Genomic DNA, 72,089 nt, shown 5'->3' with positions numbered 1-72,089 from the left:
GATTTATTTTTCTACTGCCAGGCCTGAGAGGGGCATCGTGGAACCAAAGGAACCCTGAGACATTCCAGAATCCCACATGTGTTGGGTCTGTCTGAGCTGGAGTTCATTTTCTCACTGCAGGCGTCACCGGGTTGTGCTTTACATTGGGAGCTACAAAGGGGTTAATCACACCAGTGCTTTGGCAACTGCTGAGCAGGGCTGGTGCAGCATCTGCATTGTCAGCTTCGTCCCCTGAATCGGGGGCAAGATCATGGGAGGCGATACAGACAGGTCAGTTGAGCCAAATGGACCAAAGGGACATTGCAGAATATATGGCGTCAGCTCAGCTACAAGAGCTCAGGAAAGGAACAGGAAAGGGGGAAAATCCATTTTTTTACAATACATGCCTTCTGAGCGGCTTCTCTGTGTGGTGAAGCCCTGCTTCCCATGAAGTGACCAGGTATCGCTGCTGACAGGAAGTAGAGAGAAAATCTTTTTATTTTCCTCTTCACTTATGCATGCGCAAACTTTGGCTTTTGCTTTAGTAAAGTGCCTGATCTCAAGGTAGAAATAATTTTCCATCTTATTCTGTCTCTTCTGTCTGGATGGGAAGGGCAGCAATAGAGCAGCTTGGTGGGCACCTGGCATCCAGGTAAGGTCAACCCACTGCAACATTGCAGGGTCTCATGGAACCAAAGGACTGCTGGGAGACTGGGGGAACTCACGGAATCAAGTGGCCGTCGTGGCACTGCCCTGCGTCATAGAAGCATATGTTCCCTGGGAAACTACAGAAACCAGGGACTTAAGGGACATCATTGGGATGTGCGGGACCTCATGGAATTAAACAAACCGTGGGATATCTTTGGAACTTCATGGAATCAAAGGGATAAAACAAAAGAATTAAACCCCAGGACCAGAAACCATTGGATCGAACATTTCTTTAATATGCCAGCTGGGGATTCATGGGGGTACTCTGCCATGCATGAATCAAAGAATCAGTATAAATTTCGGAGTATAAATACAGTGATACTTGAAAGACCCTCCCCTTCACAAGCAGTCCAAAATTCTCTTCTGATTTTAGGGTCAAATAGCCTCTTGGATTTTATTCGTGGAGCAAGACTGCCATCTAGCGTCCATTTCTTCTGGGAGGGGTAGTCCTTTTCACAGAGTGGTCTTCTCCCTTAGCAGGCCTCGTAGCATCTCTGATTGATCTATCCGACCCCTAACCCCTAAACTAAATGCTTTAGGACCAGCTAAGCCGTGCCTTAGAGCTTCCCATTTGCTTAAACAATGTATAATTGACTTTCTTCTTAACAGAACAATCTCTTATTAAACAAGTTTTCTGAGGCCTGTAAGCTAATTTCTTGAAGATGGGCATATGATACACTCTCTATTAGTTTCCATGTATCATCTACATTCTCTCTCCTACAACTAACTGTAGTCTTAAAAGAAAAGAAAAGACTGCTACCATGCCAAGAAAGCAAACCCCTTTGTTGATTAGGATTTTTATCTAAGAAAAACTTGTGATTTACGAAGCCATTAAGGATGGAGATCCTCTCTCATTTCAGTGCCATTGTGACAATATGGGGCCTCATGTAACACATGGAACACAGAACACTGCACATTCCCAAGCAATCAAGGGGCCATTGTAACTCTCCAGGTCCTCATTGAAGACGGAGGCCCCGCAGAGAGACCTCAAATCAGAGGTTTGGGCAATCCTCAACCAGAGGAAATTCAACAAGGGGAAGTGCCAGATTCTGTCCCTGTGATGGGGCAACCCCGAATGTCCGGACAGACTGGGAATGATATTCTGCATAGCAGCGCTGGAAAATGGCCTCTGGGGTCCTGGTGGATGGCCAGTTGGCCAAGAGTCAGTGGTGCCCTGGCGGGGGCTCACTGCTCGGTCACAGGAGGGTTTTCAGACACACGAGTCCTTCGCTTGCACACAGACACAGACAGTTCATGGCAGCAGGGGCAGTATCTCCTGGGGTTCCTGCTGCCACGCCAGGAGCCTGGATGCACCTAAGCCCTTGTGGGGTGCCACCTGCTCTGCCACTATCTGAGATGCCCCACCGCCTGAGAGATGGAAACGCGGAGCTCTGTCCAAGAGAAGCACATCCCAGAGCTGCACGCATGGGCTTTGCCAGGATTTAGAACCGTAAATGCAATGTGACACCGAGACACTCTTTGTCCCACATGACTTCAAGGTCTCCCCAGGAGGTTGATGGCAATTGTTCTTGCTCAGGGTCATCTCCCCACAGCAACAGCAGGTGTGTGCTCAAGACTTGTCTGTGCAATGCAAACAGATACACGCTGTCTAGTTCTTCCGGTCTCTCCAAGGAAGGCAAAAGAATGTCTGTGTGCCGGGTGAGAAGCCAGTGCTGGAAGTTGTGGTTCTATTGTGAGTGCCAAGAGCGGATGGCAGGTCTGTGATGAATGCCCTGAGGAGATGACCTGGGTTTTCCAGTGCACATGGCAATAGATCACACCCTGCTTTGGTGGTCATTTATGTCCTACGGAGGTGACAGAGATGGGAAAGAGAATGAAAGTTTTGAATGTGCCTCTGAGTGCCCCTCAACCTGCTGCAAATATGCAGATTCCAGTACATCCAGTTCAGGTGTGAGAGGCTGTTCCCTGGTCCTCTGAGCAAGAAGAGCTGGACGAGCGACACAGCAGAACTCGCTTACTGAGACTGCATCTCCATGAATCCCAAAGCAAGTGCGAGGGGTTATGCCACGTCCGAGTTTTCTCAGGGGAAGGTGTTTCTCCCATGCACTGCCTTCCCGTGGTACTGGTGCCACAGCCCCCGACAAAACCACAAGTGGTCTTTGTCCCTAGCAAAAGTGCTCCTACTGCTAGCAGGGATATTCCACGGGAAAGGTCAGGAGAGGTTGAGCCCGGAGGGCACTGAACCCGGAGGGATGTTGTGCCTCTCGTGCCCCTCGACCATTCTCGCAAGCCCAGCCCGGCCCCGCCGGTTCCACGGTGCAGAGCACGGACCGCCACCGCGCTGCCGCCGCTGTCGCCTGGCCTCCGCCTCCAGCCAGCACCCGAGGAGAGCCCGAGAGGCTCCGGCGCCTGTCCCAGCCCCGGGGCAGATTTGTCGGAGGAGGACAGGGGAGGAGGGAGAGGAAGGCAGAGGAGGTGGAGAGGAGAGGGCCCACCAGGAACAGAGAGTCGGGGCTGGCGGGGGCAGCGAGGCGCCGGGAAGCGGATCGGCTGCTGCGGTGCTGTCGGGGAGCGGGGCTCATGGCGCTGGCCGCGGTTTTGATCTGTGCGCAGGGCTGGCGGCCGGAGACCGTAGGGGCCGGGGCAGCCCCCTGGGGTGGACGTGCATATTCCTCGAGGCTGCCCTCCTGTCTGGTAGGTTCTTCACAAAGCTCTTCTCCCGAACTATCTTCCCAGCCCTCCCTCCCTCTGGTCCATGAAGTATTCCCTGGGAACACTCATCGCTTTTTTCTTTGTCGAGCCGTTATTCTTTCCTTGCTTTCTTCTCTGTCCTTCAGTGAATTCGTGCAGTCCGTCCTTCCCCTTTCCTACTTTTCTTCCTCTCTTCGCTTGGCTTAATCCCACAGCTTTCCATTCTTCAGTGACTTCACCAATCCACTTCTCTTTTCCGCTCACCTCTCTCCAGCAAATATTAATGGACATTTCAACTACTACACTCCTTTATATCCTCTTAAAATTCTTCTCCGTATTGGTTTGACTGCTGCTGTGCCCTTTGTTTTGGGAAAAAACATCCAGTGCAAAAACACTTCCGACGGCTTTTCTTCATCTCCCTGCCAGTGTCTGCAGGTAGAGCCCAGGTGCAGCAGGACCCATTGGTAGAGACCACCGAGAGCAGTGAAATCACCAAGTGCTCACACGCCAACATACGAAACTGTGAATTTATCCATTCCTACCGGCAGCTCCCGGGTCACAGCCCCGAGCTCCTCGTACGCGCTGCTAAATGGTCCAGAGAGTTGCTAAATGGTCCAGAGATCTGCGGGCGCACACGGGGCGACTGTGGGTGACGGGTGATGGTCTTTCCACCATCCTCTGGCTCTCCGGGCACCCTCATGGACACGAGTTGGGTATTAGCTCTTCTATTAAAACAGGGTTTTCAGCCATACAAAGAGAACAGGCTTGAGTACCTGGGTGCCAAGTGACGTAAAAAAGACAGCGCAGCACAAAAGGCACCAGTGCTAGAACACTGAATTTACCCCTGGCCTATCAAATCCTCATCTCACTAAACTTACTAATGCATCAGATTCTGCTTGCAGGCTGCCTCTGGCACGACCTCCAGTTTTCTCCAGGCTGCCCAAATAGTTAGAGCTCTCTGTTTTCAGGCCAAGCATACATATTTCAGGTGTTCCCTAGTCTTCTGAGCAGGAGAAGTGACACAACTGGGATCTCATCACGGAGAATGTATCTCCATTGGTCCAAAGCGGGTGGGAGATGCCCTGCCGTGATTTCTCATGGGTAGGTGCTTCACCCATGCACTGCTTCGGCGTAGAACTGGTGCCACAGCCCAAGTCTAAAACTAAGGTGCTATTTGTCTCCAGCAGAAATGCTCCTGCTGACAGCTCCGCTCCCCAAAGACGTCGATCGGTCTCCCGGTGTATCGCAGCCCCCGTAAGCCATGGTCCCCTGCAAACAGAGAGATTTGAATATGTTGCCAGTCGGGGAAAACTATAAGTCGTGCCAGAGACAGCTTGCAGGCTGAAAGGGATGCATTAATAAAGTTAGTGAGATGAGAGTTTGATAGACCTGGAGCAGCTTTGGAATGATCTCCTGATTTTCTTTAGAAAAGGAGAAATGTGTGACTGCAGAGAGAGCCGAGATATCTTTTGGTGGCAGCATGTGGAGGAGAGGACAGACGGAGAGGGATAGTGAAGTTGAAGAGGTGAACAGAGAGAGAGAAGGAGACCTGAGCTTTCTCTTCTTTCCCTCTTTATTTCTTTAGAGAAGTAATATCGCCTGGAGTGAACACATGAAGGACAGCAAGTACATGATCTGCAGCGATGTTTCTCTATTCAGTTGTATTCCCCCACGGGGCCTGAAAAGGCAGTTGAATATTTCCTGGGAGGAAAAAGAATGCATTTATGAAAAGCTGGGATATAGAGAGGAGGTGTACCAGGCAGAAAGTGACGACGAGGTAGCCAAACTTCATGCTGAATCTCTTAGAGGGGGAGCAAAGGAAGCAGGAAGGCCGAGAAATGAACTGTACTTTCAGGACCTCAAATGCTCTCTTTGGGTTTCTCCCTCCCCAAGCAGCAACCCGTCTGGCTCCCCCAACCGATGGCATTCTGAGCATTGCCTGGCTCTGGGGTCTCACTCATGGGCAGAGATTGTTCCCGGTCAGCTCGCAGTGCAGTCCTCCCCTCCCCAGTTGCATCACCTGCTCTGCTGCACACACACTGATATGCTTTTGGGAGCTCCGGGCTTCTACCCTTCTGCACCTTTCACATCTTCCCGTGTTGTCCTCAGCTCTCTGGGCTGCTTGCAGCTTCCTCGTGGAACACGTGTCTCCTCCGCTTCTGTGGCTTTTCCCCTGTCCTTCTTCATCTGCCTGGGAAGAATGCCTCTCTCCCAGCTCCCCGGGAAAGGGAGATGAGTCCTGCTGGGCAGCAACCCAGTGTCTCTAGATTTGCCTTTCTCTTCTGCGAAAACGCAAAGTCTGAGAGGAACGTGGCAACAGCAGGGCTGCTGGATATCCCAGCTCCAGCGATGGCAAGGAGAGCATATGCCCTAGGGAATGTACTGAGGGATGAACAGGGAAAAGGATGAAGACCCGGACGCACATGCAGAGAGCACATAGGGCAACTGCCAGAGTGCTGCTTGCGAGTGGTGGGGCTAGGAGAGCCCTGGCCCACCCAGGGCAGTTGAAGGTCTGGGGGCTTGGCAGATGGAGACCCTTACACCCAGCCCCTTCCCTAAACCAAGTCCAGAGGGATCCCAGGCACCCATCACACCACAGGAAACAGAGGCTTTCACATGCTTCCCAGGTGGAAGAGCATTATCGAGTTCACCCTCCTTATGCCTGTGTGCTCCTGAAAATTTTCTACCATCTTAAGTATCAGAGGAGAGATAACACATTTAGAGGAAACTGAGAATTCTGCATTTTTACTGAGAGGCTAATGAAGGATGGTCCTGCAACCATCCTTCCTGAGGCCAGGGCCACATGGCTGGAGGTCTCTCCTTTCTTACTGCTTTGCTTTCCTCTCTCACCACCTCTAACGCTTGGTCTGGCTTGGTTGCACCTCACTCCTTCGCACTGTCTGCCTTCACAGCTTCTTCAGAACACGTCCGAGATGTAGTGTTCAGATCCTCGACGAGTGACACTCCAAGTCTTGCGGACCCTTACTCTCTGTCTTTTCCACACTCCAGACAGGGCAAGAACCCCTCCTCCTGTCCAAAGAGAAAGATCTTCATGAACCAGAGAATCGCGGTTCCTGCCTGGAGTGGATCAGAGTAAACAGGAGACGATGCCTCAAGAGAAGCTAGGGACATACATGGCAGCTGACTGCAGGATGCCCAGATTTGCGCTGCCCTGTGCTGTATAAATCACTTTGCACTCAGGCATTCTGTCGCAAGCCTGCGTTCTGTGTAGGAATGAAAAGCCATGTTTTCATAGGGGTGTTAATTTGCTCTGCTTAAAACCAATTAACCGAGTTTTGTTTCTAAGAGAATCCCCTGAAATCTCTGAAGACGACAGTGTCAATGAGTCCGGGTCCGCCAGGGCCCAGGAATACAGAGTCGTGTTCCCATGATGGGGTCCGGAGAGAGAGAGGACGGCGGAAAGACCGTCTCCCGTCACCAAGAGCCACTCCGTTGGCGCCCGCAGCTCTCTGGACCATTTAGCAGCGCGTACGAGGAGCTCGGGGCTGTGACCCTGGAGCTGCCGGTAGGAATGGATAAATTCACCGTTTCGTATGTTGGCGTGTGAGCACTTGGTGATTTCACTGCTCTCGGTGGTCTCTACCAATGGGTCCTGCTGCACCTGGGCTCTACCTGCAGACACTGGCAGGGAGATGAAGAAAAGCCGTCGGAAGTGTTTTTGCACTGGATGTTTTTTCCCAAAACAAAGGGCACAGCAGCAGTCAAACCAATACGGAGAAGAATTTTAAGAGGATATAAAGGAGTGTAGTAGTTGAAATGTCCATTAATATTTGCTGGAGAGAGGTGAGCGGAAAAGAGAAGTGGATTGGTGAAGTCACTGAAGAATGGAAAGCTGTGGGATTAAGCCAAGCGAAGAGAGGAAGAAAAGTAGGAAAGGGGAAGGACGGACTGCACGAATTCACTGAAGGACAGAGAAGAAAGCAAGGAAAGAATAACGGCTCGACAAAGAAAAAAGCGATGAGTGTTCCCAGGGAATACTTTATGGACCAGAGGGAGGGAGGGCTGGGAAGATAGTTCGGGAGAAGAGCTTTGTGAAGAACCTACCAGACAGGAGGGCAGCCTCGAGGAATATGCACGTCCACCCCAGGGGGCTGCCCCGGCCCCTACGGTCTCCGGCCGCCAGCCCTGCGCACAGATCAAAACCGCGGCCAGCGCCATGAGCCCCGCTCCCCGACAGCACCGCAGCCGCCGATCCGCTTCCCGGCGCCTCGCTGCCCCCGCCAGCCCCGACTCTCTGTTCCTGGTGGGCCCTCTCCTCTCCACCTCCTCTGCCTTCCTCTCCCTCCTCCCCTGTCCTCCTCCGACAAATCTGCCCCGGGGCTGGGACAGGCGCCGGAGCCTCTCGGGCTCTCCTCGGGTGCTGGCTGGAGGCGGAGGCCAGGCGACAGCGGCGGCAGCGCGGTGGCGGTCCGTGCTCTGCACCGTGGAACCGGCCGGGCCGGGCTGGGCTTGCGAGAATGGTCGAGGGGCACGAGAGGCACAACATCCCTCCGGGTTCAGTGCCCTCCGGGCTCAACCTCTCCTGACCTTTCCCGTGGAACATCCCTGCTAGCAGTAGGAGCACTTTTGCTAGGGACAAAGACCACTTGTGGTTTTGTCGGGGGCTGTGGCACCAGTACCACGGGAAGACAGTGCATGGGAGAAACACCTTCCCCTGAGAAAACTCGGACGTGGCATAACCCCTCGCACTTGCTTTGGGATTCATGGAGATGCAGTCTCAGTAAGCGAGTTCTGCTGTGTCGCTCGTCCAGCTCTTCTTGCTCAGAGGACCAGGGAACAGCCTCTCACACCTGAACTGGATGTACTGGAATCTGCATATTTGCAGCAGGTTGAGGGGCACTCAGAGGCACATTCAAAACTTTCATTCTCTTTCCCATCTCTGTCACCTCCGTAGGACATAAATGACCACCAAAGCAGGGTGTGATCTATTGCCATGTGCACTGGAAAACCCAGGTCATCTCCTCAGGGCATTCATCACAGACCTGCCATCCGCTCTTGGCACTCACAATAGAACCACAACTTCCAGCACTGGCTTCTCACCCGGCACACAGACATTCTTTTGCCTTCCTTGGAGAGACCGGAAGAACTAGACAGCGTGTATCTGTTTGCATTGCACAGACAAGTCTTGAGCACACACCTGCTGTTGCTGTGGGGAGATGACCCTGAGCAAGAACAATTGCCATCAACCTCCTGGGGAGACCTTGAAGTCATGTGGGACAAAGAGTGTCTCGGTGTCACATTGCATTTACGGTTCTAAATCCTGGCAAAGCCCATGCGTGCAGCTCTGGGATGTGCTTCTCTTGGACAGAGCTCCGCGTTTCCATCTCTCAGGCGGTGGGGCATCTCAGATAGTGGCAGAGCAGGTGGCACCCCACAAGGGCTTAGGTGCATCCAGGCTCCTGGCGTGGCAGCAGGAACCCCAGGAGATACTGCCCCTGCTGCCATGAACTGTCTGTGTCTGTGTGCAAGCGAAGGACTCGTGTGTCTGAAAACCCTCCTGTGACCGAGCAGTGAGCCCCCGCCAGGGCACCACTGACTCTTGGCCAACTGGCCATCCACCAGGACCCCAGAGGCCATTTTCCAGCGCTGCTATGCAGAATATCATTCCCAGTCTGTCCGGACATTCGGGGTTGCCCCATCACAGGGAGAGAATCTGGCACTTCCCCTTGTTGAATTTCCTCTGGTTGAGGATTGCCCAAACCTCTGATTTGAGGTCTCTCTGCGGGGCCTCCGTCTTCAATGAGGACCTGGAGAGTTACAATGGCCCCTTGATTGCTTGGGAATGTGCAGTGTTCTGTGTTCCATGTGTTACATGAGGCCCCATATTGTCACAATGGCACTGAAATGAGAGAGGATCTCCATCCTTAATGGCTTCGTAAATCAGAAGTTTTTCTTAGATAAAAATCCTAATCAACAAAGGGGTTTGCTTTCTTGGCATGGTAGCAGTCTTTTCTTTTAAGACTACAGTTAGTTGTAGGAGAGAGAATGTAGATGATACATGGAAACTAATAGAGAGTGTATCATATGCCCATCTTCAAGAAATTAGCTTACAGGCCTCAGAAAACTTGTTTAATAAGAGATTGTTCTGTTAAGAAGAAAGTCAATTATACATTGTTTAAGCAAATGGGAAGCTCTAAGGCACGGCTTAGCTGGTCCTAAAGCATTTAGTTTAGGGGTTAGGGGTCGGATAGATCAATCAGAGATGCTACGAGGCCTGCTAAGGGAGAAGACCACTCTGTGAAAAGGACTGCCCCTCCCAGAAGAAATGGACGCTAGATGGCAGTCTTGCTCCACGAATAAAATCCAAGAGGCTATTTGACCCTAAAATCAGAAGAGAATTTTGGACTGCTTGTGAAGGGGAGGGTCTTTCAAGTATCACTGTATTTATACTCCGAAATTTATACTGATTCTTTGATTCATGCATGGTAGAGTACCCCCATGAATCCCCAGCTGGCATATTAAAGAAATGTTCGATCCAATGGTTTCTGGTCCTGGGGTTTAATTCTTTTGTTTTATCCCTTTGATTCCATGAAGTTCCAAAGATATCCCACGGTTTGTTTAATTCCATGAGGTCCCGCACATCCCAATGATGTCCCTTAAGTCCCTGGTTTCTGTAGTTTCCCAGGGAACATATGCTTCTATGACGCAGGGCAGTGCCACGACGGCCACTTGATTCCGTGAGTTCCCCCAGTCTTCCAGCAGTCCTTTGGTTCCATGAGAGCCTGCAATGTTGCAGTGGGTTGACCTTACCTGGATGCCAGGTGCCCACCAAGCTGCTCTATTGCTGCCCTTCCCATCCAGACAGAAGAGACAGAATAAGATGGAAAATTATTTCTACCTTGAGGTCAGGCACTTTACTAAAGCAAAAGCCAAAGTTTGCGCATGCATAAGTGAAGAGGAAAATAAAAAGATTTTCTCTCTACTTCCTGTCAGCAGCGATACCTGGCCACTTCATGGGAAGCAGGGCTTCACCCCCCAGAGAAGCCACTCAGAAGGCATGTATTGGAAAAAAATGGATTTTCCCCCTTTCCTGTTCCTTTCCTGAGCTCTTGTAGCTCAGCTGACGCCATATATTCTGCAATGTCCCTTTGGTCCATTTGGCTCAACTGACCTGTCTGTATCGCCTCCCATGATCTTGCCCCCGATTCAGGGGACGAAGCCGACAATGCAGATGCTGCACCAGCCCTGCTCAGCAGTTGCCAAAGCACTGGTGTGATTAACCCCTTTGTAGCTCCCAATGCAAAGCACAACCCGGTGACGCCTGCAGTGAGAAAATGAACTCCAGCTCAGACAGACCCAACACATGTGGGATTCTGGAATGTCTCAGGGTTCCTTTGGTTCCACGATGCCCCTCTCAGGCCTGGCAGTAGAAAAATAAATCAAAAAATTGAGAAGAAATCATCTTAAAGTCATGCTAAGCCTGTCTTCTACAGTCCAGAATCTATATATGTGTGACTGCAGATACTTGGGATGAGGGTAGATGCTCAGAGGAATTCATGGCTTTTTGATCTAGGAAACCTGTCCCAAAGTTTTCACTGCCTTTTCCTCCTTGGACATTTCCTGATGCCCGGAGGAAGCTCATGTCCAAGAGCAGTTCCATCCCCCACTTCCTCCTCCTGGCTGCAGCTCTTGCACTTCTGCTTCTTCCTGGGCATCTCCCTGGCTGCCCTCCTGGGCAACGGCCTCATCCTCAGCGCCGTAGCCTGCCACCACCACCTGCACACCCCCCAGGGACTTCTTCCTGCTCCACCTCTCCCTCACACACCCGGGCTGCATCTGCACCACTCTCCCCAAAGCCATGGCCAATTCCCTCTGGAACACCAGGGGCATGTCCTACTCAGGATGAGCTGCACAGGTGTTTTTTACTTTTCTTCTTGATCACAGCGGAGCTTGCCCTTCTCACCATCATGTCCTATGACCGCTACGTGGCCATCTGCAAAGCCCTTCACTACAGGACCCTCCTGGGCAGCAGAGCTTGTGCCCACGTGGCAGCCGCTGCCTGGGCCACTGGGAAGCGGGTCTGGCCCTGGGGCTGCAGGAGCTGCCGCCTGAGCTGATGATCTCCTGAGCAGTCCAGACATGCAGTCACTGTCCCTGTCCTCTATTGCCTCCCTTTCTTGCTGCAGGACCAGAAACGACTGTGCTGCTCTGCTGGGCTGGGGCGGGGCAGGGAGATGGGGGGACCAGGGAGGGGCTGGTCTGGGCAGTTCCAGTGACTAGAAAACCCCAATGTTCATCTGAAGTGTAGGAGTGGGCAGGGTGGGAGCATTACAGGGCTGAGGTGGCTCCAGGCTCTGGGAGTGGTAGCAGGAGCCCAGGGAGACACTGCCCCTGCTGCAATGAACTGCCTGTGTGTGTGCCAGGGAAGGACTCGTGTCTCTGAATACCCCCGTGTGTGCATCAGTCCAGCTCAGGGTTGGACACCTCTCAGAGCCCTGACACATTTCTCTGTCACTGCTGGAAAGAAGTGTCACTGCTGGAAAGAAGTGTCCCTGAAGAGGTGAGAAGAGGGAACATCATTGTTTCCTTCAGTCTGTTCCACAGCAGGTTCCCCTGGAGCCCCAGGGACACCTGCGGGGAACCCAGAGGGGCAGAGAAAGGGCTGCCTTTGGCTCTTGCTGTGCTGCTCAGCTGGGCCGGGCTCCTGGCACACAGGGAAATCCTGGCAAGCGGGCAGCACTGCAGAGAGACAACTCTGCCCAGGAGCAGCTCCTCTGCACAGCCCAGCAGGGCCGAGGGCACTGCCTGTAGGCACGAGAGAAGAGAAGAAAGGCAAAGGGAGGTTAAAGGCAGCAGAAAGATGGGAGGTGTTCAGCTGAGACACAACTTGGGGACACAACTTCACACTCCTCTGCAGAGTGAGTCTACAGGTGCAGGGCAATGTCGCTTGTGTTCCTGGAGGAATCTCCTAAAGCTACCACATCCCACAGCCTTGCACATCTGTCAGGACTCTCCCAGTTTCTCTGTTGCGCTGGAGGAGGATGTTCTCCAGGGCAGGCCTTCCCTGCAGCACCGTCAGAGGGACAGCGCAGGTGGGCTCCTTCTCCCAGGGATGGCTGTGGGCTGGGAAGGTGGGGATGCAGCCAGGGATGCCCGGGGCTGTCCTGCAGAGCAGGGTCCCTGTGCTCCGGAGTTCTTTGTGCCAGGGCAGGGACTTTGCTGCCTGCTGGGGTCAGGTCTCATCCTGCCTGGGTAGTTGCCCACCCCTCGGCAGGGAGAAGCTGTCGGTGGGTGGTGAGAACCCCAGCAGGAGCCAGGCAGGTTCTTCCTGCCGTTGGATGAGGTGTGTGTGGTCAGGGCTGTGGGAGGTCAGGGCTGCTCCCAGATCCAGATCACACCAGCACATTTCCAAGAGCACTGTCAAATGGGAAGGACAAAGCACAATTATTAGGAAGGAATGGAGCTTTTCTCAGTCAGTGTTTTCAGTTTCCTACTCCTGAGGAATCTGGGGGTTGAGAAATGGAAAAGGAGCTTCCATGTTGGACAAGTCACTGAGACTCCTGAGCTGTAACTTGGAATGCACAAGTGCTTCTGTAAGCAACTTCCTAAAGTGCTTTCGGTCTCTGCTCTGCTTTTGACAGAAGCAGCATCACTTCTGCTGGACCCATCTGTTTTTTCTTTATCTGCCCTTTTCCACCTGCAAAAAGAAAAGTTGCCCAGTCAGTGCGCTGCAAACAGGCAGGTTTCTCTCAGGCCACAGTGAGTGCAACAACATTCGGATGGAGTGGTGACGGGGAAGTCATGAATGGATTTCTGATGTTGAGTCTACTGTTTTGAAATCAGAAAATGTGGTGTTGAAGTCATCGTTAGCCTTAGAGAGGGAAACAGGAGAAAAATCGGATAAATTTGTTGCTAAAAATGAGCTGCTTCAAACTGAGGTTGACCACCTTCAAAGTCTTGTTAAAATTTGGATGATTATGAAACAGTCAGCTCACGGATTACCCCCATCAATACTAGACAATGCCCGCAGTAGAAAGGCATAAAGCCCTCCCAGCCCCTCCAGGAACCCTCAAATCCCATCCCGGTCCCACAGGACACTCCCAACTTCCCCTTAAACCCTCCGAGGCCCCCAGACTGCCTCCCAGACCCACAAAAACCCACAAGATGCCCCCAAACCCCTCCCAGTTACCTCCAGCCCTCCCAGAACCTTTCAAACCCTCTCCTAGTTGCCCCCTTCCCCTTGAGTATGCCCCCAAACTCTCTCCCAGTTCCTTCCCACATCCCCGACGATTCCCCAAAACCCCTCACAGCTGCCCCAATCTCCCCAACCTCCCTCCCAAACCCCCAAACTCCCCCAAACACCTTCCCAGTTACCCCCACGACCTCCAAGCCCTTCTCAGCCTCCCCATTCCTTCCCAAAGCCCCTCCCAGTTGCCGGCCCGTCCCCCGGGCTCGGGTGAGGAGGTGCCCCAGGCTGACGGGCCCGCCCAGGCAGGGGCGGTTCCAGTAGCATGTCAGGAGCCACCCCCTGCCCCGAAAGCTCCCGCCCGCCCTGGAGCCACCTCAGTTGCCCCTGCAGGGGAGAAATCCAGGCCGGAGCAGAGCAGGGGGCAGGGCCGGGCTGGGACCTCGATGGACGGGGGCACTGGGAGAGCAGGGGAGAGACCGGGATGGGCTGAGAGGGCACTGGGGGAGAGGGGAGACACTGGGATGGGCTGAGGGGGCACTGGGGGAGAGGGGAGACACTGGGTTTCACGTGCGGCCCCTACGAGGCCATGGTGGTGTGGGGTGAGTTCAGGGGGTCCGGGGGCTCCTGGTGACCCCTCCGAATCTCCCCCAAGACTCTCGGGAACCGCCCAGATCCCCCCCAAGACTCCTGGGGACCCTCCGCCTTTCCCCCTCGTCCCCCAAATCTCCTGTGCATCCCCTTAACCCTTGAAAATCTCCTGGGACCACCTCAGACCCCCAGACTCCCTCCTGGGGACCCCAAACACTCTTCAGGACTCCGGGGCCCCTCCCGACCCCCTCCTAGAGTCTTTTGGGTGTCACCCACCCTTTACGGCGGATTCCTCCGTCCATTTTTCCACCCCGGACTGCTGGGGGTCCACCCCCCCCAGAAACTACTGGGAACTCCTCAGTGTCCCACCACGAGATTCCTGGGTCCCTCCCCCCCCCCAACCCCCTGTGGGTGCCCCCATCCTTTCTTCCCCTCGAAAATATTCTTGGGGGTCCCCCAATGTCTCCTCCAGCCCCCATCCTGCCAGGGATGGATTTGGGGGGATCTCCTTCCCCTTCCCTCTGGCCCGAAGGCAAATGCCCTCCCTGCCCTTCTTCCTTCACCCCCAGGCAGAAAAGAGAAGAGAAACAGCCAGTTGGCCCTGGCAGGTGTGGGTGTGTGCAGGCTGTGGTTGAGTGGTTGAGAAGGGAGAGGAGGGGGCTGGTGTTTGTACCAAGTCCAGCAGGTGATGTCTTTTGTGTCTGGCAGTCCTTGGTCGGCTCCATGACCATCCAGCTGTCAGTGTTCATGACATACCCATCAGTCCTTCTCTTCTTGGCTCCTACACTTGCGAACCCTAAGCTGCTCCTAAGTTCTCTTGCTATCAGTTCATAAAGAGGTCTTGTCAAGTGTTACTGATTTAGAAACTAAACCCTGACATCTTTGTCTTTGCCAAAGATGTGTGTGAAAGGGCAGTGCTGTTGCAAAGCAGTGTTGAGCTTCACATTGGGTGACTTGGCAGCTTCCTGTGCATCACCCATGCACCCTGGGTTTCTTTGAAAAGTACTTTTCACTCCAAATGTGACAGCACATTAGCCTGTAGGACATCCTGTCCCCAAATGGATAACTGTAAATATTAATAATTAAAAAGTGACCCCCTCCATTATTCAAGAAAAGCTTGTATCTCTGTCCTAAAAGCATCCAAGGGTCACGTCCCCCAGTTTTCTATCTGACAAGGGTTTGGAGGGGCTGCTTTGTGCAGGGAACCCTTTGGGGGCCCCTTGCAGATGGGTAGGGCTGCACTCTGGGGGTGTGGGGCTTTGGTTCTTTGGTTGCCAGGGACCACTGTGAGTCACTGAGCCGGGGTGGGGACAATGGGTAGGGCTGGCTGGGACAGGCTGTGGCACCTGTGACATGAAAGGGAAGTGTCCTCGTGGGGCAGCTCTGCAGGGCCCATCAGGGGATGCTGCCCAGTGCAGCCTGTGCTGTGGGGAGCACGCACACAGGGAGAAGCTGGGCCGGACGAGGGCCGGGGCAGCAAGGCCGCCCCAGGGAGTGGGTTCTGCCCCTGCCTGCAGGGCCCAGCCCCTGGTAGGAGCACCTTGGGCAGGGCCCGGTGCTGCTGCTGGGGCAGGGGGTGAGGCCTTGCCGCCTGCCAGCTGCCTGGGCCCCTGTCCTTGCTGCGCCACATCCCCGAGGCTCCATCCCCGCTCCCCCAGCGCCAGCTCCCTCCTTCCCAGCCCCAACCAAGCCCTTCTCTGTGTCCTCCTGCAGGCCATGGCTTTCACAACATTCCTTTTGGTGCTTGTGCAAAGCATCATCCAGTCCCTGCAGGTGGTCGGGGAGGGGCTGCACAAGACTCAGTGAGCTTGGAGGTCTTTTCCAAGCTGAAGGACTCTTGGATTCTGTGATTGTGTGCTGGATTCAGCTGGGTCCGTGTTAGCAGCATTAGTTTGCTCCCAAAGTTTCCTCGCTGTCAGCTCTTGTGGCCTAAGGTTTGAGCTCCTTTAACTCCTTGTGCTGAGCTACTGATGGGAAACGAGAGGCCTCTGCGAGCAGATTCCTGGTGTTCCCTGTAGAACAGTGAGGGAGAAGGTGTAGTCAAGTGGGAAGAGGAGTACTGTTTGTGTGTGGCCTCCTATGTGGCCTTGGCGCCTTTGAGGGGCTTGAAGGAGAAAAGAGCTTTGTTAAAGTGAGAAGTGAAATAGTGTGTTGGCTATGGGAATGGGAAGTGTAGCAGTGAGGCCCTTGTATAACAAGAAATGATGATACTCCTTGTGGGTGGTGTAGACAAAGAGAACTTTTATCAAAATTCCCACTCTTATATTCCTGTGTACCATGTGACTTCTTCAGCCAATAGAGTTATATGTGATTGCGCATGTTCTCTCGGGCCCATCGCCCTGGCACATCCCTTTTGCCTCCAGACACGCCTCCCACATATCCCCTCTGTCAAATATCTAAAGAAGTCACAAAAAACAGTGCAAAAAACAGTGCAAACAACCAGAACATTGTAAACTACCAAGCTTCGCAACGACCCAGCACATTGCTTTGCTCAGTTTCTTAACTCTAATGTAAACCTTTTAAAACCTTCTTATATTCCTATAGGGTAGTGCAACTTGGATAATTACTTTATTAACTTAGGGCCTCTAACCCAACTGTGTGTAAACTATAACTTTTATTAACCTGAGGGTTTTTTTAATAACTGGGGATTTTAAACTTTATTCAAGAAACAGGGTAAGCATATCAAAGCTCAATTCTTTCAAAGTGACCTTGTGGTGTAGGTAATGTGGTTTCGTGAGGTGTTCTGTGTTTTTATGTTTTCCAGTCACACAATCTTTTATTCATTCACTCATCTCACACACTGACAGCCGTCGTTCACGCACACACATACACACACCTATATTTGTAGATTGTTTGTCACCACATTGGTCATTAATATAAACTGAAACATGACATAACTCTTTTTAAACTCCTGCATTATCTGGTTCCTGCAGCTGTGATTGTGTATCCAAATAGGGCTTTACACACCTGGAGGGAATCCACTTCAGTTCTGTTCCTGTTGCCACACAAGAGTAACCTCTCCCCCAAGTCATAAGATCTAAAGGTCCTGTCCATTGTCCCGAGATCAAATCTTTTACCATGACTAATGGCCTGGGAGAGGCAAACGCCTGAGATTTGTGCTGCTTCTCATATCTGCTTCTTTCAGCACTGTCACAATTTAAAAAATTGATCACATATGTGGCTTTCCGCAAACGTTCATGCGGACTGTATAGCTTCTCCCCCCGTCTTTGTTTTATTAGCATCTCTTTCAGTGTGCGGTGTGCCCTTTCTACAATTGCTTGTCCCGTAGGTGAGTGTGGAATTCCTGTAATATGTGAAATTCCCCATTCTGATAGGAAATTCCTTACCTTTTCAGAGACATATGCTGGTCCATTATCACTCTTTATCTGTTTTGGAGTGCCAAGGGTAGCAAAACAGCTTAGCCAGTGTCTTATTACATCCTTGGCTTTCTCACCTGTGTGTGCTGTAGCAGTGATGTACTGTGAGTGTGTGTCTACAGTTACATGTACATATTTCAAGGGGCCAAATTCTGGGATGTGTGTAATATCTGTTTGCCATATCTGATTGGATACTAACCCTCTGGGGTTAACGCCTTCCTGAGATGGCATGGGGATGATTTTTTGACAGTCTGGACAAGTCAATATGATATCTCGAGCCTGATTAATTGTAATTTTGAATTGTCTCTTTAGAGAGCGTGCATTCTGGTGGAAAAATGAATGGGACAATTTTGCTTGCTCAAGGGTCCTGGGTACTGTGTTGAACATTGCTGCTTTGTCAGCTTCCCGGTTCCCTTCAGCTATTGGCCCTGGCATATCAGTGTGAGACCTGATGTGCATTATATGAAAATCAAACCTTCTGTGATTGACAAGGAACCAAATACAACGCATTTCAAACAACAAATGAGGGTTAGAAACATCCCGAAGAAATGAACATTCTAGACGTGAAACTCACCCTGCAGCATAACAAGAATCAGTGATAGTATTAACAGGTTGTTCAGAAAACTTTTCCAAGGCAATATGAATGGCAGCCAGTTCCAGAGCCTGCACAGAGCATTGGTTCATGGTCTGTACTTTTTGTTCCCATTGTCCGGTATCAGGATGTATCCAAGTCACTGCAGCCTTTTGTGATCGCCCAGATGCATCTGTAAAAACCGTAAGGCCTTTTACTGGCTCACTTCTGCATCTAGACGTAGCTCTTAAAGGCAAAATATTGATTTCTGCCCAAAGTTTGTGCTTAGGAAGATTAACTGAAATGTTACCATCAAAACCTGCTAAGGCAGCTTGGAACTCGGCGTCCTCAGCCAGCATCCAAGCTAAATTGTCCTTCGTGGCTGGAATGTAGATGACCGCTGGATCTTTTCCATCTAGTTCCTGTAGTCGAGCTCTGCCTTTAATAACAAGCTTAGCAAACATTTCATTAGTCGTCCATACAGTTTTAGGTGGGGTGTGGGGCAGAAATAGCCATTCTAGAACCAGCAGTGGGTCCTTTTCAGTCTGGTCCCACTGGAACAAGACTGCAAATGGCTGATACCTGCTGGGAACTAAGGCCAGGCAGATTTGCAGTTCAGGATCTCTCCTTCTGCTCTGCCTAGATTCGATCGCCTTGGCACAGATGTCTAACGCCTGTTTGGCCTCTGCTGTCAGAGCCCTATTAGACGTCAGATCAGAGTCCCCCTTTAGTAACACAAAGAGAGGGTGTAGCTCCTCTGTGGTTAAGCCTAGAACAGGCCTTAACCAATTAATAGCTCCCAGGAGTTTTTGCAACTCATGTAAGGTTAAAGTGTCTTTTACCTCGAGCTGCAGCGGCTGTGGGGAAATCTGTTGTTGCGTGATTCTCCATCCAAGATAGCTCCAGGGCTGCGATCGCTGGATTTTCTCTGCTGCAACCTGCAAGCCTGCTTCTTGGACAGCATCAGTCAAGGCAGTGACAAAAATTTGCAGTTCATTTTCTGTGGCCATGCTTATTAAAATATCATCCATGTATTGGTATATTATTGCAGAGGGAAAACGCTTTCTGACGGGTTGAATAGCATTTGCAACTACTGTTTGGCATATGGTTGGACTGTTCTTCATCCCCTGAGGGAGAACAACCCAGTGATACCTTTGCATAGGCTGTGAGTTGTTTAATGCCAGGATGGAAAATGCAAACCTCGGGGCATCCTCGGGGTGCAGAAATATGGTAAAAAAGCAATCCTTTAAATCAATTATTGTCAGAGGCCAGTTCGCTGGGAGCATAGCAGGTGAGGGTAATCCTGGTTGCAATGCCCCCATAGACTCAATGACTGTGTTCACTGCTCTGAGATCCTGAATCATCCTCCATTTGCCAGTTTTTTTGGGAATGCAAAATACAGGAGTGTTCCAGGGACTGTTTGTTGGCACAATGTGTCCTGCTTCTAATTGTTCCTTTACAAGCATTTTTAAATGTTCAAGCTGTTCCTTTATCATGGGCCATTGGTCTACCCAGACCGGCTGGTCACTTTTTCAGACTAACTTAATAGGTGCTTGGGACAGCTGACCAATGGCCCCTATTGAAAAACCTGGCTGCTTGCAGGAGGAATTTGCATTACTGTGCCAAACTGTGAAAGTATATCACGTCCCCACAGACAGCAAGGGATTGGGGCTATGAACGGAGCTACCTTTGCTAATTGTCCCTCTGGTCCCAAGACAGTGAGTACTTGAGCACTCTGTCTGGGTCTTTGTTTGCCTCCCACCCCCTGAATGGTTGCAGCTGGGCAAACAGTAGGCCAGTCAAGTGGCCATTCGGAGTCCTTTATGATGGAAACATCGGCTCCCGAATCCAAAAGGCCTGTAAATCGGTACCCGTTAACCTGGCATGTCATGAGCGGCTGTGCTGCTGTGATGGCTGCTGCCCAGTAAACCTGTGGTTGTCCCGTGCTGCCAAAGGCCCCTGAACCCCGCTCCCTCCCCCCCTCCCCTGCAGGCGACGCACTGTAGAAGGGGATTAACTGAGCAATCTTCTGTCCTTTTGGGATGAAACAGGGGGGCGAAGGGGTCCATGCCATTATTAGAATCTCACTATGAGAATCTGAGTCTATTACACCTGGCAGCACAAACAAACCCATTCTGGTGGTGGAGGATCTTCCAATCAGCAGTGCATGTACGCCTGTATTAAGGGGACCCCAATGTCCAGTCGGGATTAATACCACCTCAGTGGAAGTTATGAGGACTGTGTCCCTGTTGGATAAGTCCAGCCCAGCGCTGGCTGGGGTGGCGGGGCACAGATCGCTGGCTGGGTTGTAGGGGCACAGAGCGCTGGCTGAGCTGGGGGGGCACAAATCGCCAGCCTGTTCCTTTGTGTCACATGTGTTTGCTGTATCGGGGCATGTGACAGCACCCCTCGCCTCCAGTTTTTTGGCATCCTCCTTGCTTTGGGTTGCTTTCGAGGTGCCAATGCTAGAGGTTTCTGAGGGCAGTCCCTTTGGAAATGATCGGGGGCCCCACAGATGCAGCAACCATCTCTGGGTCTGGCCCCCTGCTGAGTCCTTAACCGAGCACTCAGTGCTACTGCCAGTAAATCTGTTTGGTGTGTTAAAGAACCCACCCCTTGGCAGGCACGAACTAATTCTGAGATGCTACAAGTTTCCCTTTTAGGAAGGGTTTGCAGAACTCTTTTACAATCAACATTAGCGTTTTCGAAAGCCAGTCTTCTGCTAAGGATTTCCCTGGCTTCCTCATTTTCAATCTGCCTATCCAGAGCAGATTGCAGCCGATCTAGGAATTGTGTGTAAGGTTCTGTTGGGCCCTGTATTATTTTTGTAAATGACAAGTTTGCGTCTCTGTCTGATGTGAGTAGTTTTCTCATTGCCCGCATGGCATGTTTTGCTATGACTTTGTATACTTCTCTATTGTACTCGGTTTGTGCATCTATGGAACGATAATTCCCACCCCTGTGAGCTGGTGTGCTGATACCCCTGCTTGTGGGTCATTAGCATAAGTGGAACAGATTTCTCTAAAATCGTTCAGCCATACATTGTACTGTGTGTTAGAAAGGCTTATTTGTAACAAGGTTCTCCAGTCATGAGGCATGAAGATGTATGTGGAACTCAGTGATTCTAAAAATGCAAGCGTGTTAGGGGATGATACACCAGTTTCTCTTATTAGCTGCCTCAGTTCTTTGGTTAGTTCATGTGGCAATGGCTGAAACCTGCGGCTTTGACGTGGACCGATAATTACTGGACATGCTTGTATAACTTGTAAGTCCCCAGTCCGCAATGCCTCCTCTCTGCACAGAGCCCATCTATCGATTGTACCCTCTCGGTATGTTGCTTCATCCCTTGCCAGCAGAGCTATCCCGAAATCCCCCTCCTCCTCCCCCCATTCCTCCCATTCCCACCCCCCGCAGCTCCAGCGAAAGCGGCTGTCTGTGGGTGGGTGGTGGTGGTGGTTGGGGAGTACGGCGCGGGGGCGGGGAAGGACGGGTCGGTGTCCGAACCGCGTGGCGGGTGAGATGGTGGTGCCCGCTCCTGGGCGCGTACTCGGCGTTCATGCGTGGGATGGGTTGGCAAGTAAGCTGGGTTAGTCCCCCCACTCCCGTCATGGGACCCCCTGCTGCTGTCCCACTGACTGGAACCTCGCATCTGGGGCCCTGCTCCCTCCCGCCGATCCGTGTCCCTTGGGCTCCCGGTTCCCTTCCCTGGAGTTGAATTGTGAACGGCTCCACCCCCTCCCCCTGCCGAGCTTTGTGAGTTCAAACTGCGGCGCGTAAAAGTGGGGCTGCTGGTTGCAGCGTGAGTGGAGGTGTATGTGTTCGTCGTTCTTTGGTGGGATCTGCTTAATGCAGTCATTATAGCTTGCCAGGCTGGGTAAGCATTGTTTGCTTGGGAGTCCCCTCTCTGAGCCTTGAGTTTGATAAGATTCCCTATCTTGTCCCATATGTGAATGTTGAGGGCTTCAACCAGAGGTAGTTCTGGTACGGCTGCTTTAATGAGCCGCATCAACTCTGATAATTCAGCCCTTGTAACCTGAACATAGTAAGGATTCAGCAGAGCAGCCAGTGCTTCTGTGTCCTGTGATACTTAGGTAGGGAAAAAGTTTCCCATGTTACCTTTGTGTCTCGGCGCTGCTGGGGTGTGCTGCTGAAGAGGGTCTGTCGGTTTGTTGATTTGTGTTGGCTCACTGTCGGCTGGGCTGTGGCGTCCCGTCGGCGGCGGCTGATGTCCCGGTGCAGGTGGCAAGCGGCAAGCGGCGGCGGCAGGCACGGGCAGCTGTAGCGACGGACACGGGGGCTGGCTGTAGAGGCGGCGGCTTGGGGCTGCGGCGATCGGCGTGTGCGGGCTGCAAAGCGGCGAACGAAGCGGCGGCGCTGGGGGCGGCATCTCAGTCACGTGGCGGCGGCTCGGCGTGGTCCCGGCTCCGTCTCTGGTGAGCGCAGCGTTCGCAGCGGCGGCAGCGGCAGCTCCGGGGCTCCCGCGGTTCACTGGGCGGTGCAGGGGTCAGGGGCGCGCTGTGTCGGAAGGCGCAGCGCGGCGCCTCGGTGAAGCCCGCGCGGTCTGAATACGGCACAGGGGCTTTTTGCTGGCAGTGCTTTTTAAGCACGTCGCAGGGTCAGTCAGCAGCGGTGAGCAGGCGGGGAGCCGCGGCCAGTTTCTGCTGGACAGAAAACTGGAGCAGGGGCTCCGCGGGGATCAGCGGTGGCTGGGGTTGCTAGGACGCGGCAGCGGCAAGCCGCTTCTTGCATGTGGTCCACACAGTCGGTAGCGAAGAGTCGCTTTACCAGATGACCGACACTCAGGGGACCAACAGGCCTTTCCCTGACGATCTTAAGGTGATCCGCGGCTCGTTCTCCGAGCTGCAGGCACGTCTCGCCCAGGGAGCAGTCTTAGACGTGCGGGGTGCGTCCCAGTCACTCACCGCTTTCGATGTTGCGTTGACCCTCTCCGCTCTCTCCGGTGGCTGCTTTGACCTCTCGGTTTCTTCCTTAACTCTTTCTTCTCTTCTTCCGTGCACTATCTTACTATTATTGAGCTCGCTAAACTAACTGTCCATCTCTTAGAAGCCACTAAGAGCATGGGGTTTATTGACGTCAGGGTTTTTTGTGGTGAAGTCTCCCGTCTCCGAAAATTGAGATGATCCCGGAGACACCAGCTGATCTCCTGATCCAGGATAGATATCTCACTTAATATAAGCTAAAAATGTCCCGTTTGGGTGCCACATGTAGCAGGCGACCCTTGTATAACAAGGAATGAATGATGTTCCTCGTGCGATGGTGTGGTCAAAGAGGACTTTATTCAAAATTCCCACTCTTAAATCCCTGTGTACCATGTGACTTCTTCAGCCAATAGAGTTATATGTGACGGCGCATGTCCCCTCGGGCCCATCGCCCTGGCACATCCCCTGTGCATCCAGACACGCCTCCCACAGGTGCCTTCATTTGGAGATCAGCCCCAGGGTAGAAACTCTTCTCGACTGCTCCTAAGAGAGACAATTGGAACTTTAGGTGCTCAGGAAAGCAATTCCCTCCCCTAAGTCCTGGCTCACCTGCCCGAGCACCTACAGTGCTTATATTCCACCTTCCTCTCTGCTTTGCATGTTCTTATCAATAAAAGAAATTTCCAAGCTCTTCCTCTAGTCCGAGCTGCATCTTCCCTGCACCCCCATACTCTCCCACCTGTTCACCTGCGCTGCTCCCCTCTCCTACACTGCTTCCTGGAACAGGGCTCATCCCTCGGCACCTTCCTCGAACGATAATCCAGGGACATCAGGCTCTTCCCCCAGCCCCTGCGACATGCTCTCACCATCAGTGCTTGAGAGACCCCCGGAACCCACGCTCCCGTGCAGAAGCTCCCTACAGAAAGTGCACCCAGCAGGGCCCGTCCCTCATTATCCTCAGTGGCTACACCTGGTGTTGCCCTGCCACTTCGTCATCCTCATTGGCCACACCTGGGGCTGCCCCGCATGGGAAGCTCGCGAGGGGCCGGTGCCAGCCGGGGGCCAGTGTCCGTGCCGGTTCGCGACGCTTCTCTCTGGACTCTGGGGTTCTTTTAGGTTGGTTTTGGGTGCCTAATTTTAAGACTAAGCCTAAACCTAACCCTAAAACTAAGCCTAAGAGACACCTGGGATGCTGGAGCCCAGGAAATGAGGGAGAGGAAGCTGACAGGGAGAGGATTCGAGGCACTCCAGAACTCAGAAATATGTTCATGCCTTGCCAGCCCACCCCAATTCTCTGCCACCCACCTGAGCTGGGCAGGTGAGGCCAAGGCTCCACTTCCTCCTGCCAATCACTGTCCCAGCACACGGATCCCCGTGCTGGGCAGCACTTGGAAAAACTTGGGAAAGGCAAAAGGAAAATGGCACTGCCTGGCAGAAAACAAGTGTCTGTGAACAAACCTTCTGGACAAATTTAATCCCATCCCTCTGCTCCAATAAACACAGGGCAGGCAGGTCTCTCCAGCCCAGGGGAGAACAGGAAGGAGAACTGCAGGAACACAGGCAGGCACGGGCAGCTCTTGGCACTTCTTCCCTGCAGACCTCTCTGCACTTGGGGCTCTTGGCACTTCATTTATAAAGAAGGGGGGGACAGCAGCCCAGGAATGCCCCTCAAAAACAGGGGCCTGGGCAGCTGGAGATTAGAGGAGGGGAGTTGTGAGGGGAGACATGGAGAGAGAACAGGAACAGGGGTTGTTTGGGAACAGGCTGTGTGTCCAGCAGGGAGGGGAAACACGGGCGGCTGGAGGGAGGCAGGGGGTGAGCACAGGCCAGCCTTGGATGGATCCTTTTTCCCTTTGCTCAGGGGCCTCAACTCCACCCTCTCTGAGAGCAGCAGGGAACTGCTGCAGGGGAAGAGTTCATTTAGGCACAAGGCAGTGATGCAGCCACTGGGGCAGGGGAAGAGGGGACAGGAACTGAGAGCAACTGACACAAAAATGACACAATCACCACTGAAAGGGACTTTATTGAGCTGCAACACAAACATTCACAGCAGGCCAGGGCCAGAGGTGCCCACAGCACCACCAACACAGCAGCTGGGCTTGCAGGAACACCATCTACTCCAGTTATGGAGCCAGGGGCTGACAGTTGGGGTCCATCCTAAAGATGCACTCAGGCATCAGGGCCAAGTCCTGCCCAGTCACTGCACAGTTCAGCCCCAGCAGCAGTGGCATTTTCTGCCTCTCTCTCCACTAGCATTTGGGACCCAACAGTTCAGTGCTGTGGAATTTTAGCTTCATCAATGTTTTACAAAGTTGTGCTTCCTGAGAACTGGTGCATTTTTGAGTCTTCCTGACTCTTCCAGTGCTGCACTTGCCAGGATCCTTTGGGCCTGGTGTTTTGCTGACAGACAGGGCACTCCAGGAAGCAACTTCCCACCAGTCATGGAATAATAGGAACAGCTTAAACAAACCCAATCCAACACATGGGATACAGATTTAGGGGATACAAAAGGAAAGGAGCAAGGCATCCCATGCTGACTGCCCCAGAGACAGAACTGTGGCTCAGCAGAAATGCCCCCCCCCGGCCCCCTCCCGCTCCCCCCCAGCCCACACGGCAGCCCCGGGGCAGCCGATCCCGCAGGCTCCGGCCCCGGGACAATTCCTGCGGGTGCCTCCACCCCAGGGGAGGCTGCGGGGCGGCTCCAAGGGGGTCCCGCTGGCCAGGCTGTGCCCAACAAAGCCGGCTTTAGGCCAGGCCTGGCACTGTGGGGCCGTGGGCACGGGCAGGTTCCGTGAGCTCCCCGTTGGCCACTCCTGGAGCGCTGGGCAGGCGCCCCGGCGGGGCCAAGGATGGAGGGCACGGAACAGCTGCACACACCTTGGCTGCCTTGGCCCAGCACACACTCACTGCACCTGCAGCCTTTAGCCAGGGCCCCTGAGCACACCCAGCCCTTACCTGCTCCTCAGGGCCAGCAGCCCCGGGGCTCAATTCTCAGGGAACTTCTCATCCTTTCCTTCGGTCCTTTGATCCCTGGGCAGGGCAGAGACACGGGAGAAGCACCTTCCTGTAATTGATCCCAGAGACAGCAACTCTGTTGTTCATAAAATCAGTACAATAATTACTGTGATTACTGGATGGATTAAAGTGTTCAAAAACTTTGTAGCAGGTGGTGAGAATCCTGTAAATATGTCCCACCAGTGGTGAGCAGTGAGTTGTTCTAACCTGATGCCCAAAGGTCACTAATTGACCCCCATATTTACTGTTTGCATTTGGTGATCAAGTCAAGTCTTATTTCAAATTTGCAGGGCAATAATTTGCACTTACATACAAAAATCCCTGGTTTACTTACATTGAAGTGTGTTTTTTTTCCAGCACGATATCAGTCGGTGCACTGCAGCAATTCAGGAGACAAAATCCAGTTAATTTTTGCAATCCAGGATGTGAATACGGTCCTCCAGATCAGTTCATTGGTACTCATTAAGTCATTCTGTGCCTTATTGCTTTGTATTACAATATACACACTATGGCACGTGCACTCAGCCCAGTTCATAAATTACTGCCCAACAGTTGGACCAATATTCTCCTCCGGAGGATGATGCCCAACTGTGCCATCCCCTGCCCAAGCTGATCCCTTTGCTCTTTTGGCAGCACTGACCCAGAACAGCCCAGCAGGCAGAGCCCAGGGCACGGCCCTGCTGCTGTGACACTGTGGCTGGGACTGGCACCGCTCACCCAGGGGGACAACGATGCCAGGGAGACCCCCCGGAGCCAGCACCATAAGGGAAACTCCAGCACTGCATGGCCACAGTGCTCCCAGCCCCTGGAATCACATCCATCCAATCCCACGGAGGGCACCAACAGCCACCCCCACAATGAGCCCGACAGCCCCCGGCCCTGCCAGAGAGTGCCCCGGGCACAAAGGGAGACTGACCCCTGGGCAAGGGTCATTTGCTTCCCGGGTCACCTTGGCCTGGGAGCCTGTTTTGGAGCTGCTTTTCCATCTCCATCCAAGTCAAACCAAGTCACCCCACCCAGGCACCTTTTCCAGGGCACTGCCCGGGCCAACAGCATCGCCCAGAGGGACCACAAGGGCTCTGAGGATGGCCAGGATCCAGAGTTTCTGTAAGATATCAAGCTAAAACATGGCAATATCATTCCCTCCACTAACATTTATTCACAGGAACATATTCCCATTTTCCTTGTCTGCATTTAATCACTAATTCCGTGAGGGTGTCACCTGGGAGCCAAGCAGCCAATCCACTGCCAACTGACCCCAAATCCCTACAAACCTGACACTGCCCTAGTTCTTCCTGTTTAATTCCCACAGGTACAGTGGCTCACTCAGCACATGGACTACTTTTGCCTCCCCCTGTCGTGACTCTGGCACGGGTTAGATGCTCCTGCTTTCCCAAAGTGCTTCCCAGTGATAGATTTGGCTGACCCAGCAGTGAGCCATGCATGCTCCCTCTCTTCTCCCAGCACTTGCTTTGGGGCTTTTCCCCATTTCCCAGTGATTTGTGCTCACTGTCCAGGGGATCTACACTTGTTGCTTCAACCACAGGGCCGGTGGCAACTCCCTCCCGAGGCCTCGCTCGGGCCCCGACCCCTGCTCTGGCTCTGGCTTGGATCCACCATCTCCATTCCATGGTGCTGCCTTCCTGAGCATGGCCTGGCCTGTGCACCCTGGAGGAGCTTTTTACCCAAGGCCTTAGGGGGATTTCAGGCCCTCTTATCATTTGTTGTTCCCACTAAAGCCCAATAACGTACTCAGAGCCACTTCTCCAACGGGGGCTACCTTGGGCTGGCTTCCAGTAACTTCCTATCCCCAAATCCTAAGGGCACTTCCTTCCTACCTGTAACAGTTTGTTGGGATACATGCCCAGAATAAAGACAAGTGCCACAAACATTCAAACACACAAAATATCTTTATTGTAGTGAGAATAATATTAATAATAATAAACTTAGCAAAGAAAATCAAAAGTTAAAAAAGGATACAAATGAACTACCTTATCATGTGGCATTAAAACAAATACTAAGAACAGCATTCAATACAGTGTAATATTAACTAGTAAAAAGGGAGTCAAAGGGATACCAAAAAGGATCTTAACACAATATTATGGATCACTATTGACACGTTATTTGGTTAGTAAAAGGGGAAATTAAAGGGAAAATATTATGAATACTAAATAAAGGGTATTAAAGGAACACTAAAGGATATTTAAAGTCTTCCTTCTCGGTGGCTTCCCATCACTAAACTCTGCCCACCCCCCCAGACAGGCAGGGCTGTCAGGATCTGCAGCAGCTGGTCGGTGCCCATCCCTTGGCGGGTGTCCCCGCGGAGCAGCACAGGCTGGGTGGCAGGATGAGGATCGCTCAGCTCAGCAGTCCTGACAGCCCATTTTTATCAGCTCCACATTACACCACGTAGAGCCAGGACGCAGTGTAAGGGGAGGCCTGAATGGCAGCCAAACCCCGCCTGAGCATTGCCTGATGGCAACAGTCTGGGTCTGCCCTACTTGGAGGGCAAGGAGCCAGCGACCCCTGCCCACATCATCTTCCTCTCACCATCATCCTTCTCACCCCTATCTATGACCTCTAACATTGTGTTTCGAGGGTAGAGGTATCTATCTGGCAAGATGTAGCAGAACCAAGGAAGAACTCAGTTCTCATAACAGGGGATATCAGGCTGACTTGCTGAAAGCACAACGGACCTTACAATTAGCTTGTGCCATCAAGTTACATTGTACCAGACTCGAGCCAGTTTCACATCCTAATATGATTTCTTTCTCACATCTCTATGCTCCATTGATCATCTAATTCAAAAGTTCCCCCCTTACATTACCCTACTTCTGCCAGAGGCTCCAAGGGGCATCATTAGCACTGGCAGGAACCTTTAGTTCCCCCTTTCTGGTTCATATTGGCCACAGGTCCGGAGCCTGTTGAATTGCTCCCTGAGCTGTTTCAAACCCTCCTGGCTGCTCATTTCCCACTCAAACTCACACTTCTGTCCTGGGACTTCATGGCACAGGCCAAGGATTGGTCCCAAAGGAGGACCTTGTTGTCACCAAAAGCCAAACAAACCAATAAACTGCTGGGCTTCCACCTTGCTCTGGGGGTGACAAAGCCTCAAGTCTCCTGCCTAGTCCTGGGCAACACTTCCTGGGGACCACAGCACCACTGAGTTCCTAAAAATATCACAGGTTGGGGAGGTGCTTGAATTCTGTCTGGATTAACTCCCCCCCTTTCTTTCCATGTGCTGCACTACTCACTCTAATGGTGCTTGTACTCCCTGAGCCATTCCCTCACCCATCCAACCATCCCTTGTCCCCTCTCTGACAAGGACAGTGGGTCCACGTGTTCTGCCACACTCCCAGGGCAGAGGGTGGGACTGTGGAGCTACCCTCGAGGGGGGAAATGTGCCCAGGGAAAGGGAACTGCCCCCAGTGTTCCCCAGCACAAGGCAGCCCTTGGAAATATCCACTGCAATGGGATACTCAGGGACAGCAACAAGCACTGCACGAGGCTGCTCTGGCACAGGACCAATTTGAAGCTCAGCTTTTCTCTGGACCACTTCACTTGGTTTCCCACCTCGTCCTGCAGTCAAAACTTGCTGCCCTTGCAACTTTTTAGGGTGACCATAAATTAAAGAGGCCTCTGCTCCAGCACCCACGAGGGCCTGAACCGTCTGACAGGATCCATTTTTCCAGGGAATTCAAAGCTCCACCTGAGGACCATGGTCTTTTCTCCCCCATCCTTCTGCTGGAGCTTGGCCTCCATCTCACTCTGCCTTCAGTTCTTTCCATGGTTACAACATTGGCAGCCCTGGCCCTGGGCGGAGCTCGGCATCCTGATCCCATCCCTCCTGGCCCCCGGAACCGCTGACTCAGCAATGGGGGCCCTCCATTGCCAAGGGCACGGTCCCGTCGGGGCTCACGGGGGGAGCAGGAGGGCGAAGGCTCCAGCCCTGCTGCTACAACCTTCCACCACTACAGCCAACAGAGGAGCCTCTCCAGCCCTGCCTCCCAAGGCATCCTCAACAAACCCAGCCCAGCTCCACAGGACAAACTGCTCCCTGTCTGCCCAGGCCAGTCTAATCCCAGAGGCTCCCAGATCATGCAGAAGAACTACTCAGGAGATCAGAGACTCCAGTCCATCTCTTCCTAGCACAAGTTTGGCTGAGTTTGGCAAATAGGGAAACTGAGGAATTCCCCAGTTTGTTTTTCCCAGTTTAACCCCTGTCACACCAATCACCTTAACACTGCCAGTCCTTCATTCTCCCTCGACTGGGCTAAGGACTGAGGAAGTTGGACCTGTGTCTGACCAGGACATGTGCAAACCAAATGCTGGGGACTGGAACACACACCTGGCACTCCTGCAGCTCTTACCATTACATTCAAGAGAAAACAGCCAATTGTACCATCACTGCTCGTTTCTTAATCCCAATCCCAATCCCACACTTCCTTTGCTTTGAGCTCCCCAGGGCTGGGCACCCCGAGGATCTCCCCGAATAATCCTTTCGGTGCGCGCTGGAGTCCTCGGGGTGCCCCAACCCGGGGGGCACCAACAGCACTGTCCCTCCAGGGGGCCAATTTGGTCCCAAAATGCAGGGGGATCTTGCCTGTGTCCCAGACTGGTCCGGGGATCTGAGGCCCTTCCCGAGAAAATCTCGGTGCCGGCGTGAAGGGCCAGAGATCCCTTGGAGCCACGGGAGAGCAGGCACAGAGTCCCTCCTGCAGGGCCAATTCTGCTGCCTGAACTCAGCTCTTCAAAGAAGCCTCTAAGATTCAGCTGGTGAGGTTTAGAAGCCAGGCATTCCTGGCTTAAAACACCCTGCCATGATCCCAGCCCTCCGGGTGTCCTGGCAATCAGCTCCCAAAGGGCACACACAGGTATCTCCACTGCAGCTGATGGGAGGGGTCAGCATTACAGGAGGATTCATTTTCCTTCCCTGCATTCCTGTTCCATATTCAGGGCATTCTCCAACACTTATTACCATACACACCTACCCTTAGAAGGTTTCCAAGGGGCTTCACAGGTCTGCTCTGTCTGGAGCCCTCAAAGTCCTCAGTGCCTGCCTTAGGAATTTCAAAGTAACTCACCTGCTTACACAGGAATTTGGTGCTGCTTGCCTGCTGCCTCACTTCCCTTCTTCCTTCTTTCTTCACCTCCCTTGCTTGGTCCCTTTAAATCCCTTGGCTCAGCTCTGTGCAGTTTCCAGGCTACATCCCACTGCAAAAAGGATTAGCTCTTGTTACATCTCAACACTCAGATATCATTCCCACTTTTCTTCTTGACACTGGGCCATTAGGCCAGTGTCTCATTATTTAAAGCAGAGTTTGACTCCTCAGTGACAACAACAGCTACAGCCTTGAATCATAACACAGGTTGAGACACAAACATGGATGGGAACTCTGAAGGATCCACTTTGTTCTGCTCACCAACCAAAAGGAGCTTTCTGAACTGAAGAAGAAGAGACTCAACATCCTCTTTCTGCAACTTTGGCTACTATAAATGTGACCCACAAGACCTGCAAAGGCCCTTCCCACTTCACCTGCAGGGCTGGCAGTGCCACCTCTGGACACGGCCCCAGTGGCTGGGCAGGAACGGAGGGGCTGGGGCGTCCAATCCATCGGCCCAGGCGGCACCAGGAGTTCCTGCAGTTCCTGAGGGGAGAGCCTCAAGCCAACAAAGGATTATGGAGATCATTTTAAACTTTAATATGCATATCTCCTGGAATATGGGGACTTGGACAAGGCCTACTGGTGCAACAAGGACACACTCAAGGCTATCTATTAAAAGCATCTACTAGCACTCAAAAGCTGTCACTATCCTTCTTTCAGGGGCAACTCAGGAAACTCTGTTGGCCAAGAGCCTCCAGGAGGATTTCCAGCTTTTGGGGCCCTCTTTTAACCATTTTTCCCATCACTGTAGCTGGGACTATCACCTGCCCTACAGGGGGAACAGCCCACAAAGTTCACTTGCAGGGATGCCATTAACTCAAAGTCCCTTGTTGGGGGGTCACTGCCCACCTTGTCCTTTGTTTGCCCTCCCCAGCAAAGATGCTTCCAACAGTTCTGAGAGATCTGGCAGATCCAGAGCTCTCCTCAGGGAATGCTTTAGCTGCTTAAAGGTTGCCCTTGCACCATCTAGCCAAGGCAGCAAATGCTTACAGGCTGTTCTTAAAAGCTGGTATAACAGTCTTACCACACATCCAGAGGGAGCAATCCAGACTCCACCCCGTCCTACCATTCCCAGGAAGGCAGTTCATGGGTTGTCTGGGGCTAAGGGAGAAGTCAGGTGGCTTCTCTTCTTCCTTTCCCCTTTCCAGATTTTCTCCTTCAAAAGCAAAGGTTTCTTGGCTTTCCTTGCTCAAGGAGATGCAGCAAAGGCCATCTTTTAAATCCTCGAGATTGTCATTCCAGGTGGTTCTCTCAGGTCCTGCACTCATCAATCATCTTGGCAGGTTCTTGCATTCACGTCCTACAAGCAAACCAGGATGAGCCAATTTAGCTGTTACTGCAACCAATCCAAGCTGGAATCCTGATTTTAAAGGATACTGGCTTTGCCTTACCCATATAGATCCCACATCAGGGGTAATACCTACAGGTTCTGCCCTCTTCCACTCTCCTGGAACTCCACTGGCCCACACCACAGGAACCACTGCAGCTGCCACTTCAGTCGGGACCTTGCTGCTGACAGGAGTTATTCCCTGCACAACAAGAGCTGCTGCTTGGACACATTTAGTTCCAGCAATTACAGTTTCAATATCCCCAGTTTTTAATTTCATTTCTGCCTCAGCTTTTCCACTCAATCTCTTCCTAGCACAGGTTTGGGTGAGTCTGGCAAAGAGACAAACTGAGGAACTCCCCAATGTTTTCCCAGTTTAACCCCTGTCACACCAATCACCTTAACACTGCCAGTCCTTCATTCTCCCTCGACTGGGCTAAGGACTGAGGAAGTTGGACCTGTGTCTGACCAGGACATGTGCAAACCAAATGCTGGGGACTGGAACACACACCTGGCACTCCTGCAGCTCTTACCATTACATTCAAGAGAAAACAGCCAATTGTACCATCACTGCTCGTTTCTTAATCCCAATCCCAATCCCACACTTCCTTTGCTTTGAGCTCCCCAGGGCCGGGCACCCCGAGGATCTCCCCGAATAATCCTTTCGGTGCGCGTTGGAGTCCTCGGGGTGCCCCAACCCGGGGGGCACCAACAGCACTGTCCCTCCAGGGGGCCAATTTGGTCCCAAAATGCAGGGGGATCTTGCCTGTGTCCCAGACTGGTCCGGGGATCTGAGGCCCTTCCCGAGAAAATCTCGGTGCCGGCGTGAAGGGCCAGAGATCCCTTGGAGCCACGGGAGAGCAGACACAGAGTCCCTCCTGCAGGACCAATTTTGCTGCCTGAACTCAGCTCTTCAAAGAAACTTCTAAGACTCAATTGGTGAGTTTTAGAAGCCAGGCATTCCTACACACTATGAGATATTTTAAAAGCTTACTGAGTGAAAAAGCTTTTATCAGTGACATCTGATCTCAAACAGACAGCTCCTTTCTTTTTTCAGTACAAAATTATTTTCATGGAATCATTTAATAGGAAGTGCCCAGGAACCTCAGACTGTGCTTTCTAGAACAGAAAATAAACAGAGGGAAGGAGCTTTGCACGAGTGTAACATACTCCAGAACACACCTGACTTTAGTTTTACTCCATATGTTCAAAAAGAGCAGAAGACAAAACCTCCGGCAGGAGAGCTGGCACATTACCCATGGTACCCTGAAAGTCCACCTTAAGAGAGCTGGAGAAAAATCGCAGTTGGGCCATTCCCTTTTGCCTGCAGATGGCTGGGGATCCTCTCCATCCACCTCATGCTCTCCCAACAGCAGAAAGGGTGACCTCGGGGACATGGTGGCACTCGACATCCTGCTGAGAGAGCAAGGAAACCTTTAGCAGAAAGGGGAGTTGGAATCTAAAACTTCCTTTCCTGGGAGCTTTGTGAAGCCTGCAACCAAGAGGGGGAAAATTTGCAGCTCCTTTGGGGCAGGTGTCAACAGAGGCCAACAGAGCTTTCACCTTTTTCAGACAACTGTGCCCCTTTTGGCTCCCTGGCAGCTTCAATGGCACCAGAACCCCCTTCCAGCACACACACGGCTGTCACACACAGGCACCCACACACCTTTGCTCCAGCCCACACGTGGCCAACATTTCCTCACCCTGCACATCCCAAGGGCAGTATTTGTGGTAGAGATCACAGCAACCCCCCTGTCCTCACAAACTGCCTCCCTGCAAAAAAAGGAATCATTTCTCCTGGACACTTCGCCCACAGTCAAGGGCTTTTCAAATGTGCTCAGGGTCCCTCCCAGCTTCTGCCTGTCCTTGCATTTCAAGGCATGGGCATGTTTCAGCAGCAGAACCCAGCTCCTCACGGGCAGTAGAAGCCCTGCTCTTACCTGGACAGACTCCCGGGCTCGGCACAGCTGTGGCTCATGGAGCAGCTTCCCAAGGCCCTTCTCTCTCCCGGCAGGAAGCACAACTCGCCTCCACTCCCCAGCACCAGGGGAAACCACGAGCCAGGCTGCAAATCGACACAGAACGAGCAAAAAGCATTAACGCAGCACCAAAAAAAACCAAGCTGAAGCAGTCTTTGCCTCCCTGCACAGGAAAAGGGCTTGGAATTCCAAAGCAAAACTCGAGACACCCAGAGAGCACCAGTCCTGCCACGGCTCCCCCAGGGTCACCCGGCAGGGAAGGGCTTTACCCGGCCCCTGCTGCCCAGCACAACGCGCGGGGCCGGCAGCGCTGCCCAATCAGCACTCGAGCGCCGCCGCCCAATCCCAGCCCGCCTGTCCCCGCGGCCCCGCCCCGCCCGCTCCGCTCCGGGAGATCGGGAACTGGGGCCAGGAACCTGCTGCTGGGGAGACACCCTGCACATGGAATTGCACACGGGCACCTGAACCCCAGGCGATTTTCTTGCCTTGGCAAGGCCCTGCGTTGCTCCCAGTCACAGGAAATCTCTGTTTCCCTGCCCATCCCTGGAGACAGGTGGCCCCTAAAATCCCCGGCAATCAGGAAGCCCAGGCTGCAGGAGCTGGCGGGACCCAGTGGCCGTGTGTGCTGTGTGACACCGTGTCCTGCAGCCCCACGGACCTGCACAGCAGGGACGGGTCCTGGCAGCGTTTCAGTGCCGAGGCCAAAGCTGGGGCTCAGGGACAGCTGGGGCACATGGCAGCTTTGGGAATCTCTGCCATGGATGTCTGGGCATTCCAGGACTGCCTGCTGGGCAAAGGAGCTTCTCTGCAGACTGTGGAACCAACAGGTCTCATGGACTGTAAGAAGCCAGAAGTGCTGCAGGACTGTAGAGGAATCTGGGTCAGAAGAGACAGTTAAAGGTCTCGAAGTCTGACCTCCTGCTCAGGCCACAGTCACCAATGGGATCGGACCGGGCTGCTCAGGGAGGGATCCAGTCATGTTTGGAAACATTCCACGGATGGGGATACAACAACCTCCCCAGGCAACCCATTCTATGAGCGACTGTCCTGACAAAATACCTTCCCCTCCTCTGCGGTTGGAAGCAACAGCTGGGCTGGCAGGAGCAGAACCTCCCTGCTGGGCCATTCCCCAGCAGCCCAAACGCCCTGTACGGGGCTCGGGGCGGAGGCCTGGGCGGCTCGTTCCTCCAGCTGGGCATTTTAGGAGCTGCCCTTGCCCCGTCACTGCCAAGTCCCTCTGGCAGTGGTGCAGCTCCTCAGCTGGAGTGCCTCTGAGGGACCCCCGGCCACGTTTCCCAGCAGCTGAAGGAAGGGAGGCTCACCCCCCAAGCTGGGCTGCCTTTCTCTCGCTGCCTTTTCCCCACATTTACACTGCAGTGACAAGAGCTGCACTTTCCCAGGGAACGGGGCAGTGACAGGGGAGAGCAGCAGGCAGGAACCCCCTTCTTTTCTGCAGGCCAATGACTAACTGTGTGTGAAGGGACAGCGACTCTGGTACCAACTCCACCTCCCACTTCTTGTCACAGATCGATCTGAGGCACCTGTCCAGTCAATACCTGCCCTTTTCAGGAGCACCAGGCTTGTGTTCAGTGTCCTCATTGTAGCCCACGAATCCCTCTAGGTGTTAAATCAGCCTCTCTGTCCTGATTCTTCTAATGAAGAATTAGCGTTTAATGAGAGATACAAATTATCCTGAGAGTGTCTATGTTACAAGCTCAGTTTGGCAGTGTTGCTATCCTGGAAAGTGTGGAACAGGGACTGTCATTTCTCCTTATGCTGCTCTTAAATACCATCCCTACATCGCCAGGAGAACTCTGGAGGGAGAGACAGAGAGTTTAAAACACAAAACCTTGGCATCGCAATTGTTATTTCTAAGGATATGTTTCTATCTGATCCAGTTGTTGGGGTGATTACTCTGGAGAGTGTTTTGTACCTCAGGCAGTAAGTCTGATGTATCAGCCTCCTCGTGAGCAGGAACCAGCACGTTCCCCAAAGGAATGTTCTGCAGACTCTGTCAAACACAGCACGGAGGTGAGCAGGAGTGGTGCTTGTGCACAGCTGAAGCGAAGCACACTTGGATTCGAACTGCTCTGGGAGATCTTTGTTGAGATGGGTATTTCTGCCCAGCTTCTTGTGACATGTTGAATTTCGAGATGAGATGATAAAGGCAGTGACACTGTTCTGTCATCACTGAGCTTTTGAGGATTTCAAACCCCTTACTCTTAAGTCCAGGGGCTCGTTCCCGGGGGTCCGTGCTCGGGGGTTTGTTCCCGGGGCTCGTTGCCGGGTCCCGCCCGTGCCCGCTGCAGGTCCCGGCCAGTGCCGCCTCTCGCCCGGCAGGCGAGTGGGGAGTGGGGGCCCCGCGGCGGGAGGAGCGAGGTGGGATTGGGGCTGGGATCGGGACCGCTGCGGCCATAGCGGGGCTGGGACCCCCCCAGGGAACGGGACACGGTCCCGCTCGGGCCGGGGGAGCCGGGGCTGTGCCGCGGCACGGCAGAGCGGTGATCCCCGGTGGGCACGGCCGGGACTGCAGCCCCGGGGCGCGACCCAAAAGCGGGTGATGGACCCCAAACCACGGCTGGGATGAGATAGTGTGTCGTGGGTGGCCATAACTACTTGTCCCTGCCGCAGTCCTCGGCCCTGTCGGTCAAGTCCTGCAGTGCGGACTCGCCGTTCCCGGTAGCTGGAGAGGGCTCCCATCCCCGGGCAGCCCCAACGCCCCTAAATCCCGCAGCTCCTGCTCCCGATCCCCGTGTGCCTGCTCTCCTCATCCCGCCCCTGCCGCAGGTATCTGTACGAGTACGCCAGCAGCTACAGCCAGGCGCCCCTGCCTGTGCTCCTGGGCTCCACCAGGACCTTCCTCTCCATTGTCTCCACCTGCTGCATCTCCCCTGCACCCACCGCCTGCTTCCTGAAGGAGGTGAGCCCCCTGGCACCAGTGGGCTCATCTCCATGCTGCTCCTTGGCAATCCAGGCGAACCAATGACGCCTGCTTCCAAATTTCCAGCCACTCCCCCATCCCACCACAGTGATCCTCAGATCTCAATTCAATCAGACAAGACTCGACACATGAGGAGTGAAAATGGACATGAACTCTCCCATAAATGCATAAAGTTACTTTATTTTCAGTAGACATTTAATTTTGAAAAATATAAATGCTAAAATATCTCATCATCTTCATCTTTTGCTTCCATAAAACTCATAATAGAAAGCTTCATAAAACTGTAAAATACTATAATGTTATAAGGAATTACATGTTTTACATTACTGGGGAAAAAAAAAACCACTTTAATAATATTTGAAATGTTTTCTGCTTTTTTCCTTTTTGTTCCACCATCCTGATCCACTTCATTTCATCCCAAGTTTTCATTCTCTCCTCCAAAGCAAATACAGACTTAGGAGAATTAAAAACAATAATAAAAGTAGCTGAAAGTGCTGTTGATTCAAAATAAAAATACAAACACAAAGGTGTATCAGCAGGCCAGAGGCTGGTGGCCACCGTGTTCCCGGAGCTGGGACAAAGCTGGCTGTGGCTGGTGGCCGTCAGGGGTCCCACCGGGAGCCGGGACCTTGGATTTGTGAGGGGAAGGTCGTTGTTGACGGCCGACTCTGGTCTCAGAGGGCTTTGGGTCAGCCTCCACACCTATTCCCTGAAGCGCCCACCCAGGCTTTTCCTACGAAATACCCAATTTGGATTGAGCTGCTCCTCTTCAGACCTTTTCCCGTGTCTCTCCAGCCTTTTCAGAGCAGGTTTCAGCTGCGTTCCTGTGACATACAACACAGCTTTCATGGAAATGGAAGCGAAGACCCCTCGAGAGTGAGCGGGGCATGTACGGAGGTGACGGCTCCTTCATAAGAACAGATGTTAAAATTTGGCATTTAAGGTCTCAGCACCATCAGAAAATCCTCTCGACTTCACCAACAGGAACTTTGGTCTCACAAGGACCAAGCGGCAGCACATACCCTTCCTCTGCAGTGGGGTTGTCTCCATCAGGAAATTCACCTGGACAGCTCAGGGATTCTTTCTTCTTATTTTAATTTTTTGACGAAGCTTTTAGTGTGTTCCCTCATGACCCCTGCGCCCGCCCCAAACCCGTTCCAAATGAGGATTCCTTGCAGGGAAAAGGTGCCAGCACAGAAACCTCTGGCTGCCCACGGAGTGCCCAGGCTGCGTCACACACTGCACCTGAAAGCCAAAGCTCACAAGCTTTCTGTCCTGGGAAACAGGGCTGCTGTCCCCCCTTTGGTCAGCCCCGTCCACCATTGCCGGCCACCCGATCCAAACCCGATCCAAATGAGGATTCCTCGCAGGGAAAAGGGGCCAGCACAGAAACCTCTGGCTGCCCACGGAGTACCCAGGCTGCGCCACACACTTCACCTGAAAGCCAAAGCTCACAAGCTTTCTGTCCTGGGAAACACGGTTGCTGTCACCCCTTTGGTCAGCCCCGCCCGCATTGCCAGCTCGCCCCCCCCAAAACCCGATCCAAATGAAAATTCCTCGCAGGGAAAAGTTGCCAGCACAGAAACCTCTGGCTGCCCACGGAGTGCCCAGGCTGCGCCACACACTTCACCTGAAAGCCAAAGCTCACAAGCTTTCTATCCTGGGAAACAGGGCTGCTGTCCCCCCTTTAGACAGCCCCGCCCGCCATTGCCGGCTCTCCCCCCCCAAACCCGATACAAATGAGGATTCCTGGAAGGGAAAAGGTGCCAGCACAGAAAGCCCTGGCTGCCCACGGTGTGCCAAGGCTGCGTCACACACTGCACCTGAAAGCCAAAGCTCACAAGCTTTCTGTCCTGGGAAACAGGGCTGCTGTCACCCCTTTGGTCAGCCACGCCCGCCATTGCCGGCTCGCCCCCCAAAATCCGACCCAAATGAGGATTCCTTGCAGGGAAAAGGTGCCAGCACAGAAAGCCCTGGTTGCCCACGGAGTGCCCAGGCTGCGTCACACACTGCAGCTGAAAGCCAAAGCTCACAAGCTTTCTGTCCTGGGAAACAGGGCTGCTGTCCCCACTTTGGTCAGCCCCGTCCACCATTGCCGGCCACCCGATCCAAACCCGTTACAAATGAGGATTCCTCGCAGGGAAAAGGTACCAGCACAGAAACCTCTGGCTGTCCACGGAGTGCCCAGGCTGCACCAAGCACTGCACCTGGAAGCCAAAGCACACAAGCTTTCTGTCCTGGGAAACAGGGCTGCTGTCACCCCTTTGGTCAGCCCTGCCCTCCATTGCCGGCTCGCCCTCCACAACCCGTTCCAAATGAAAATTCCTCGAAGGGTAAAGGTGCCAGCACAGAAACCTCTGGCTGCCCACGGAGTGCCCAGGCTGCGCCAGACACTGCACCTGAAAGCCAAACTTAACAAGCTTTCTGTCCTGGGAAACAGGGCTGCTGTCCCCCCTTTGGTCAGCCCCGTCCACCATTGACAGCCATCCGATCCAAACACGATCCAAATGAGGATCCTTCACAGGGAAAAGGGGCCAGCACAGAAACCCCTGGCTGCCCACGGAGTGCCCAGGCTGCGCCACACACTGCACCTGAAAGCCAAAACTCACAAACTTTCTGTCCTGGGAAACAGGGCTGCTGTCACCCCTTTGGTCAGCCCCGCCCGCATTGCCAGCTCGCACCCCCCAAACCCGATCCAAATGAAAATTCCTCGCAGGGAAAAGTTGCCAGCACAGAAACCTCTGACTGCCCACGGAGTGCCCAGGCTGCACCACACACTGCACCTGAAAGCCAAAACTCACAAGCTTTCTGTCCTGGGAAACAGGGCTGCTGTCCCCCCTTTAGTCAGCCCCGCCCGCCATTGCCGGCGCGCCCCCCAAAACCCGATACAAATGAGGATTCCTGGAAGGGAAAAGGTGCCAGCACAGAAAGCCCTGGCTGCCCACGGAGTGCCCAGGCTGCGCCACACACTTCACCTGAAAGCCAAAGCTCACAAGCTTTCTGTCCTGGGAAACAGGGCTGCTGTCCCCTCTTCGGTCAGCCACGCCCGTCATTGCCGGCTCGCCCCCCAAAATCCGACCCAAATGAGGATTCCTGGAAGGGAAAAGGTGCCAGCACAGAAAGCCCTGGTTGCCCACGGTGTGCCCAGGCTGCGTCACACACTGCAGCTGAAAGCCAAAGCTCACAAGCTTTCTGTCCTGGGAAACAGGGCTGCTGTCCCCCCTTTGGTCAGCCCCGCCCGACATTGCCGGCCACCCGATCCAAACCCCTTACAAATGAGAATTCCTTGCAGGGAAAAGGTGCCAGCACAGACACCTCTGGCTGCCCACGGAGTGCCCAGGCTGCGCCACACACTGCACCTGAAAGCCAAAGCTCACAAGCTTTCTGTCCTGGGAAACACGGCTGCTGTCACCCCTTTGGTCAGCCCCGTCCACCATTGCCGGCGCGCCCCCCCCAAACCCGATCCAAATGAAAATTCCTCGAAGGGAAAAGGTGCCAGCACAGAAACCTCTGGCTGCCCACGGAGTACCCAGGCTGCGCCACACACTTCACCTGAAAGCCAAAGCTCACAAGCTTTCTGTCCTGGGAAACAGGGCTGCTGTCCCCCCTTTGGTTCAGCCCCGCCCGCATTGCCGGCTCTCCCCCCCCAAACCCGTTACAAATGAGGATTCCTGGAAGGGAAAAGGTGCCAGCAGAGAAAGCCCTGGCTGCCCACGGTGTGCCCAGGCTGCGCCACACACTTCACCTGAAAGCCAAAGCTCACAACCTTTCTGTCCTGGGAAACAGGGCTGCTGTCCCCACTTTGGTCAGCCCCGCCCCGCCTTTGCCGGCCACCCCATCCAAACCCGTTACAAATGAGGATTCCTGGAAGGGAAAAGGTGCCAGCACAGAAACCTCTGGCTGCCCACGGACTGCCCAGGCTGCGCCAGACACTGCACCTGAAAGCCAAACTTAACAAGCTTTCTATCCTGGGAAACAGGGCTGCTGTCACCCCTTTGGTCAGCCACGCCCGCCATTGCCGGCTCGCCCCCCAAAATCCGACCCAAATGAGGATTCCTTGCAGGGAAAAGGTGCCAGCACAGAAAGCCCTGGTTGCCCACGGAGTGCCCAGGCTGCGTCACACACTGCAGCTGAAAGCCAAAGCTCACAAGCTTTCTGTCCTGGGAAACAGGGCTGCTGTCCCCACTTTGGTCAGCCCCGTCCACCATTGCCGGCCACCCGATCCAAACCCGTTACAAATGAGGATTCCTCGCAGGGAAAAGGTACCAGCACAGAAACCTCTGGCTGTCCACGGAGTGCCCAGGCTGCACCAAGCACTGCACCTGGAAGCCAAAGCACACAAGCTTTCTGTCCTGGGAAACAGGGCTGCTGTCACCCCTTTGGTCAGCCCTGCCCTCCATTGCCGGCTCGCCCTCCACAACCCGTTCCAAATGAAAATTCCTCGAAGGGTAAAGGTGCCAGCACAGAAACCTCTGGCTGCCCACGGAGTGCCCAGGCTGCGCCAGACACTGCACCTGAAAGCCAAACTTAACAAGCTTTCTGTCCTGGGAAACAGGGCTGCTGTCCCCCCTTTGGTCAGCCCCGTCCACCATTGACAGCCATCCGATCCAAACACGATCCAAATGAGGATGCTTCACAGGGAAAAGGTGCCAGCACAGAAACCCCTGGCTGCCCACGGAGTGCCCAGGCTGCGCCACACACTGCACCTGAAAGCCAAAACTCACAAGCTTTCTGTCCTGGGAAACAGGGCTGCTGTCACCCCTTTGGTCAGCCCCGCCCGCATTGCCAGCTCGCCCCCCCCAAACCCGATCCAAATGAAAATTCCTCGCAGGGAAAAGTTGCCAGCACAGAAACCTCTGGCTGCCCACGGAGTGCCCAGGCTGCACCACACACTGCACCTGAAAGCCAAAACTCACAAGCTTTCTGTCCTGGGAAACAGGGCTGCTGTCACCCCTTTAGTCAGCCCCGCCCGCCATTGCCGGCTCTCCCCCCCCAAACCCGATACAAATGAGGATTCCTGGAAGGGAAAAGGTGCCAGCAGAGAAAGCCCTGGCTGCCCACGGAGTGCCCAGGCTGCACCACACACTGCACCTGAAAGCCAAAACTCACAAGCTTTCTGTCCTGGGAAACAGGGCTGCTGTCCCCCCTTTGGTCAGCCCCGCCCGCCATTGCCGGCTCTCCCCCCCCAAACCCGATACAAATGAGGATTCCTGGAAGGGAAAAGGTGCCAGCACAGAAAGCCCTGGCTGCCCACGGAGTGCCCAGGCTGCGCCACACACTTCACCCGAAAGCCAAAGCTCACAAGCTTTCTGTCCTGGGAAACAGGGCTGCTGTCCCGTCTTCGGTCAGCCACGCCCGCCATTGCCGGCTCGCCCCCCAAAATCCGACCCAAATGAGGATTCCTTGCGGGGAAAAGGTGCCAGCACAGAAAGCCCTGGTTGCCCACGGTGTGCCCAGGCTGCGGCACACACTGCAGCTGAAAGCCAAAGCTCACAAGCTTTCTGTCCTGGGAAACAGGGCTGCTGTCCCCCCTTTGGTCAGCCCCGCCCGACATTGCCGGCCACCCGATCCAAACCCCTTACAAATGAGAATTCCTCGCAGGGAAAAGGTGCCAGCACAGACACCTCTGGCTGCCCACGGAGTGCCCAGGCTGCGCCACACACTGCACCTGAAAGCCAAAGCTCACAAGCTTTCTGTCCTGGGAAACAGGGCTGCTGTCCCCCCTTTGGTCAGCCCCGTCCACCATTGCCGGCGCGCCCCCCCCAAACCCGATCCAAATGAAAATTCCTCGAAGGGAAAAGGTGCCAGCACAGAAACCTCTGGCTGCCCACGGAGTACCCAGGCTGCGCCACACACTTCACCTGAAAGCCAAAGCTCACAAGCTTTCTGTCCTGGGAAACAGGGCTGCTGTCCCCCCTTTGGTTCAGCCCCGCCCGCATTGCCGGCTCTCCCCCCCTAAACCCGTTACAAATGAGGATTCCTGGAAGGGAAAAGGTGCCAGCAGAGAAAGCCCTGGCTGCCCACGGAGTGCCCAGGCTGCGCCACACACTGCACCTGAAAGCCAAAGCTCACAACCTTTCTGTCCTGGGAAACAGGGCTGCTGTCCCCACTTTGGTCAGCCCCGCCCCGCCTTTGCCGGCCACCCGATCCAAACCCGTTACAAATGAAGATTCCCCGCAGGGAAAAGGTGCCAGCACAGAAAGCCCTGGCTGCCCACGGAGTGCCCAGGCTGCACCACACACTGCACCTGAAAGTCAAAGCTCACAACTTTTCTGTCCTGGGAAACAGGGCTGCTGTCCCCCTTTTGGTCAGCCCCGCCCGCCTTGGCCGGCTCGCCCCCCCAAACCCGTTCCAAATGAGAATTCCTCGCAAGGTAAAGGTGCCAGCACAGAAACCTCTGGCTGCCCACGGAGTGCCCAGGCTGCGCCAGACACTGCACCTGAAAGCCAAACTTAACAAGCTTTCTGTCCTGGGAAACAGGGCTGCTGTCACCCCTTTGGTCAGTCCCGCCCGCATTGCCGGCTCGCCCCCCCAAACCCGTTACAAATGAAGATTCCTCGAAGGGAAAAGGTGCCAGCACAGAAAGCCCTGGCTGCCCACGGAGTGCCCAGGCTGCGCCACACACTGCACCTGAAAGCCAAAGCTCACAACCTTTCTGTCCTGGGAAACAGGGCTGCTGTCCCCCCTTTGGTCAGCCCCGCCCCGCCTTTGCCGGCCACCCGATCCAAACCCGTTACAAATGAGGATTCCTCGCAGGGTAAAGGTGCCAGCACAGAAACCTCTGGCTGCCCACGGAGTGCCCAGGCTGCGCCACACACTGCACCTGATAGCCTAACTTAACAAGCTTTCTGTCCTGGGAAACAGGGCTCCTGTCCCCCCTTTGGTCAGCCCCGCCCGCCATTTCAGGCTCTCCTCCCAAACGCGATACAAATGACGATTTGTAACCCATTTCCCCGGTTACACCTAAAAACTCCTCCCTTCCTTACCGACTCGCCCTATCATAAGTGTCCCTGAGCTGCCAATCCCAGACTCCTCCCCTCTCCCGGTTCCACCTCCTTATCCTACCCTATTTAAGTCTCGTGCTCCCCGAATAAAATCGGCATTGCTCCACAGACCTCTACTGTGTCTAGACCGTGATTTGCAGTGCCCGGTCCCATTCCTTTCCCTGCGAGACTTGGCAGGCCAGGACAGAAAGCTTTTGCTACCCATAGAGTTCCCAGGCTGGCCCACCAAATGCACCAGAGAGCCAAAGGTCGCAGGCTTGCTTGGATGGAGAGAAAGGCTCTTGGCTTTATACAGCTCCAGCTGCCAGTCCCACTGCCCAAATGGCGTACGGACGAAGATTCCTCCCAGAGCAAAGAGGCCAGGACAGAAAGCTTTTGCTGCCATGGAGTACCCAGGCTGGCCCACCAAATGCACCAGAGAGCCAAAGGTTGCAGGCTTGCTTGGCCAGGGAGAAGGGCTCCTTGCTTTATACAGCTCCAGCTGCCAGTGCCAGTGCCCAAATGGCGTACGTTCGAAGATTCCTCCCAGAGCAAAGGGGTCAGGACAGAAAGCTCCTGCTGCCATGGAGTACCCAGGCTGGCCCACCAAATCCACCCGAGAGAAAATGGTTGCAGGCTTCCTTGGTTCGGGAGAAGGACTCTTGGCTTTATACAGCTCCAGCTGCCAGTGCCAGTGCCCAAATGGCGTATGGACGAAGATTCCTCCCAGAGCAAAGGGACCAGGACAGAAAGCTCTTGCTGCCTGAGGAGTACTTAGCCTGGCCCACCAAATGCACCAGAGATCCAAAGGTTGCAGGCTTGCTTGGCTGGGGAGAAGGGCTCCTTGCTTTATACAGCTCCAGCTGCCAGTCCCACTGCCCAAATGGCGTACGGACGAAGATTCCTCCCAGAGCAAAGGGGCCAGGACAGAAAGCTCTTGCTGCCATGGAGCACTTCGGCTGGCCCACAAAATCCACCCAAGAGCCAAAGGTTGGAGGCTTACTTTGCTGGGGAAAAGGGCTCCTTGCTTTATAGAGGTCCAGGATAGAGGCTGAATATGTCTCTGCTTCTGACCTTGCAGAATGTGCCCACAGCAGAGGGAGGGAAACCACAGGGTTGGGGCCCAGGGGAGTCCTCTGCAGAACAGCTGCTGAGGGGATGTTTGGTCAGCTGGGGAAGGGGAAGCAACAGAGCAGAAAGTGCTGGAGGCAAAGCAAAAGCACTGGAGACTCGAGTATTGTAATCCTTCCCTGCCTGGCAGCATCTGTACATACCTCACACTCAGGACAGAAAACACCTGCAAAGATAGACTCCTCAGAAAAGGCGATTTGATATATTTGATATCAGTATAGATAACTTATACTGTGATCAGTTCTGACATGACTTGGTGTTGGCTTTGTTTTTTTTCTCCATACAAGCAGCTTTTCTTTTTTTTTCCCACTGTTTAAAAGCAAAATGCTGGTTTGGGGGATTCAGTTAATGTTGGCACTACAAGCTCACCATATGGCAGCTCCATCACAGTTTACATTCCCTGCCACAGTGCTCTCACAAGAGGTACTTTAAAAATTCAGTATTATGCTGTTATTTGTCCCGGACAGCATTTCGTTGTATTGTCATGGTAGTTTACAAGAAAGATACGTCCTGTCTTTAATTAATAAAGAGTCAAATTAATTTTTTAGCAGCACAGCAGTAAGAATCCTTCCACAAGCTACATTGTCTCGAGCCATTCCTCATTTCAGTACTAGTTAATGGTACTGCTTTTGCTGGACTAAACCTAATGAGTAATAAGCATCAAAGAATTGAGACTTTTATAAGGAAGTAGATCTAAGCCATCTGGTTCCTCAGCCTGGAATAAAATGAGCATAGAATTTTCCTGAAAATTACTTATCCTCGGAGAACAAGTTTTTCACAGGAGGCAGGGAGCTTCCACATTCTAGAGGCATGAAAGAGAGCCTAAAGGTTTTATGGTGATAAACCTCACAATAAATGAGGCTTCCATGTATACTAAATTATTTCAAGACTGTTTACACATAAACAAACCTCTTGTGTATACACCCTTTGCTTTAAATCTCCTTGATGGAAATCTTGATATCTTGAGGACTAAATGCCCAATGTTGTGCTGCAGCCTTATCCTTCACAGGGAAGACTAATGGAACCCAAACCCCAACCTTTTATTTAAAGAAGCCAGCAAGCACTTATCACAAGGTAGCAGAAAAGAGAACCTTTACTCAGCAGAGCAACTTGCTCTTCATTAGTCACATGTAGAGAAATATTCACTATGGCACATTTCCTTAATTTAACAGAACAGTTTTCAAAGACATGAAGTTATAGAGTTTTATTGACCATAAAGCTCAGTGTCTGTATCTCAAAAGTGTAAATCATTGATTTATTTTCATTTTTATGTCACTTGGTTCCCATTGCTTCTAAAGTACATTGATCTTTTATGGCCATTTCATTTTTTTCCTGAACATCACTGTGGGATATACTACATAGGCAAAAGAATATCTAAATTAAAGCAGAGTGGGTTCTAAGATATATATGGCTTTATGCATCCCTCTGAAATTAGGAATATATACTTGGAAACTCTGTGCTAGGTTTGAAATGAAATATGAATGCTGTAGAGAAACTTGGAATAACTGCTTTATGTAAAAATTAGAAATTCCATGAGAAGGCTTAAATTTCAAGAGAGATGTCAAATATGGTAGTTAATCCAAACAAAAAAAATAGTAAAGCAAATATGTGGATAGAAAGCAAATCATAATGGGTGATCACATTTACTCTCTGCCACTTAAAAAGCTATTTTCTCTTATTCTCATATCTTGTATACCTTCCTAGTTGCAAAAAACCCCCACCTCTCTCTTCATTCGAATTCTTTTGCTGAGGACAATATTCCTGTAAAGTCTTGCACGATGCAAATGGATGGACTGTGTAAACTGGCAAGGGAGAAAAAATGGGATTTGGAATTTATTTTCTTAAAGTATGCTCAGGTGTAAAACATGGGCTGTTGATGTTGTGACCTTGATTTATATCCTAGTCTTTGAATATACCATCATTGATCAGAAACAAAGCATGACTTCAGAATAAACTAAACTTCACAAAGCATTATACTGTGTAGAGAGAAGAAAGCTCAAAGCATAATTTGCTATTATTCCATGGGTTTTAATTAGAATTCCACTTATAGGGTTAATTCATTATTGAAGCCTGGATCCTTAATTTTATAATGATTAGATGAGAGGGGGAGGACAGAATTGGACGACAAACTGAACTGGGAGTATTTCTTTTGACAGCTGCATACTTACATCTTGAAGTCTTTTCAAGTGAGTTTTCAATTCTTCTGCTTCTGATCTTGAATCTAAATCTGAATAATAGAGTATTAACACACAATATTAGCAATAGTTGTGTCCAAACTTTCATATCAAAAACCTTCATGTTAGTATTGTTCATTTATATATCTACCCTTGAGGCTACACTGCAAGAAGTTTGTATGAATCAGTGAAACCATTCTTGTCAAAGTATTTTTCAGAATAATGTTGAAATTAATTATGAATTAATAATGAAATCTTATTTCAGAGATTTCAAACAATAGGGGGAAAAAAAAGGATTATAGAGAACAGAGGGAAGATTTAAAAATTTGAAAATACTGAAACCCCTTTTTTTCCACAGAAACATGACAGTGGTTGGAATACAGCAATCTAGAAAGTAAGGACTATAAAAGATTATAAGAAACAAATGAAAATGGAAAAAAACACAGAATGTAAAGCTGATAGTGAAATAATTATGTAGAGCTTAAGTGGAACTTTATCCCACAAGAGTGTCTGTAAAAAATTTAGCAGTGTAATGTTTGCTTAAACAGGAAAAAATACAGACAGCAGAATAATAATAAACCAATACACTGATTCATGTTATGCTTGTAAGCAGTAACTAAATTTGTGTGAACGGCCTACTTGGGTATCATTATGTAATAAATCAGGAATTTGGCTTATTGAGACAATATGATGATTTCTAGATACAACAGAATCCCCCCTCGTGTTCAGGGAAAATAAAATCCTCAAGGAGCCTCAGTTGCAAACCACCATTCTTAATTGGAGGAGTCTGAAACCAAACAGGATGACAGGCATCATTGAATAATTAAAGGTTTACCTGGGAGTGTAAGGATAGAATTAATGAAAACAAATTATGTTCCTTTGTTTTAGAAGTAACTTGGGTAGGAATGTTATAAAATAAAGGATATATAAAGGAATTAAATGAGTTATATTTGATATAACCACTATATTTCTTTACAGCTCTCAGAGGAATGTAAGATTATGTTTAGATTAGAAGTTGTCTAAACATTCAAAACAATTTTGGGTTTAAATTCCCAATCTGAAAGCACTAGTTCTATCCATGGCCAAGAGGGACTGTGAGTACCTCGTTCAAACCTCCTAATTTGGACAGTTTAGTAGGTACACTAAATCTTATTCATGAGGATTTGGGTGTGACTTGTTAAACTGTGTCTGTATCCATCCATCGGGGATAGTTCACAGAATTTGATTCACTTGTGGTGGAAAACAACAAAGCTGGAGTACACACTTCCTTGATTTTCCTAGTTTATCTCACTATTTAAAATGTGGCAGTGCAACAAATTGCTGAGATAACCTGTGAACTCTGGAGGTGCACCCAGAGAGCAGAAGGTGGAAATATCAGATATGCACAGCTCCGGGAAATTAACCCTTTGCATCTCTCCAGCCTGTAGTGAGATTAGGAGAGAAAAACAAACAAACAAACAAACAGAAACAACTCACAAACAAACAAGCAAAAAATCCTAAACCTGGAGGTAAAGCTCAAAGTGTACCTCAAAACTGGAAATTTCTCTGTCAGTTGTAATTTAGTGAACCAAAAATCAAGAAAGAGCTCATTAGATATACTTTAATTATAAGGATTCTAGAGGAGCAACACCACCAAAATAAAATTCTATTCTTTCTGAATAGAATAACATACGTTTGTTTTAGGACTATAGCAGTCATTAATCACTAAGATCCTTTTAGGAAAGGAGTTTTTACTGTTCAGCTTAACAGAAGGAAAATAAAATACTCTAGTGGCAGAGTGCACTAATCCTTTCCTCAGGTAATAATTCTAGAAGACCAAGACCAATTCCAAGACCAGTTTTTTTCAGTAGGTACCAAAACTTGGAGCCTGAAAATCCTTATATGGTCTATGCTTTCTATGTAAGTCATAAATACACTCCTTTTTTTTTCAAAATGATGTTGCTCCTTAGCATAACATTACGAATAAACACAACTCACAGCACACTTGAAATGGAATTTAAGCCTAAATGTTTATTGAAATTCTTCTGTCCTTCATTTCTTCACTGCAAATCCCAGAGAAGCTTTAGAGCAGAGATCTTTAAATGGAAGATAATTCCAACTCCTAGGCATTTTCCTGTGAAATGGTGACGTTTTCATGCTGCAGCCCTCTTGATTAGGCATGGCTTCAGAAAGATGAAAAAACCTCCCCAAAATATCTAATAAGGGTATTTCAGTAGAACTGTTGCCAAAAACAGACAGTGAGGCTGTCAAGTGTGAAATGAAAATTAGAAAGTCACTGGACATTTATTTGAATTAACTCATAATGACCTGGTTTATGTTTCTGGCCTCTGGAAAGATGATTAGAACATAAAAACGACTTTCTGTGAAGGACATAGGAATATCAATGAACTAGTCATCCAAATCTGAGCAGTAAATGTCTTTAGTTGAGGTCCTTGGAAGACAATCCTCCTGCTAAAATGTTGAAGTTGACACTGGAATTCGATGCAAAGACCAGAAGAGCCTAAAAGGGAAGTAGATCTTAAATTTGAGAAGGAAGAAGAGTGGCATAACTTTATCAAAATTCTATGAGCTTTTCAGAGTGTGACTTAATTATAAATTAAGAGAGAAAGCAACACGTGATATTGTGTATTATATGATTTTGGCACCTCTGCACACTAACTGAAGGTCAGGCTGCAGGAGACAGGCAATGAAATTCAGTGTTTTTCTATTTTAAGAGTCTTGGGTGCCCCTATAAACAGTTGTGTTGTCAGTGGAGATGGAACAGTTGGTGTCTGCTGAAAATCTGTTAATGTGATTCTGGTTGACAGAACGGTGGAAATACACTGTAGGGAAGTAAAACCTGAAAATAATTCTGTGCTCCTGGAAATATCCTCAAGGCTTAAAGAAGAAACTGGTGTTTATTTATGGGCTGCACCCTTTCATTTCTTCAGTTTCATTGCCTTTGCATTTTTTTAAGTTAGTGAAAAAAAACCCATCCTGAATGTAATAATAATTTAACTCCAAGGTAAATGTGTCTAAACTAGATCCCTCCATTTTCATAATATTCATAATATTTTTAATATTCATAATATTAATAATATTCATAATACTCTCAAGAAATGAAGAAACAGTAGAGAACTCAAGTGTTGAAATAAGCAAGTAATACTGAGGGGTTTAGTGGTTTCAAGCTTAGCTGCTTAAAAGCACTATCAGTTGTATTCCTAGCTTCTATTTGGGGGATGTTACTTATTCATTCTTCAAACAATTGCATGAAATAAGATTTGATATAAACCATATACAAGCATTTTTAGAATTCCATACACAGGAATGCTGAATTCTGGGTTTTCAGTGGATTTTAATGTGTTTTTTACAGGTTTTTCATAAAATCTATACATTCTAGAAAAAAAATAAAATCAAATAAATGTTAAAAAACTGTTAAAATGCTTTTTTTAAAAAAAATCTATAATATTTTAAAGAAAAGGTGTTACGGTATCTGAGCTGCAGTATATTGTAAACAAAAAAAAAGCTTTAAAAAGCAAGGCAAACTTTGTATTATAGGATTTTTCTATTTAGATCTTTGGTATTGAAAATTCTGTCACTGGGAAGGTCTTTATTTGATAGAAAAAAAATGTTTGAAGCTGATAGGCAAAACCTCTCTAATTGGCCCCTGTTAATTATAATATTGATTTAACATGCTTGTCATTCTACTCTTGTTTTATTCATGAGTTTTATAGCAGAAAAAAGTCTTCAGTGTAAAATTCTCCTTAACTGTTGAAGACTTTGCAGCAATATCATATTAAAAGGATATCTTTTCAAGGCCTGGGACTGATAAAAACCTTTAGTTGGCAACAACAGCTGGAAATTGAATTCTTGTGCACTCTACCCCTGAAGACCTCCTGAAAAATCCCCTCCAGCTCACAATTCCCAGCCAGAGCCAGCAGTGATGGAGCTGTAAAAACACAGGATTATTACTGCAGCTTCATTCTACAGTGATTCATTAAATCACCCCTTCCTGGGATCCTGTCCTTGTCTCTCATGGACTAAATAATGCTTTGGGGTTTAGTTGTTGTTAAAAGTGCCGGGTTTAAAGTGACAGAGAACTTTGAATAGTGAGGGAGTTCTTATTTTCAACTTTATGAGGTCTGGGCATCCAACACACCTTCAGCACTTTGGGGCAGAATGGAGGGGGAGAGGTGATTTGTAAGTGAAAAGGTGATTATACAAACATCCAAAATCTGGATTTAGAATGTTTTCATCTTATGTTTTTCTTCCCTGGGTTCAGATTATGCCTCGGGACCTCTAGCAGAGGTTGAAAAATTCATTTTACAGGTGGTAGATGTGACTTAGCTGTACATAAAGTCAGTGAGCTTAGTTTAAACTGCTGATGTGCATTAAATTAACTAATCCAGAAGGATTTTTGCATCTATTGTGGTGCCCTTGGGTTTTCCACTACGTGCCTCATCTGTGGATGTTGTCAGATCGGTGGGAAAGTAAATGATGTGCAAGTAACTTCTGGCTTTTCCACCTAAATAAAGCATCTATAGATGCTAAGATACCTAACACTGGTTTGGGAATGTCTTTCCTAAGACACAAATGCCTTTTAAAGAGGGACTTCTGTTTTAAAGTTTGTTATTTTTGTACAAGCCTGCTAGAAAACAGCATTCCTCTCTAATTCACACAAAGATGATAAATAAATATATATTATCAACACTAGAAAATAGATTGAAATGTACACAGATATATATATATGTACAAATACATGGTGAGGATGATTTTACATGGTGAGGTATGGGATTCTCAGTATGCCATTCTAAAATTAAATCTTATAAGAGCACTATTGGCAAAAAAATAGCTCTCAAAATATAGAAAATTGTAAAGGAGATTGTACAAAGATAAAAAGTTTTGAAAGGAGGTACTCCTCTTTCCTCCTATAGGTTTTCTGGGCATTTCTCTTCCTACAGGTTTTTCTGTTTAGCAACTTTTTAATTGCTTCCTGCATAACAGCAAACCTTTAACTTCCTTCTGAGGCCCTAGGAAGAATATATTCTGGGAGGAATAAAAGCTAAATGAAAATGCAAAGATATTTTATAAAGGCTAAAAAGAAAAATAAACCACAGACTTTTTTTTTTAATTACAGACTGCACATGGATGATATTTCCATATATAAAAATTGCTGCAGGATTTCTCTAATCTGAGGCTCCCTGTTCACTATTTTACGAGACTTCTTTTAAAATGAGTAGGATTTTAGAAATTAACTTTTACAGTTAAATTTTATGTTCAAGACCAGACAGCAGTTCATTTGTTTCTGATAAACAGGAGAAGGGCACCCTGGAATTCTCTGTCTAACACAATTTCTAAATATTGTTGGGGCTGAAATTAGAAAGTGAGTGGCAAGGGAGGGGCTGAACAGGTGCAGGGGGCTTGGAGCAGTGAGAGGTGGCAGGAGGGTGCCAGTGCTGCAGGCATTCTGCCTGGCTGGGGCATCTTTATTAATTATGGCCAAAAGCTTAAAGAGATTCTGATCCCTCAAAGCTGAGCTTTGCAACAGCCTAGAAAACTCTGCTGTGGATTTCCCCACTTCTCTTTCTGTTGGTCTTTTCCTCTCTTTAAGGATAATATAATAATGGCAGGTTGTTTCTAATTAGCTTTACTGTCAGATGTTCTGTTAGCAATACAGGATTACAAACTGTAAGAAACACAAGTAATTGTAGCTGTATCTTTGGTTGGTTATTTACATCTCATTTCCCACGGTGCAGCTCCTCAGTGAAGGCATCTCTGCTTGCATCTGAAGTTATAAAGATTTACTATGGCAAAAATCAAAATAGGAGACAAAACACTAATAATTTACCTCGAAGAGAAGTGTTTCAGAAAGGTGTAATCTGAAAATCAGGTTTCTCTGTTAGTGCAGTGACAAGGGTGGCAGGGGAGTGGAAGAAGGGAACAGTGTTGTACTTTGGTTTGAGATCAGTAGAACTGACAGTTCCTAGGGGGTCATTGTTCAACATGATGGACCTTTAGAGAAAATCACAGGATCTTCCTGTGTTTACTCATGTGACATTTATTTTGGAAATGCCCTTGGATATTTATTTAGGCAGTTTCCTTAGCTATTTGTTTTAAAAATGTATGGGTAATATTTTCTTTAGTGGTGCAGAATTGCACTTAAGTCACAACCCTAAAGTTAAAAATAGAAATGGAAAAAACCCCAAACAAAACAACCCAAAACCAACAAAACCCAGAAGATATTTTGCCTTCTGTGCTAGTCAATGTTTTGTACTTGGACAAAAGTAGAATAAATACTGAAATGAGATCTAGGACCTAAAGGTACTTGCAGTAAAATCTAAATTCAGTGCAATCTGAATTATGCTCACAAAAATTTCCCTTAATTTCAGAGCTTCTCACAGTGAAATATCTTGTGTATGCTAACTTATTTTGTCTTGGGAATTTAATCAAGCAACAAACCCATTAGAAAGAGCATCAGCTCAAACCGAAATGTTACATTCCATGCAGCAGCGAAGGCTGATTCAGTTTTAAGATAAACTGCCTGTTACAGTGAAATAGCTGCAAGATACCTGGAGGGAGCAAGGCACAGGATTTCAGCCAGAAAAAAGAGTCAGCCACAGCATCAGGTGCACGATATTTCAGATTTATTGGCCTCTTATAGGCAGGGGAGAGGCACTATTTCAGTATGAAACAACAAAGATGTAGCTATGAAGATGCAGCATTGATAACATTTGGTATTGTATTCCAGAAGGGAGTGGGAGGGCACCCCTGAAGGGAAAATTGCTGTCTCAGAAAGGGTATAAGGGAAATTACAAGCAGCCCACAGAGAAAGATGTATGTCCCAGAAAGCTGTATCTTAAAGGTGAGGGACCGTAAGACTTGAGCAATAATTGTCAAAAGACAAACACAATTATATTTTAGGAGGGAAATTAAAACGGATAAAAGTGGTATTTTCATCATAAGATAAAATGGTATTTTCGCCATAAGGTAAAATGGTGTGCTCGTGCTTCGACAGTAAGGATGAGATTGGAGCTGATCAAGATATTGCACCTGAACTAAAGGAATGCATTAACTCAGTTTTCAGTAAGGATGATAACATGGAGCACGAGGATGGAGACGGGATAACTGCTGGAAATGAAAATAAGCATATCAGAGAAAAATGGAAATTAATTGTCATAATAAGGATATAGGAGAGATAGACAATATCCACTCCAGAATGCCAAAAGTGCAATGAAACTGCTCTTTGAAAAACCATTTTAATAAATCTATCAAACTGAGTGTAGGATTAGATAACAGGTAGCTAACAAATATTCTGAGGTAGAAAGCTATTGATGTGTTGTTTTGACTTAGAAACCTCTAATACTATAACAAGTGTTCCAAGAAAAAAAAAAAAAGACTGAGGTAAAGGATGAAAAGATGATTACTGGAAGCTGATGATGCAAGACTGTGTGTATTGTATATTGGACAGAAAAATAAAAAGTATGAAGTATGAAACTCATGCCAAAAAAACCTGACCTCTGTTTTCCAGCTTAGATTGACTCTTGAATCTAATACCATCAGCATACAAATTTGTAGAAAGAAATTCATGACCTAAATAATGCATTATTTCATGCATGCATTCTCCTTTAGGCAGTTACTTCCATGCTTTTACACTATTTTAGGCTAAAAAAGAAACAGGGAATTAATACAGTTACATTTATGGCTTGATTTTATGACTTGCAACTGTAGAACATAACCTTAGTTCTACATTTTATCACTGTCACTAATTATTAAAATAATTTTAATTTTTGCAGGTCCTACTCATATATTTTTCCTTAGCACAGAGGGAATTGTATTTCTGACAGCTGTGCTTGTGTAGAACTATGTGCAACTATTAGTTGCTGTAATATACATACTTTTTTGGATCCCTGTGTCAATTTGAATTAGAATTATCAAAAATAGAAATAGTTTGCTGTTTGGGGATTTTTAGAACAACTGTAGTACAAAACATGCAAAAGCTGTTTTACTTTATTTTAATCAAAAAAACAGTTCTACTTCCAAAGGGAACAATCAACAAACTTGTAACAGAGAGTCAAGAGCAAGTCAGTCACTCCTCTAAAACCAAAAGCAGCTGGGTGCTATGCAAAAGTTATTACAACAAGTATTTTTCTATTTTTTTCCCCTTATTTTATGATTCAGTCTCACACCCTGTCTAGGAAGCTTTACTTTCCTTCAGAAAGAGGAAAGCAAGGGAATACCTTTTTCCCAAACAGATTTCTTTTTTACACTCAAGCTTACACCGATTTTCCTTCAGTTATGCATTATGGCTTTCCTGCTTCAGATGGACTTGGAGTGTTCTGTTTTCCTCAGAATTAAGAGTTTCCTAGTTAGAACAAATCAAAGGGTTTTCAGCTGTCTGATACTACATAATTGTCTACTTACAGATTTTTATATTATCCTAGTTCCTTGACATTTGTGGTGTCTTGGTATGCTGTTGTGCTTGGACATATGGAACATATGGAGAGTGTTGTCTCCAGCACATTAATACTTCACTCAGGTTCTGACATATCTCATCCCAAAGCTGTTCATTTAACCATTATATTTGCTTTGAGCTGCTGCTTGTTTATCTGAGGAGCTTAAACATGTGGTAAAATATTTCCAGTTCACCTTAAACTGAACTGATCTTTATAATCTGGCTTTCTAAAGATGTCATATTTTATCTCCAATTGTGCACAGTGGTGAAACAGGAGCCAGGCCTAAAGGAGTTAACTGAGATATCTTGGCCTGCTAAGAAACCCCAATACCTGTTTTCCTAGAAGAACATTTTAGGAGCACTGGGTAATATCATGTTTTGTTCTTCTCGCTGCACCAAAGGGCTTATTATAGAAAGAACAGGAGTAGTACACACAGAGTAATAAATTAGGTAAACTAGACATTTGAATAGGAGAAACAGGCCTGGAGCCAAGTCTTTCTCCAATAGAAAAGAAGGAAGGTCAAGCTGAGGAAGATGAGATGAAGCCCCCAAACCCACGGGAGGAAGAGCGGATGTACCACCAAAACTGAGGGCCAAGAGAAGCACCACCCCAAACCCCACCTGAGCTCCACCTATACTCCCCCTGTTCTTAATATGTATAGATAGATGTTGGAATCACATGAATATGCATTTAATCATATGTGAAAATTGTATAAAAACTGCTGATTTTGTGTGAAACCTTTGAGTGAGTTCTTTGTGGTGCAAACCACGCTTGCTCCCGGCGCTGTCAATAAATACCTTTGCTGCTCAAAGATCCAAAAGGCTGCGAGCTTTATATCAGATTTTTCGGAATCAGTGGTAATACAGCTTAAAGACAACCCAAATCTGCAAACTGCAGAACTTTTTTTGTAAGCATTGTGCTGCACAGTGGTTGGGATGGGATGGGGCCACCACCGTGGCAGATTAATGACCCCGTGGCGTTGCTTCAGTTTGCTAAGAGATGGGCTCACAAGTGAATCTTTAATCCCAATGAATAGCTGATGTTTGTGAAGCATTTTAACAGGTTTTTTAACATTTATTTGATTTTTTTTTTCTGGAATGTACAGATTTTATGAAAAACCTGTAAAAACCACATTAAAATCCACTGAAACCCAGAATTCAGCATTCCTGTGTATGGAATTCTAAAAATGCTTGTCTATGGTTTATATCAAATCTCATGCAATTGTTTGAAGAATGAATAAGTAACATCCCCCAAATAGAGGCTATGAATACAACTGATAGTGCTTTTAAGCAGCTAAGCTTGAAACCACTAAACCACTTGCTTATTTCAACACTTGAGTTCTCTGGTTTTTTTCCATTTCTTGAGAGCATTATCATCTCAAAGAATGTTATGAAAATGGGGGAATCCAGTTTGGACACATTTACCTTGGAGTTAATTGTCATTACATTGCAGGACAGACACTTCCCATGTATCCCCAGCATTTGTATTCACTGCAATTTTTATTACCTTTCATCACCTGCTGTTTTTCAAATGACAATTTATTGGGAAGTAATTCCAGCCTTCCCAAGAAACATCTCTCTCTCTCTCCTTCCCCCTCCACAACTACACGACTTCTCCCTTTTTTTTAATGTATCTTTTTATGTAATTTATAAGTTATGGACGTGATCTCATATACATGTTAGGGAGAGGCAAACTGAAGTGGCTACCAAGCAGCAGCTGCACCTGCAGCTGTTTGTTTCATTGTTTACTGTTTTATCACAAATTAAATTAAAAATCTTTGATAATGAGTGCTGTATCCTCACTTTGTAGTTCACAGAGGTGTATAAATGTTCAAGCTTATATTTGTGTTCTCTGTAAATTACTATCATGCGTTACTTTTTGATTAATGACTCTGCAGTTATTTAAATTTGAAACATCAGGTTCATGATTGCTGGATAGAAGGATGTTAACTTGAAGAAAAAAATCAATACATAAACAAATATATCAGCCTGCTGATGAAAATAAAGCGGCAGATGGTTGTTGTGTTGATTAACAGTGTTCACAAGCCATGACTGCAGAATGTGTGTGAAAAGGATGAAAATACCCTCCGCGGGGCAGATGACCAAAGAATTAAAACAGGTTTTGGTTTCTCTTTCAGTCTGAAAGAAACCCAGACTAACACTGAACTGATATCTGTTCAACAGAGAGAGAAAAAGGAAGAAACAGTTTATCTTTTGTTTTGCACCATTGATACACAGAGGGACAGCTAACCTGCAATATGAGGTACTCGCAGCATCCCTGTGGAAAGTCATCTGTTAAATCATGTTTTCACCAGGTCATTTATGTGAGATCAATATTTCCAGTGTCTGAACAGCAAGAGGGTATCACAGACACTTCCAAATAATATAGAAAAATATAGACCAACTTATAAATAGTCAACTTGTGGATGGTGTTACTGAAGAATTCTAGGAAATGGTTTGTTTTGCATTTTCCTCATTCCAATTCCCCCCAAAGTGTCAGTCTTTTGCTGCTACATGGGTGCAACTCCATGAATCTTGGCCTCATATGGAAGGTTGCCACAGCCCTCATGCCAGTGTAGCTTTAGTGTAAGCTGCATATAAATATAACTCAAATATCAGTATTGTTTTTCTGCAAATGACGAGAAATAGGAAAAAAATACTAACCTATAAATGTTAATACATGTAATATAGCTGTTCTTCCTGAAAAAAAGATAAGATGAAAACTAAACAAAACCTAAAACTGCAGTCATCTCTTCAACTACCATGAAAATGTGTATGAAGTGAAGAGACTTTGCTGTGTCATTGTCAAGAGTTATGAGCCCTTGCAGAGAGACTGTGGCACCTGCCTAAAGTGTTAGGCCTCCAGTTTTAAAACAATATGCTGAACAGATAAAGATTTGCCTTCCTACTATGAAGAATAAATGCCCGGAGTGTTCTTATAGTGTTTATTTTTCTTGCTACACTTATTATAGTTGACCATGAAATAGGCCATGCTCTGGTTGAAGAGAATGGATGTCAGTTTTAGGTATATAACACTCAAATTCATCTGTGCCATACAGAGTGTGTTGGACTATGTGTAGGATGAGGTTTTTGGTTTGCAGTTTTATAGGATTAAGATCCATTCAATTTTTTAATACTGTTTAGACACAGCTTTCTGAGCTATGTTCAAGCTATAATATAACACAGGGACCCTAAAGAAAATGAGTAAATGTGGAAGTAGGAGAAAACCAACTCATTTAAGAATTTATATATTGTTATACTAGCTCTTTCCTCTAAGCAATAGCCTGATTTTTTCATGGATTAATAGCACATGAAGTCTTTGCTACTGTATGGATGTTCCAAGCAGCACAAGTTGGGTGAAATGTTGCTCATATGCAGAATTCTAAATCAGTCCCCAAACATCTTCAATTTAAAACGTCTAAGTTAACTTTCAATTTAAGCAATACACTATTTTTTTAAAGAGTTAGAATTTGAAAAAAAGAAACAACATGATGCAGTCCAACAATGTACTGTGCATCCCAAGTGGAAGTACACAAAAAATTAAAATGTGCATGGAGCCAATGTGATGAATTGCTTAGGTGCCTTTGTTCCATCTCTCTGCAACTGTGTGGGTTAGTTGGCAATTTCTTTTTTCAGATTCAGCTTCTGATTCCTGTGGCTTAAAGTGTGAATTTAGTTACAGTTTTTCTCATGTGGATCAGCATGAATCACCAGCATGAGTAAATTAACACATAGAGCAGAAATACTCCAATTATCTACTATGTGAGCTAAATATTTCATAATATCACCTGCCAGTAAAGGAATGGTGTATCATCACTGTGAATTAACAAAAGGAAAATGAATATATGGGATATTGAGTTAGTGAGCACATGCACAGATATCACTCTGTTTCTTAGCATCATATCTAAGCACAAAGGGGAAACAATCACTTTTCAAGAAAGTACAATTAACCTGGTAAATCTAAAGATTTAATTGCAGATATTTGAGGTAGTGATTTGCTGGAATAAATGTCAATATGGTTATTCTTTTCTCTGTGCCAGAATTATCCATATCATCTTAATGTCTCTTGAAAGAAACACAGAGAATAGGAAACTGGTAAGTCTTTTCTCAGATAAAGTAGATCAGAATTTTCCTAGATTATAACCAGTGAAATTTAATGATCTGATTCACTGGTCCTGTGCTTGTACCAATCACAGCGAAAATGCCACGTGTTGAACACCACTGAAAATCAACCTGAAAGCATTAGACCTGACTTGGGAACTTTCTGTTTCAAAGATATTCTTTGTGTGAGAAGTAGTCTTTAGAACCATAAAGCAAGCACCATAAAGTGGGAGTGGTTATATGCAAGGCCATAGATCTTAAATGCTTAAATGTTTAAAACAAAGTTTTAAAATTACAAACAAAGTAATTTGTGAACAGTTTACAATTATTTTAATGTTCCTAGTGAATACTAAGATTTTACAGAATATTTTTAACCACGTCATGGGGAGCTACAATGTGTCTTTTGACAAATGAAAAGTTGATCTGACGTGAAATTATAGTTCAAGGTTAGCCTGAGATCCAAACTCTGAACCAACTGGGTCTGTTGTTTGCACATTGGGCTTGTTGTGGTCCCAGATCCCCTCGTGCTTGCTGAATTTATGTGGTTGCTGTGACAGGAATTGGCAATAATACAGTTAGACCGACTGAAAAATTTCAATTGTTAATTCTGTTTGCAGCACAGTACTGCTGTGCCATAAAAAAGGAGAGTCTTGCCCTTGGTACTGCCCTGAGCTCCCTGCAAAAAGAAAGAGTGATGGTTTTGGAGGAAGGTTGAACGTCTGAACACAGGTGGTGGGCTGTGTAGACAATCTTTTCAAGGAATATCTCTTCTGCAGTCGAAAGTGGACTTTAAGTACAGATTTGGATACTTTGATTCAGAGGAATTTTTAGCTTGTTCATTGAGCACAGCTATTTGTTTGGAATGTGACTGCACATACATTAAAAGTGATACCTGACTGTTTTGGGGCCCTGATGATTTCCAGCAGAGGCTTGGAGTTATGGGGTAGGTAGTGAAGTGAGAGCTGTGCATTATTTCATTGTGAGGCACTTCTGCTGCAGTGTGATGACAAGAACATTAAATTAAATTCTTCTCTCACTTTCAGTTTTCTGAGTTGTCTGAGAAACCTCAGGTATTGTTCAGAAGATTGGGACTCAGCAGACAACAGAGAGACATGCCAGCAGGTCATTCAAGAAGGGGGCTGGGAGAGAGGATTTTATTATTATGGACTATTTCCCTAGGAGATTTTTCCAAGCTCTCAATGTTGCAGTAAAAAAGAGCTTATGTTTGAGTTCATCTAAGGTAAAAAAGGGCAATTTTATGTATTTTATTCACAAATAGTCTCATTTTGAACTTTGGTTAATAACTTCCCTATTTTTTTTTTATTCTACCCACTTTATACTTTTACACATATTTCTGCTTAAAATGCTACATAGAAAGACTGTTATTTATCTGGAAAACTGCATGGGATATAATCATGGTATTCCAAGTTGAAAGGGTGTTTTTAAACTGCTGAAAACATTTGTTTGTGAATGGGTTCAGATGGATCACAATATCTGGCACAGGTAGCCACAGAATTTCTAGGAAGCATATTGCACTGGTGTCACAAACTGTAGTTCAACACAGGCATCTAAAATTTCCAAAACACAAAACCTCTCCCTTAAAACTTCTGCTCTATAGCAAAAACCTTTTAATCTATTACAAGCAGATAACTATTATGACTTCTGGGAAAGCTGCTAACACATATCTGGGAGAAAAATCTACTCTTTAAAAGTAAGGAAAAAAAATTGTGAAGGATTTTGAAAGCTTAAGTGCAGCAATATATCATCCAACTCACATGCATGGCCCTATTTAGTTAAGAAAGTGGGAAAAAACAGAGCCATATAAACAGAAAGATTGGAATTCTCATTTATTTCATGCAGAAAGATTGTAGACTCATTTCCAAAAGCAATGTGGGTATAATCCTATCTAGCTTTTGCTGCCAAATAAACAGAGGGACTTGCTTCAGTGAGAGATTTCCATGCAGAGAGCACAGGGCTGAGTCTGCAATCACATAATTTTAAGTTGAAGAACAGACATTTTATTCTTGGTATATAAATGGAGTTTTTTTCAGAATGCAAACAAGACAAAATGCATCACTTTCTGAGTTAGCTTTAAGAACCAACAATTAAAATAATAATAATAGATTTTATGGGAGGAAAAAAGCAGCGTTGTCCCACAGGGCCAGTGTTTTGGGACTGAAAGGGTCATTTCAGCAAGGATTCTGGAATTTGATTGGACGTGTATGTTTTGTTTGCATTGAAATACATTTAAAACAGCCTATGTTTCCTATATGCAACTGTGTTTTCCAGTTTAGGTGCTGGGAGGTTTTTTTACCCTGAACTATCTATTTTAAATCATAAATTGCCTTTCTCTATCATAGCAGTTCTATATACTACAGACAGTGAGTTTTTGGTATGTAGCTATTTGCACAGGTTTTGTAGGTCAAAAATTCCAATTATTTGTATTTTGTTTCTTTGTTTAAGTTTGAATTCATGTGCAAATCTTAATCTTAGAAACCCATATGTGGTTGTGCATGCTTAGGCTAGACTTGGACACATGCCCTCATTAACTCCTTGGGAACAGCTCAACTCGAGAAGTGAGATCTGGCTCACACACCAGGCTTTGCCCTTCAGACAGACAGTGTGAACACAACCTCTTGCAACTGCCTGGAAAGGCTGTTTTCACAGTCACAGGAAAGAATAAAGACAGCACACTGGAGTATTTTTGTTATATTGTCTTTGTCCAATTTCCACATTAGTCAACAGAAATTTCCCCTCGTGAATTTGATAGATTTTTTTTGTTTCCTTTCAGATTTGTTTTCTCTTGTTAACAGTGTGCAAGTGCTGCTCTCTGACTCCTGAATTAAGAGGTGTTACATTTCTTGGTTTAACTCGGGGACCACTTTCAGAAAACTGGAATGAACCTGCTCATGTCTGAACAAACACAATTAAGAATACCACAGGCCTGGACATTTTCAGAAATAAGTCTCTTAGGAAAGCAGCTGCTATTTATACATGGGTGAGTTGGTTGTATTTTTATTCTAACCAGCCTTGTTTCATAGAATCACAGAATGGCCTGAACTTGACAGGACTTTAAAGATCATTTCTTTCCAACCCTCCTGCCTGTAAGGGCGCTATCCCAGATTGCTCAGTGTCCCATCCAACCTGGTCCTGAGCACTTCCAGAGATGGGGCTGCCACAACTTCCCTGGACAACCTGTTTCCTTCTCTTTCTGAACATTTCTCAGGGGTCTGACCTACTTCAGTAATAGGAACTTGCCTGTTGTTGGAGAGGTTTCAGTGGCATGGAAGGTGTGGGGATTTTGTATGTGTTGTCAGCAGCTCAAACTGATGTAACATCTCTCCCTAGCGTGAGGCATTTACATCTTTAACAATTTTGCAGTTCTTATGGCAGAGTAGAAACAAGTTTCCTCTGAAATGGCACAGACTACAGTATAACTAGGCAGACTTATAGAGTCAACCTGTGGCTGCCTTAAAATAAACAAAGCTCCAAAATGCAGAAGTGCCTGGCTGTGACAATGAGCCAGTTCAGGGCAGCGTTTTGGTACTCGTGTGTTGCAGATGAACATGAGGATTTCAGGCTTTTCTCAGGCTTGAAGCTTTTTAGTTCTCTGCCTCTTTTTCCAGGAGCCCAGGACAAAGCAGATAGTTTGCACAAACTAATCCTTATAAATACTGGTATAAAATACTTCTCTGAGCCCTCAAAATGGGACACTTGTTTCAATGGCACATACCAGTTTTCACCAGACTCTGGACCAGCTATGCTGCTTTTCTGGGCTTGAACTCCCTAACAGTGTCAGAAAAAAAGTGTGTTCCTGAGTGCTTCTTTTGCAGTGCTAGAATTTAATCTTCATGGCCTGTCAGCAGCATTGTTCAGTCTTACTGTACACACTATATGTCCCTTTGAGAAACAGTTTGCAAATGTTTCATCACAGATTCTCATCAGCTGTTGTGGAAGTTGATCTTTCAGGGTTTTGATTATGTGACTTCTATATCTTTCACTGAAGTTGAATGACTGCTAAAATCCATTTTTATAATCTTTTGGTTTTCTCTAGAGCCAAATCTTGGAGTTTTCCTATCTGATCTCCTTGTAGGTTGTCATCTGGATAATATAATAGTAGTCAACATTTGGGATTCTTTTCATAGCTTTTACAAGAGGGTACTTCAGCTATGTCCAGCCATTCAGCTTCCTGTTTACACAAAATCCATTTTTACCCTTGTTCAGCTTTAAATTAAGTCTAGTCTTAACTTGTTAGAGCAACTGCTTAAAGGTAAACTCAGGTTTCTGTATTTATTCACTGTATTCTACCTGTGTCCTTGCTTGTTCTATAGAGTGTGTTGTTGGTAAACACTCTATTTTCTTTTCTCAGTCTGTTTGGATGCCAAGCCCATTGCCAGAGTTAAGTTCTGTGAACTGACAAGGAAATACTGGGGTCTCTTAAGTGTTTTTTTTCTTTACATTTCTTTTACATCTCTCACCTTAAAGTCTGAACTGGTGTTGGGATCACCCTAACCACAGACTGCTCTAGGAGTGCTATTGCAGCTCTTGGCCCAAGCCATCAGCCAGTGTGTCACCTGAGGCCACTGCTGGGCTAACGTGGTGACCTGGTTTTATCTCAGAGTTCACGTGCACCCACTTGTGCTACACCTCTAATTCAACGTGGAACTCCACCTGCTGAGATCACCACTCTGGGCTGTGTGCTGCAGTGTCAGCTTGAGGCTGCAAACTGCTTTTTAGGGACTGGTGAGGAAATAAAAGGTAAATCTTATTACTGTGATAGAAATCAGGCCATCAGTTTGTTGTCTAAGTCTCTGACCTTTTCCTCAGTAATCTGGAAAGTTTTGTGCTGCGTTTGTACTTTGTCTGGTTTTAGTAAGACAATCGTGATTCAAGGTTCATTAACATTATTAAAAATTAGAGACCTCAGACAAAGGTAAAGAAAGTGTGATATGATTACTGTGCCTCTAATCAGTTGTGCAGTTCTGCATATACTGGGCCAAAATAAAAAATGGAATATGTATCTCTTTACGTACAGAAGACATTCTGCAGAACACTTGCAAAACATCCTGAGTATTAGCACCTAAAATTGGCAAAAAAAGAGACTCCAAATAGAGTGGATGTATCAGTCTACAAGTAAAATGCATAATGTAAAGCAGATATTTACAAACATATACAAGTAATTATCCCGATCAAAATATTGTAATGATTTTTAAAAAATGATTTGCTTTTGCCTTCATATTTTTTTTTAAATAACCATCTGGTTCTTGGCCTGTGCCCTCAGTTGATGGCACTTTGTTTCTATTTTTATTTTTCTGCTTATAGTAGCTGGGTTTGTGTGTGTATGGAGAGCTATTACTGGCGAATTGCTTTCCTTGGCATGAATAAATCCCAAATTGACAGGGATGGTTCTCTTCCTTCTGCACAGACTAGAAAAGGTTTTTGAATTTCAGCAAGGTTTCAGTAAGGTTTCTTAAGAGGACAACACTAACTCCTGGATTTTAAACCAGTCTGTGGAGAATGTAGAGATCTGGGGAATGCAAAAGCGAAGTACAGGTTTACATTTTCAGTCCTGTTCCCTGCAGGTGTTCTTTGGCAGGGTCCAAGGAGAAGATGCCTTTCTAATGTTTCCTGGAGCAGCCATTCCTCAGGGATGGCATCTTTAGGCACATCTATTGTAATACAGCTCTGAACTGTCAGGAGGTAATTGTTATTTACATTGTACATTTCCCTTTCACACAAATTATTGCCTATTTATAATATTTGTAGTTCAGCGCTCTCGAGAAATGGACGTGGAGTTAAAAATTAATGTATGTACCCTAATGAATCATTCAACAGTGCTTCAAAATTTGTTTTCAGTGTTTATTCTTATAAACCTCTGTTTGAGTTGAAACAAGAGTATTGTGAAGAAAGAGAAAGTTAGTATATGAAAGACTTTTATCATAAAGCTTTCAGAGTCCCATTGGCTGAAGTAGGACAAAAAAAAGCTATTTCCCTCTTGAGAAAAACTAGAAGTTATTTTGCAAGGTCTGTGCTGACTACAGCTCTACTTCTTTATGAGCCAGTCCTCATCAATCATATTTATTGTTAGCAATCCAAACTGTGCCTGTAGTAAATTAACCTCTTTTCAATCCTCTTTCACTAATCTTTTACAATGCTATCTCAATGTATAAACTCGGGTATTAAGTAAAATATATTTTAATTCTCAGGCTGAATCCTTGCAAGATGCTGATGTCTTAAATCATACTTCCTCTAACACTGTGCCAGAAAATACATTATTTTAGAAAAGCACTAGAAAACAAGTTTGTTCCAATTTCTCCTTCCATATCACAGGAAGAGACAGTGACCAACTCTCTTTGGAGTGCACTGTCGGATTGCATTGACATCTCAGCACACCAGATGTCCTTTTGGATAGCCAGTGACAATAAAAACGAGCTATTCACCCGCTTTGAAAGACAAAAGGTAAAAAAATTGTGCTCTCAAGTAGTCGGTTTCAATCTATTTTGAAAATATTTCTGTGTATCACAGAGCTTTTGTTATTTTCTCCAAGTTCAGCAGCGGGTATCCCACAAGATTCCTACCACCTCTCAAGTGTGTGAAATATGATTATGATTAGAGATAAATTATTACAATAACCCTTGAAACCGAGTGAGCTCTCTCAGGGGAAGCTTTCCCGTTCAACAAGTGTGTACAGTGCTATCAACAGTTTGAGTGGAGCTTATCTGCCTAAAATTAGATATAACTATAAGTCATTCAGTGGAGCGGGTTTAGGGCTAGAAAATATACATAAACCAGTCATACCTTGACATGGCAAAAGTGTGGCTGGGCCTGAGCTACCCTGATGCTTCCTGAAGCTGCCTTTTTACACTGGCTCTGAACATAAAAAAGGTGCAGGAACCCTAAAGTGCAGATTACTTGAGGCTCCCTCACAAACCTGTATTTCACTGTGTGACTCAGATTTTGCTTCTCTCTCTCTCTGCACAGATTAATCTCTAACAAAAAGACTGAAAAGCGTGAGAAACCTTTCCTTTTACTCCAGTCAACGGGACAATATTTATCTGCTACCCTACCAAAACCAGCTGAGGTTGCCTGAAAATGCTGAAGGAGTTTTGCCTTTCCTCAGCACAGCACTGCTCTTGGGAGCCACTGAAGGAACTGGCATTCCCTATGGATTGCAAACCTCTTTTCTCATTATCACAGGCAGCAAGGCTTGGCTTACAGAAATGAGCTATGACACGAGGTAACCTTAGCGATGAAGTGCTGCAAGTTTTCCTCATCAATGAATTTCTCTAAGAGTTCCTCTATGTATTTCGTGGTCAAGGTCATGCCTGTAGGGGGGTGAATAAGCAGAAATACTGTGGAACAGCTCCCGCAGGTCTAAATTAAAATTTAAATTCATTTTAATTACGCCTGAACATCACGTGTATTTTATTTTTTCAGCAAAAGAAGTACGAGAAGGCGAATAGGAAACAACTCTGACTTTCCTTTCAGATGCAAAAACCCCAAGACACGAAATGAAACTTTCTAAAGGGAGATCCAAAACAAATGGAGTCTGATGGTCTTTAACAACACAGATCATTACCTGGGGAGGTCCTTCTGCTTTTGGAGCTACTATTGAGCTAGCAGGACTCCTGATTTACTGTGCCTGTTCTTCTCTGTGCCATAAGATACTAACTTCTAGAGAAAATTCCATTATTACTTATAAGCCCCTGTGCAGTCCAGAAGGTGATATCAAAGGCTCACTTTCTTCTCATTTTTGTTTTCAAAGGATAATTATATGTGGGATTGATCAATTCCAGTCTCTAAGTAACTGGCACTTGACTTCTTTTGTGCCTTTTGAACGAGGATCAATGGAGCATTCAGCTCTGATGAATGTACCTCTTCAGACAGAGGAAGTTCTGCAATTTTGAACTCTATCAAATATTTCAGACAGCTTGATTTTTAATAAGCACATTCTGCTCAGATGTTTTCTTGATTTTAAGGGGAGAAAAATGAAATAGCTGTAAAGAAAGAAACTTTAGAGTGCATGGGAGAATCATAGTTTCATTAATTCGATAAGTTCTTTGAAAGAAGGGAAGATATTCTGTGGCTTTTATATTTTAGTTCAAATAATGAGAGACCAAGGTCCATCCTCCCTCTTAAGTCTTCTGCCAGCTCTTGAGTTTTTGAGACCAGTGAAGTTAACCCTTTCCCAGAGAGCCAATGACAGCATTTGTGGGTGTCTGCATTCAGTCTTCCTGACGTATTGCAGTGGACAGCTGGGGGCAATGACTCACAATTTCCTTGAACTGCAGAGTTTGCAGCTCACATCAGAGGTTTTCTACCCGCGTTCCTGAAGTGAAAGTATTGGAAAAATGTTCCAAACAGAGAGGCATAAATGCTCACAAAGGACATCTGTCCCAGCAGAACCCAAACGTGCCACGATTTCTGTTCAGGAAGGTGCTGCCTGACCACCCCAGATCTGCTGTGCAGCAGCACTGCTACCAACCAGAAATGAACACAGTGACAAATGTGTGACACAGGGCATGGAATTAAACTCTGCAGGCCCAGATTTATTCCCAGGAGAAAATCATGCCTCAAAGAATGCCAGCCTCAAGAACACCGTGTCTGGCTGGGAATGATTGAGCTGAACTTTGTCAAAGGCAGGAAACATCTTTTGATGCCTCCTGTATCAAAAATGCCATCTGCTGAGTATCATGTCACAGGTGAATACTGTTCAGAACAGTGCATTACTTACTTTACTGCATTAGGGCCATGTATTGTTTTTCACTTCCCTGCTTTTCTTCGTAAATAAATAATATTACAAGACAAGTTTTTATGCCCCATTATCATGCCTGAGGCAGGTGGTGATCTCACTCACACGAGTCTCTGACAAGTCAATAGGACACCATTTTTCATCAGTGTAATCCCACTTGTGTCCTGGAATAAAGTCATACCCACTTTCTCCCTAAACACACTTAACTGGAAAGTTTCATCATGTCCTTGATAGGTAGGTAGCTTCATATCACCACTTTTTCTAAAACCTGTTAAGTTGAAGAGATGCAGTTTGATCACAATTTTATCACTGCTTATGTCAGTGAACAATATTTCATCTGATAAATCCACTTCAAACAGAGGGAGACCTCTAATCTTAATTCCTAATACAGTGTTTCACACATACAACCACTTAAACCTGTTTTTCCAGTTGATTCTTTAGCTATCAAACATATATTCCCAGATGCTCTCGTGTTCTCCAAAGCTTGCATTACACTCATTTAAAATCTTCAGGTTTCCATAAACAATTAACAAGGATAGGTGAATTTGCAAGAAGCCTTTACAATAATCCTTTGTTTTTATTCATTCACAGTATGATTTTATTTTTCTCATCAATCTTTGTTTAGCTGTTTTTTCACCTGCCCAAATTTTGGGAATACTTCAATACCACTTAAGCTAAAAGTAAATTAAAACAAACCACAACTAAGCATGGTAAAAGTCAGACATTCATCTGAGAAATGAACATAGGAAATGTTATTACAGATCACTATAGAACCAGGGTCCTCATTAACACACACACACATATATATATACATATATATATATATATATATAGACATATATATTATATATATACACACATATTATATCTATGTATATTATACACACAAAAAAATATATATATATACACACACATATATATTATATGTAACTTGTATCTGGAAAATGCCTCTAAGATTTTGACGTGGTAATCTGTATTGCAGTATTTGTAGCAGAACTTTAAAATGTGAGATATTTTATATATATTGTGTCCAGACAGTACTACAAATAGGAATAAAGAGTGTGGAAAGCTAAATAAGTTTAAAGACAATGTCGATGAATATTTATTTAGTAAGCACAGAGCTGGTAGCTGATAGCTGCTGCACAGAGGAGTATTCTTAGTCAAAAGTCATGATCAGTGGTTTCTGTTCCCAGGCTCTAACAAAAACAAGGGGATACTCTGATCAAATAGAGGATGAAACTGTGTGTTCAGTTATAGGAGATTTTATACCCTTATTTAGAGAAAGCCGATGTAAATTAGACATAACCAAATTCAAAGACAATCCAGCAAATCCTATAAATAGTTTATTTTTCAGTATAAATGCATGATTTAAAGTTAAAGTTAAATATAAACCTCTGAATCACTTAGTAGTTGTAGATGCAGTCCTAAAGCAATGGAAAAAATTATGCTGAAGTCCAGAGGTAAATGTAATTTTGATACATAAATCTCACTCTTGGAGGAATTGCACTTTTTAATTGTTGTTATGCTTGCTTCAAATGAACAGTGGGCAACTGATGCTAAGTTTTGTCTTCATATGACACCAATTAAAAGAGAATGGCTTTGGTGACCTAACAAGTATTACTCCCCTGAGACAAAACATACATCTGTTTATGATGACTGGGAAAAAAAAGAATTTATTTTAATGCAATAAACACAGTTCTCTGATGCTCCTTTTCTTCTTTACTAGAAGATAAACTGGTGGGAGAGACAATTACTTCTGTACACTCTGCTTTTGCCAGATGTAGGATACTTAACATCATAACACCTGATTGCACACAGTTTAAGGGATATGAAGTTAAATAATCTGAGTGGTACTTTGGTAAAGACAGGCCCTTGAAAAACCATAGTAAATTAATTAAGGAAAGCAGTAGAGTCAAGGGATACCTGACCAAAAGCAAAGCTGTAACAAGTGATGTGAAATTTCAGGCTGCCACAAATGCCTTCATCATCTACATGTTTTCATTAGAAATTTAGGAACAAGAACATCATTTAGGAAGAGAAATTCAAAGGCATAGGAGCTGAGATTTGCCTATACTGTGATATCAGGCTCTTTCCAAGAGTCACCCAACATTTCAAGTTCCACACCCTTGATTAAAACAAAATGGTTGGCATCCCACAGGATTAATGTCTTTCACCAGTACCTTCACATCAAAGCCACTGTTTGAGCAGGTAAAAAAACTTCTACTGGGCATAGTTTAGACCTTTTACAAGAAGTGATCTGATGATGCCTGTCTCTGGGAAAATTTGTCTTGATTTCCTACATGAATTCCCTTGTATTTCAAGATATTTTTGGGTGTATGAATTCAAATGTCCTCACTGAATTTTCGGGGGTTTTGTTATCATTTAATTTTGCTCCCCAGAAAAATGTTGAGAGATCAGTGTGAACTTTTGGCTTGTTCTTCAGTTATTGCGAGTTTGCTTGATCCTTATGCAAAGCAGTAGATGTTAGATTTGGTGCCAGCAATGCTGATGTAAATCTAAAATTACTTGGATTCAAACCATGGCTACCACACATTTTCTGTGTGATTCTAGTTAAGGTTTTTAACCCTGCATCTTGACTAATAGTCATAGTGCTGCCTCACTGACTTTTGATGGATTTTTGATCAGAATCAGATCTTTAGCTAGTCTACTTTAAAGCACCTTCACTGGAGTAAAAACAGTCTTCAGCGTCTGAGGATATTTCTAGACATGGCTGGTTCTGAGTCAGTAACTCTGTGCTGGGGCAATCAAAAAAAATACATGCCTTGCTTTGAAGAGGTAGTAAGACACCATCCTGCAACATATAAATGAATCTAAAATTATTCTAAAAGTGCATTCACCTTTCTTTTTCCTTTTTTCTTCTTTGCAAAGAAGAAATTTTTTGAGAAGAAGAAACAAATTTGAGAACGTGCTGTTGAGAAATTACGTGTTAAAGTCACTTTGTACTATTTTATAGCAAAATTCCAACCTTGTAAAAACCTTTCCTAAATGAAAGTGCTGTTTTTGCTGATAGCTCTGGTGATGCGGAAATTGGAGCTGGTTTATGCTCTCTCTCACCCTTTCAGCATTCTAGTTATACAACAACTAATTTGTGTAGAAATGAGAGA

General features: G+C 47.5%; 1 long non-coding RNA gene across 1 annotated transcript; it reads left to right on the top strand.

Annotated features, from left to right (window-relative positions):
• The first annotated feature begins 39,087 nt into the window (after window positions 1–39,087).
• On the top strand, window positions 39,088–41,576 carry LOC127472580 (uncharacterized). Its single transcript, XR_007905070.1, has 3 exons — window positions 39,088–39,155; window positions 39,348–39,539; window positions 41,463–41,576. It is a non-coding gene; the product is annotated as an uncharacterized LOC127472580 (long non-coding RNA).
• Window positions 41,577–72,089: the final 30,513 nt, after the last annotated feature.

Source organism: Manacus candei, unplaced genomic scaffold (genome assembly GCF_025592945.1).
Source record: "Manacus candei isolate 608988 ecotype Guabito, Panama unplaced genomic scaffold, ASM2559294v1 h1tg000029l, whole genome shotgun sequence".
Lineage (NCBI taxonomy): Eukaryota > Metazoa > Chordata > Aves > Passeriformes > Pipridae > Manacus > Manacus candei.
Note: the sequence above shows the minus strand (reverse complement) of the source record. Positions and strands in the feature narration are given on the sequence as shown.